The sequence below is a fragment of the Haliotis rufescens genome, unplaced genomic scaffold (assembly GCF_023055435.1).
Source record: "Haliotis rufescens isolate VD_foot unplaced genomic scaffold, xgHalRufe1.0.p SCAF_6, whole genome shotgun sequence".
NCBI classification, from domain to species: Eukaryota; Metazoa; Mollusca; class Gastropoda; order Lepetellida; family Haliotidae; genus Haliotis; species Haliotis rufescens.
Window position 1 is genome coordinate 46,882,919 of NW_025964334.1, and position 51,512 is coordinate 46,934,430.

The 51,512-nt window shown below is 41.7% G+C and overlaps 2 protein-coding genes and 1 long non-coding RNA gene across 3 annotated transcripts; 1 reads left to right on the top strand and 2 right to left on the bottom strand.

Annotated features, from left to right (window-relative positions):
* Positions 1-12,929: 12,929 nt before the first annotated feature.
* LOC124142981 lies at positions 12,930-16,541 on the bottom strand. Its single transcript, XR_006862232.2, has 3 exons — positions 16,386-16,541; positions 13,943-14,032; positions 12,930-13,194 (listed from the first exon to the last, which is right to left on the bottom strand). It is a non-coding gene; the product is annotated as an uncharacterized LOC124142981 (long non-coding RNA).
* Positions 16,542-25,352: 8,811 nt separating this feature from the next.
* Positions 25,353-37,837, top strand: LOC124142884. The gene is made up of 6 exons (XM_046511573.2): positions 25,353-25,523; positions 27,820-27,880; positions 33,528-33,725; positions 34,137-35,018; positions 35,523-35,711; positions 36,299-37,837. The coding sequence occupies exons 2-6, from the start codon at positions 27,853-27,855 to the stop codon at positions 36,613-36,615; spliced, it is 1,614 nt and encodes a 537-aa protein (XP_046367529.2). The 5' UTR covers positions 25,353-25,523; positions 27,820-27,852; the 3' UTR covers positions 36,616-37,837.
* A 1,204-nt stretch (positions 37,838-39,041) lies between these two features.
* Positions 39,042-50,644, bottom strand: LOC124142885. Its single transcript, XM_046511574.2, has 8 exons — positions 50,487-50,644; positions 48,599-49,084; positions 47,484-47,592; positions 46,554-46,670; positions 42,291-42,397; positions 41,149-41,222; positions 40,501-40,684; positions 39,042-39,701 (listed from the first exon to the last, which is right to left on the bottom strand). Exons 2-8 carry the CDS (start codon positions 48,990-48,992, stop codon positions 39,568-39,570), a joined length of 1,119 nt encoding a protein of 372 aa, XP_046367530.2. The 5' UTR covers positions 48,993-49,084; positions 50,487-50,644; the 3' UTR covers positions 39,042-39,567.
* Between the last annotated feature and the right edge of the window lie 868 nt (positions 50,645-51,512).

Consider the following 51,512-nt stretch of genomic DNA (forward strand, 5'->3'; position numbering starts at 1 on the left):
GATAGCGTATGGTCTATACCCACGGTAATTTTGCGATTGTTTAGGAAATCTTGGATGAAGTTTATTATTTGGCCTTTTAGTCCTATATTTATATAAGAGAGTTATGCTCTTGAAACATACGTACCCTCATTTGACGAACGGAAAACATAGCAAACAAAACAAATCCCAATTTTGATGATTACCTCTTTATGGATGCAAAATGTCATCTTTGTAGCCATTGTTTGTTTTGTTTGTTTGTTTTTAACGCCGCACTCGGCAATATTTCAGCTATATGACGGCGGTGTGGCCATTGTGATTTCCGAGAAAAGCTGAAGGGGTCATCTCCAAAGCAAATAATTCAGGGTTAGATGTGTTATTACATAGCCTACATGAGCATGTACATTGATGTACGTCACCATTTATTTTTATCATTTTTTGTTTCAATATCCATGTACAAATACACACACAAACTGAGTCTGTCTCACAGTCACTGAACATTATTATTTTCTCTTTCACCCAGCCCTTACTGTAATGCTATAGCCATACATGACTTTCCACAGACGCTGAATCTCCCATAATGATTTCATATCGTGTGTGTGTGTGTGTGTGTGTGTGTGTGTGTGTGTGTGTGTGTGTGTGTGTGTGTGTGTGTGTGTGTGCTTGTACTAGTCTAATGCGGATTTTATAGTGCTACTCGCTTAGAATTACCAAATGGTATTTGTTCATATACTGTAAGGCAGCCATCTTATTTCTGACATTGCTGACACGAAGCCGCAATAATATTGTTATATTGCTTACTGTAGTGCATCTGTACGTGGGTGAAAATAATGTTCAACGTTGCATTCAACAACATGCCAGCTTTATTACGTCGGCATATATAAGGGAATTTTGGCTAGTCAAACCAGTGGTTGATATCATGAGCAACGTTTGGCGGGTTACGATGATCTGCAATCAACAAAGTCACCGAGCATGACCACCCGATACACATGTAAATGAGGGAGTGTTTGGAACCTTGTCCAGGCCGGTCCACGCGGGACTGTATTACCGTTATTGCCGACATCACGCCGCCATGATAGTAGTTTTATTGTAACACTATGCTGTCAAGGTAGCTGTTTTATTTCTAACTGAGACGCTTTATGAGGCAACTACCCGTTCGCACGAAAGCAATATTCACCCTCAACTATTATTGCTATGTTATGCATAGACAACCCAGTATTTGTTTGTTCATAACGTTTCATAGTGAGACCATGCATATATGTACACCTGAAAACCTGTTGAAACTTTAAAACAGGTTTCAGATTTCACATTTTTATCTTAACATCCGGAGAGACAAAGACATTGAATGTACGTTATTCACCACAACACACTGCGGACCTTGTTTGAACATGCTGCTTATTCAGAGCAAATAGCTGATCGCTGTCCGCCGTCTAGAAAGGCTATCTGGCAATTAAAGGTTTTATATACATGGTGTTTAACATTGTGTAGCATTTATTGGTATTTTGTAACACGCTCGGCCAAAACGAGACATGTCTATGGTCTGTTACACGTTTAAGCGGAAGACGTTTCAGTTGTGTAACATGATTTATGGCTTCGACGACATTTATTGTCCAGGGCCCCGTTCCACAAAATCAGTGATTAAGAATGGGAGTTACGATCGACTTAGCGCTAAGATCGCTTTGTGGAACGGGGCCCTGGGCCGTAAGGTGTATCATCTCCCTGTGTTTACAGTGTTTATACCACACGTCTACCCACGGGGTGTTGGTGTTCAATTTCTTCCTCGTTGACCTTTGACATTGCAGTTAACAGCACCGTCTCAGACCTGCAACACTTCGCTGACACGCCGTGATGTGACTGGAATACTGTCCAAAACGGCGTTAAGCAAAGTCACTCATTTTCTCGCTTATGTACAGTAAACCACGGTTATAACGAACTGGAAGGGACCACTAAGTTTAGTTCGTAATAACCGTAGTTTGTTATAAGCATATATACGACATTTATTCAACAAATGGTGGGGATTGAAACATAAGTTCGTTATATCAGTCAGTTCGTTACATGCGTGTTCGTTATAACCGTAGTTTACTGTACTTTTCTGCAGTGTAACAAAGTCAATTTTCTGCAAACTTGCCATGTTTGTTGGAAAGTTCAGTTATCTCTAACAATATATGCAAAATTTAATAAAAACATGAAAAATGAGAAAACTGATATTCTCGTAAGAAGTTGAGGTGTTTTCATGATCAAATGATTCACGAGTGAAATGTATAAGGGAAGAAAATAAAACGCGGTATAATCCTATTGTATATGAGTAGATCAACTATTTTACCCATTAACTTCAATGTATGTATTTGATCTTAATTAAACATAGGATTAAGTCTATGAAGACTGGTCCATTACTACAACAGGTAAATCTCTTATGTTTTGACAAACCATCACTACCCCATTATATGACACCTGGGGTATATGACAACTGGGGTATATGACAACTGGGCTATATGACAACTGGGGTATATGACAACTGGGGTATATGATAAATGGGGTATATGACAAATGGGGTATATGATAAATTGGGTATATGACAACTGGGGTATATGACAACTGGGGTATATGACAACTGGGGTATATGACAAATGGGGTATATGACAACTGGGGTATATGATAAATGGGGTATATGACAACTGGGGTATATGACAACTGGGGTATATGACAAATGGGGTATATGACAACTGGGGTATATGACAACTGGGGTATATGACAACTGGGGTATATGATAAATGGGGTATATGACAAAAGGGGGTATATGACAAATGGGGTATATGACAACTGGGGTATATGACAAATCGGGTATATGACAAATGGGGTATATGACAAATGGGTATATGACAACTGGGGTATATGATAAATGGGGTATATGACAACTGGGGTATATGACAACTGGGGTATACGGCAAATGGGGTATATGACAATGGGGTATATGACAACTGGGGTATATGACAATGGGGTATATGACAACTGGGGTATATGACAACTGGGGTATATGATAAATGGTGATGGTTTAGGATTGATTGTTACATGGGTTCAAGATTATACATATATTCCCCCAAAGTGGTAAATGTCTAATACCTGGATCACGTCAGACTTTAGCTTCCCTCCCACATTGAGCTGGCACGCCGTGACATTACTGTAATACTGACCAATGCAGTGTTAAACCAATCTCACCCACTGTTTCTAATCGTGCATGTATGTACTTGAGGTACTGTCAGTACAGTGTTGTTAGCGTCCGTCACGTACATTCATTCACCTTGCACCATACACTTAGACAGCGTATGCAACATCACTCCACCTCCCTGAAGATCCGGGTTAGAATTGTGATGAAGCAACCCATGACCATGCTTGTAAGAGCAACTAACGGGAATTCTCTTTTTAAATATCATGGAGTGATGGGCTTTTTATTGTGTTTTATTTTGTTGTTTAACGCCGCATTCAGCAATATCCAAGCTTTATGTTGGCGGTCTGTAAATAATCGAGTCTGGACCAGACAATCCATTGCTTGACATCATGAGCATCGATCTACGCAGTGGGGATACGATGACATGCATCAACCAAGTCAGCCAGCCTGGCCACCCGATCCCGTTAGTCGCCTCTTTCGACAAGCCAATCAAGTCAAATTACTTCAAACCACCAACGGCGGTACATGAGTATATACATATATACATAATACAGCATTCATAAGAAGATGACAGATGTATGCAAAATGTTCTATTTGAATTTTTCAAGTTTACTTAACAGTTGTTCACTAAATCTGTCCAAGTTACATAAGTTAAGTAATTTACACATTTTTAACGATTTGGCCAGATGATACATTCATAAAGAATTAAGTCAATTCATTGTTTTGAGAAAGTCGTCTCCAATTGCAGCAGAGTACTATAAATGGCTATGTCGATCTTCTCTTGGTCCACCACGCCATCGGGCAGTCTCAGTGGGTACGTTATGATTGGATGGTCGGAATCTTAGAATGTGGAGAGAAATAGTTTCAGGGAGAAGAAGATAGCGTTCAAGGTTTGGGGTTGCCATGTAATGTTCGTACTATTGTCCCTTAGGACTCGATGTGATACCAGTTCTCCAGTTTTGGAAGAATTGGCCTTTTAGTAGTCGTCCAACATTCGAGACAAGCATAGTCGCCTCTTCCGACAAGCATGAGTTGCTGAAGACCAATTCTAAGACGGATCTCCATGGGTGTAACACAACTGAAGTTAGGTTCCCCGTGGCTTTAAAACAAGGCGTGTCTCGCTCAAACTACCTGCTCGTCTAAAAACGCAAAATCAAAACCACCGTTTTGCATAAATTACGCACGTCAAGGAGATCACATCCGTCAACTTTCATTTTCAACCATGAAGCAACAAGTGATCTTGTGTGGTGCTTTAGGTAAGTTTATGTCTGGTGTGGGGCTTTGTTGCACACCATTGATGATATCCATGTATTTTGTAAGTTCGGGAACTGTTCGGGACGTATTACGTTATGAACCATACACAAACAACAAATTGTAAAATGTGTTTTATTTGTAGATAGGATATGATGACGCTGTTGTCTTAAACTTATAAATGCTTCTGAAATGCACAGTGACAGTCCGGTTTCTATGGTGCATGTAACGTTTTATTACGATGAATTATTTATGTATGTGATAACATTTCATTCAAAGACACATGATTCACTTTAAATCTTCATACGCGATGCTTCGTCAATGAATTACCAAAATTTAGAAGACATGGAATACTAGTGTCCATGTATGTGAGAAAGTGCCGATAGTTTGCTTAACGTCAGCACAATATTCCAGCTACAGTTATTTACAGTATATAACCATTACCTAGAGCTAATAGCAACAAATATGTTTCTGTAAAATAATTATTCTTAGAATAAATAATATGATCTTTACATATTAACATTGAATACCGTGGAGGTTTATATCAGAATCCTTCGGTTATGCATTGACTTTTATCACTAGATGTTCCATCAATATATACGAAAGACTGGCACTCTTTCTATTTTGAATAGCGGTGACAGTGTTGACACTTGGAGCCACCATTACAACAGTGGGGGCCTCAACTACGACTGACAGCGACACAACTACATCGGGGCCCGACTCAGTTACATCGGGGCCCGACACAACTACATCGGGGCCAGACACAACTCGATCGGAGCCCGACACAACTACATCGGGGCCCGACACAACTACACCGGGGCCCGACACAACTCGATCGGAGCCCGACACAACTACATCGGGGCCCGACACAACTACATCGGGGCCCGACACAACTCGATCGGAGCCCGACACAACTACATCGGGGCCCGACACAACTACACCGGGGCCCGACTCAGTTACATCGGGGACCGACACAACTACATCGGAGCCCGACACAACTACATCGGGGACCGACACAACTACATCGGAGCCCGACACAACTTCATCGGGGACCGACACAACGACATCAGGGAACGACAACACTACATCGGGAACCGACACAACGACATCAGGGAACGACAACACTACATCAGGAACCGACACAACGACACCAGGGAACGACAACACTACATCGGGAACCGGCACAACGACATCAGGGAACGACAACACTACATCGGGAACCGACACAACGACATCAGGGAACGACAACACTACATCAGGAACCGACACAACGACATCAGGGAACGACAACACTACATCAGGAACCGACACAACGACATCAGGGAACGACAACACTACATCAGGAACCGACACAACGACATCAGGGAACGACAACACTACATCAGGAACCGACACAACGACATCAGGGAACGACAACACTACATCGGGAACCGCCACAACGACATCAGGGAACGACAACACTACATCAGGAACCGGCTCAACGACATCGGGGATCGACACTACAAGCAGTACAACAAGGGGTGGAAACCTGTACTTAGGTGAATCAGAATACTGTAATCTTAATGTCGAACCATGCACCAACACTGGACGATCCATACATTATCAAACATTGTGGTATGCAAGATGATGTTTCAGATGAAGTTCTGATGAAGTTTCAGATGAAGGGCAGATGGTGTAGATACTGGATATGGGATGCACACCTGCTAACATGCTTTTGTTTAATTTGAAATAATAATGCCTTATATGTCTGACTTGTCACATGAACGTTATACGCAGTCCGTTAGGTGATATATCATCTGCACCTTTGTTTTCATGTTGAGTTAAGTTTAACTCGAGCTTGAGATATATCGATGACCTGGTATCGTTAAGTAACGGTAAAATAGACTTTTCCACTGATTTATCCACCTGACCTAGAAATAGAGGAGACAAGTTAAACCGCCTCCTTTCTTTCACATTTAGATCCATACATAAAGATGTGACAACTAAAACCCCAATAAGACGAAGAGAAGAGTCATGACTTCAACTTTCAAATAGTCAACTTTCCCTTCAGTATTCCAACAGCTCCAGCCTTCGATGTCTACATTCACATTGTTTCATGTAGACTATAATCGAGCATGTTCTTTCTACGAAGATTTCAAACACCGTCATACGACTCTTGCTCTAAAATTGTTTGATCAAGGTTACAAGATTCAAGTAGCAACACTTTCAAAACATCTTATTGTAGAAGACGTTTCCAAATTTGACGCATCTGTGACAACGTTGTTGAACAACTGACTTGCATGTGTTTGTGACTTGTGCCATCGGTGGGGCAGGATTCACATGCTTATGATAAAGTCGAAATCATACAATGGCTTTTGTTGATTCCTCTATCAAACGACCCTTGATGCCCCGAAACGTTTTAAATGATGTGTATCTATATATTGACGCATCTCAATGCTCCCACAGTAAGTTGGCACGCCGTGATATAACTAGGATACTGTTAAACTTACACACTTGTCAGTTTGCCTGATGCTAATCAATGTACCCCTCCCTTTTAGTGTCGTACGTTTAGTTGTATGCATGGCCATGTATATGTATTTGACTTACTCCCTTTACATGTGTATGCATATCTAAACATTTGTTGTTTTTGCGTTTCTTTTCTCAGAAAACGGATCCCCCCACTATGCGGTGTCCGTTCTGGGGTGCGTGACTACGCTTGTAGTTGTGGCCTTAAAGTGACCCTCCCTCCTGGCAAGACGTGAGGGGACCAGCCCGCCGAGGATGTTGCCATGACTTGAATGTGTATAAGCAGTTTATCTCACTGCATTTATTTAATAAACAAACTTAGCAGCTTTTCACGAAAGTCGTATTCATAAAACGTTAAGTTTGGCAGAAGGACGTTTCACGTGTTTGCTTCTGTGTAGTTTGGGCATCTTTCTTCCATTCCCTGCGTGATGTTTTACATGTGTGTACAAATACGTGATGTTTTACATGTGTGTACAAATACGTAGTGTGTGATACGTGCGAGAAGTGAAACAAATTACATTTTCAAACATAACGGAAACTTCATTATGTTCGTATTTTACTGCACTTTGAGATCTTAATACTGGAATAAAGAAATTGATTGACTTCAAGTCTTGACTAATACCTTGTCCATGACAGTATCTCATTGTTGATACCAGCTGTGATTCATCAATACCGACGTGATAAAACGTGATTTAACAAATGTTATTTTACACCGCAGGCGATTATATTCATGCTACGTAAATAATGAAATACGCAAATTTCACGTGAATTGTATGAATCAGAAATAGAAACCGTACAAAACGGTGACAGTTTCATGAACAATGCGCTGTCTTTAATGTATAACCTTTACCGTCTGACTGTAACTAACCAAGTCTTGACCATATAGCCAGTGGCTGATAACAAAATCAATCATCCACGTCGTCACGGGGTTCTATAACATGCCGTCAACCATTACCTACGTAAATTGACTTCAATAGTTGTGGTCAAGTGTTGTAAAGAGTTGCGTGCCCCTGCCGTCCCAGGAATCGCAGCTCATGGGTCCGATTCCGAGATTCCGATTTGAACCTTGGTCGGAGATCATTTTCAGTAAAGACATTACTTTAATTGAAATATAAACTGAAAGTAATATGACAAGATCGATAATTAAAGGGGGATGTAACAGATATATTGACGCTCGGGTCGTTGTCAACCGCTGTTATCTGTCTGCGATTACCAAGTCAAGCATTAACCTCCTGACACGACGTGATATATAATTAAAGGGGCGATAAAACAAGACTATCTCACTTAGCTGAAGCTGCGATATTTATACACAACTGACAACTGGCAAATATATATTTGTGGGGAAATATTTTTGAGAAAAAACACTATTACATACGGCAAAACCACAATAAATGGGTGTGTTGGTTTTGAACCCAGTTGGACGAGTGTGCAAAACGCTATATGATTCTATACAACCGTAACGAACACCCAAATAAGAATCTACAGTAAAGTACGGTTACAACGAACTCAAAGGGACTACTAATTTTAGTTCGTTATAACCGTATGAAGCATATATACATCGTGTTCGTTATAACTGTAGTTTACTGTATTAATTTTGAAATTATTGCAGTTTGATGTGAAGAGGTAAGCCCCCGAGCTGCTGGTCGACAATTTTACATTGTTCACCTGTTATTGGATCGTCAAGCACACAAGTCATGTTTATTGAATTATTTTACAGCTCTTTTCGGTACACAGAGATACGGGTGTGTTGAGGTAAATGCACTTTGTTTATTGTTATTGGTTTCCTTGTGAGGGTTGGGCAGCGTTGTCTGTACAAGGACTACCACACACGCAGTAGTTTAACCTTCACCTTGATATTCAAATGTTCCCTCCACTCAACTATGCAACTACACCAACACTACGTGTAATGTCTACACGTGCTGACATAATAAGATAAAACAATCATCTTATTATTTATATTACTTTTTGACATTTTTAAAAAAATCGTTCTTTTGTTAAATCAAACAACGTCAATGTCAAACGTTTCACCACACATTGTGGAAATAATATTGCATAACTACCCACAGTACAGTGGACGGAGAAAAAAAGAAATCAAATTTTGATATTAGTATTTAATTTGTTTCACGGTCTGTGGCCTAAAATTGAAAGCAAAGGCGACTTTATCTTTACACGGCTGCCGCAGGACAATATTGTATCTTCATCCAAAAGTAGAGCAAAATATAACTTGATTACTGAGCCTGATTATGTGTTTTATCGACAATAGAAACCACCCCCCCCCCCCCCCCCCCCCCCCCCCCTCCCCCCGTGGGGAGACGGGTTATAGTAGATCCCCGGCCACCTGGACTGGTGCACGAGGCAACTTGATGGATCGCATGGTCAGCCTCAGTGACAGCGTTGATTGCGTGTCTTCGTACCCTGACGCCGTGGATCGCTGCACGTTATAGCAATCACTGGATTGTTTGTTCCAGGCCGCCGTCATATAGCTAGAATATTGCTATATTGCTTATGCGGCGTTGCAAAAAAAAAGGTTAATATCAAATAAACATGATCCTACCAAGCCCCAACCTCTTCTTCTAAACATAGAAGATAAACATCAATCGCAACCCGCGATCACATGATAACACATGATAACACATGTTCACACATGATAACAAATGATATGCACGATAACACATGATAACATATGATCATACACGATAACACATGATCACACACGATAACACATAATCACACATGATGACATGATCACACATGATAACACATGTTCATACACGATAACACATAATCACACACGATATCACATTACACATGTTCATACACGATAAAACATGATCACACACGATATCACATTACACATGTTCATACACGATAACACATAATCACACACGATATCACATTACACATGTTCATACACGATAAAACATGATCACACACGATATCACATTACACATGTTCCTACACGATAACACATAATCACACACGATATCACATTACACATGTTCATACACGATAAAACATGATCACACACGATATCACATTACACATGTTCACACATGATAAAACATGATCACACACGATATCACATTACACATGTTCACACATGATAAAACATGATCACACACGATATCACATTACACATGTTCACACATGATAAAACATGATCACACGATAACACATGATAACATGATAACAAATGATAACAGATGACAGCCATGTCCTTTTCCTCTTCTTGATTGTCTCTGACAATACAACATAACTGGACATGTATCGAGGGCGGCGATGTGTGATCTTGCAGCATCTGTCACTTACATAGAGGATCTTATATGAGTGTTAATGTCATACTATACTGAACAACAAAAGTTCCTGTGACATTGAATAAGATTTAATGCAAAGTTATGTTTTTTACCAAATCTGAAACAATTTCGGTTTGCAACAGATAAAAGACTCCTGTATGTGCTCAAATGTTTTAATTTGCCATACTGACTTCAGATAATGCGTGATTTCATAAAAAAAACCCATGAACATGCCAAAATGTCACTTAAATTTTACAAATCACTAGCGTGTGTGTCCACCTCTGGTTGCGATGCAAGCAACACATCTTCATCTCATTGAATTGACAAGGCGTCGCACAAAGTCCTGTGGGATATCTGTCCATATCTGCTGGTGCATGTTTCGATGTTCCTGGAGTGTCTGTGGAACACGTGGTTGACATCGAAGGCGCCGATCCATCTCATCCCACATGTGCTCGATTGGTGAGAGATCAGGGGAGCGAGCCGGCCAGAGGATGACATTCACGTTGTTTTATTGAATCCTGAACAAGTTGAGCAATATGAGGCCGGGCGTTGTCATGTTGAAAGGTAATGCCTGGGCCATGACGACGCAAAAACAGTAGAACAACAGGGCCGATGATCTCGTCGCGGTAGCGCTGTCCATTGAGATTTCCCTCTACCACTATCATACGGGTCCTCTATCGTGCTGTTATCCCACCCCATACCATAACGCTGCCGCCCCCGAACCGATCTTCTTCCATGACACAATGATTGACGTTACGTTCACCTCGACGTCGGTACACTCGAATCCGTCCATCGCTTTGGCCGAGCTGAAAACGAGTCTCGTCAGTGAATAGAACTTGTCCCCACTGCATGGCCGTCCAGCGTAGACGCTGTCTGCATCACTGTAGACGTGCTTGACGGTGGTTTCCTGTCAAAATGGGACGTCTGGCGGGTCTTCTGGCGACAATCCCTGCACATCTGAGGCGACGCCGTACGGTTTGTGAAGATATTCGTTGAAGGCCAGGGATGCTTCTTGCAGTCACTGTTGCTGGCTGGAATCGATTTCGTAGGTGTGTTGTTCGAATCCAGTTGTCTTGTCGATTATTGGTTACGCGTGGCCTGCCATTCCGAAGATGGTCTCTGGCTGCATTCGTCTGTTGCCAATGTTGCCATTAACACCAAATGGTGTTTCTGTGGACGTTAAATTGTCTTGCAACATCACGTTGACTCGATCCTGCTTCATGCATACCAATTGCTTGCAGACGCTCATTTTCGGACAGGCGTGACATTTCGTAATGTTGAATAATTGCGTAAGTTTGTTGTTTTTCTGAGTGGTTGTTGTCAGCACGATGCTAAACAATGCATATGGAATTCCGTTAACGCACATGTTTTTATACCCATTCTTGGGTAGTGAAATGCATGGGGCTTGCATAAAAGTCAACTTTTGCAAGGAATGCATGCTTTTCTGTGGCAGTTACGTGTTTGTGACTTGATTCCATACATGTACTACAATATTGAAAACCAAACTTTACTTGTTTGAAAAACACACTAAAATATTGGTGTCACAGGAACTTTTGTTGTTGAGTATATGTTTACGACACAAGTGTCTAAATACCTGAATTAAGGCACGAGTGTCGTAAACAGAATATGACTTGATCACGAATATAATGTTCTATTTATTACCGAAGAAGATGTCTACATACAGAGACGAATGTTAGTGTTTACCTGAAAGGACAGCAAATCGCAACAGCAGCGAAACCATATTTTGTCGAATGACGTCAAACATCTTTAGCTATGACGCCGTTTCTCGTGCGATGTCACTCCGACCTCATGTCACCATAAGATTCGAATGACGTCAACAATGTCGTCCGGATGACGGAAACAATACACTGTTGTCTCGTGACGTGATATGACCCCAGAGGCACATGTGATTTTTATGAACCCCGATATGTTTGCCCTCGTGGGTAATAAAACCCCTTACATACTCGTCGGTATCGACACCTTTTTTATGATTTAATTTTTAATTTTTTTTTATTTCTTTAGTAGAAATGTCCTAGCCTAGAATCTCTGTAATTAATCGTAATCTTCAAAAGAATTTTCCTGATATTATTTTAACCAAAGACACACACACACACATGTATGTGTATATGTGTGAGTGTGTATGTGTTTGCGTGCATGTGTGTGTGTGTGTGTGTGTGTGCGTGCGTGCGTGTGTGCGTGTGCGTGCATGCTTCCTTGATTATATGTTCAGGCTTTCATGTATGCGAAAGCGAGTCTCTGTGTGACTTTAAAACTTTGCATAAGGGTCGTCCGTGGATATTGCTGAGTGCGGCGTTAAACAATACACAAAAACAAGCCAAAAAAACAAAAATAAACATTTCTCGCACGCACGCACACATGTCAAACTCCGGACTAGTATATTGTATATCCTTGCCTACCGTAAAATCTTCCATGTACTGTGAAAAACGTTGCAATTTCCTACCTTTTTGTGATCGCTTGAAGTAAATCTTACAAACATATGTGTGCATTTGTATTCTTTTCCCCCTTAGTTGACTCCATTTTGTAACACCTTCAATATCTGTATGTCACATCTTAAAGTGTTCTGTTGTTGACAGTGCCATACTACTTATGGCTAAGCTCTGGTCTCTCGCTCTGGTCTCTCGCTCTCGCTCTCTCTCTCGCTTTATCGCTCTCTCTCTCTCTCTCGCTCTCGCTCTCTCAGAATTTCAGCGCCAATGCATAACAAAAAAGACAGTCACTGTTTTTAAGAAAAGAAAACTTTAATCGTTTGGTAAAATAACGACAGGGTGCTATCAGTGGTCACGGCTTTCCCACGTCATGGAAGCACCACTGTTGTCACGGCGGTGACAAAGGCGTCAGCAGAGGGGAGAAGTTAGCGGAAGTCGGAGGTCAGGCGTCAGCAGAAGGTCAGGGGTCGTGGTCGATCATCGAAGTGCTCACGCTACCTCATGGCCAAGAGAACGGAAGTCACCATGAAAATCAGTGACACCGTTGTCTCACTACCTGAAACAGTTCATTGAGTCTGACGTTGATACCATCAAACAACATCACTTGTTTTACATTCTCGATAAAAAAACAATGTTCCTGTATATGTTTTTAAAATATACGGAAAGAATGGAAAAAGAATATCTATAATGTATCCCGAACATATTACAGAACAATTACGTTTATAAATTGCAAATTAATAGTGCACGAGGATAGACAAATGTCAACAGTATGGTATGTATGTGCCTGATAAGACGGAAACACATTGTTTGGTGATTTGTTGTTTAACGCCGCCATCAGCAATATTCCAGCTAAATCACTGCGGTCTGTAAATAATCGAGTCTGGACCAGACAATCCAGTGATTGACATCATGCGACTGTGACACGATGACGTGCATCAACCAAGTCAGCAAGCCTGACCACCCGACCCCGTTAATCAACTCTAACGACCAGCACAGCCGCCTCTTACGCAAGCATGGGTTGCTGGAGAACTATTCTCTACCCGGATCTTCAGGGGTTCGGTGGCATATTGTGCCCATGTGGGGAATCGAACCATATTTTTTAGGCGACCAACGCGTTAACCACTTGTCTACCCCTCCGTTCCAGGGACAGTATCATACCAGGATTTATCACATCAATGAATATCTGTAACGTCCGTTACACCGAGATAAAGAGAGATAGGCGAATAAAACAATCTCAGTTTCATCCTCCAGTAGAGATACATGAGGAGTGAAGACTTTCAAATATTCGCACAAGATAAACTCACCACCATTTCCGGCTGTGGTTGTGTTGGTGCTGGTGGGGCCTGTGGATGATGATGTACTTGTTGCTGACACCATCGAATGGCACACAATTGCTGCAACACGGATGTACTTTGTGTGTCAACGTTGGACTACCAAACGAGCACATTCATCTATCACTGTTCCGTTAGATCTTAGTGTGACCTCGCTAACCCTAAGGGTCACCTGAGATATTGCCACGAGATTAGATATTGTTTCAGCTTCAGCTGCAAAACCAGATTTTTTAAAATATTGTTTTTAAGTTTAAAAATTGTGGATTGTTGGATATTTACAAAGATTTAAAGGAACATACAAACGTCGCAATACTCGATATTTGTTACAAATGAGTAAGTAGTGATATTCATCTTCTATATATTGTAGTTTCAGATGGTACATAATCTCTCATTTCTAACTTCTCCAAAATACCTGCCAATTTCTATTGCTATTTTATGTGAACCAGTTGTAAAGGCTCACAATGAGGGTATATGGTACAAGGAGAACCCTAATGTGTTCATATCATTTAATAATGTAGGATACCCATCTTCTTGATGCGAAACTTTAAATCTACCTAAAAAGTAATGAAAAATAATATTTCATTTTGACCATCTGTTCTTGCCAAACAATAAAATATTTGATTCAAAGATTGCTCCTGTTCTTTTATATGGCTCAGAAATTTGGGGATGTACCTATAGAAAAGGCATTGAAAAGGTTCAGAGTAATTTCTTAAAAAATGTTTTTTCCGTTGGTAAAAGAACATCGACAAATGCAATTCTAGAAGTGCTGTGAAGAACATCATTGTGTTTACACTATTACAGTCGTTGTATCAAGTACTGGTGTCGACTTCTTAGATTACATGAAACTAGATATCCGTATTCCTGTTACCATATGTTAAAAGCATTTGACGAAAATGGTCCAACTAACTGGGTTTCTTATATAAGACAATAATTATTTCAAACTGGGTTTTCATATGTGTGGTTGTCTCAGGATTGCGGCGATATGAAATGCTTCATGGTTATATTCAAACAACGATGTAAAGATGTAGAATTCCAAAACTGGCTTTACAAAATCACAAATTCTTCTTTCCTTGAGGTTTATTCATCTTATAAATCATTACTCGAACCAGAAAAATATCTGTCTACTTTAGCATGTGAAAGAGATCTTTTAGAGCTTTATGTAAATTCCGTTGTTTAAGCCATAATCTAAATGTACAGAAAACTCGATTTAATACAACCACAGCGTCATCGTTTAGTTTATGTATGAAATGTAACCGCTATGAAATAGAAAATGAATACCATTTTTTGTAAATTTGCGCTTTTTTTAAAAGTAGTAGAGAAAATTTAATTCCAAAATGCTACCATGTGCAACCATCTGTCCCAAAATTCTTCTATCTACCAGAAATGATTGTATTATGAAAAACCTGTCCATATATTTAAAAAGACATTTACCTATGTAAATACAAATGTAAAATAAGATGAACGTTTGTTGTAAGAAAATTTGTGCATGTGCATAGTATATATTATTCCTGTAAATGAACTCTGGGCCATGTGGCCTTCATTCCTGAATAAACTTCTTCTTCTGTCTGTTCTTGCCAAACAAATCCGAAACAATAGACCTGTCATGCATGCTTAATCCTAGATGCCCAACTGTTACAGCCATTACTTCTCTTTGTACTTTTTCAATATTTGACGCCAATATTGTACAGAACTTTTGAAGGTATAAATGGATCACAATGGATCATATCTGCCACACCACAATTTTGGTCCACATTAATGATCTACTTAGTAATGCTGAATGGTATGGTTGATGGAGCTAAAACACTACTTGGAGGAGTGTCTGCGATTTGCACAGCTGCCTAACAGTATCCAACAGTATCACCGAGGGTGGCTGCATGTCACCGCCTCCATCACTATATCAAGTCCCCATGGATCATTACTGGATACAAAATCAAATCAAAAGACCAACAAGATAATTTACATTATTAAGAATTGGAGAATTTACAAATAATTAAAAATATAGTTAGGCGGGAGGGTATTGCTAGAAACCTCCGATTTTGGCCTTTTTGTAAAAAAAAATCGAAGATGAGTAATATTTATGTTAGTATGCCCAGTTTATATTAATTTAAGACACTCAAATTTTTGCAACACTAATTGAAAAAAATGAATATTCTCTCATTTAGGCATTTACTACAAACTTCTAACACTGAAACCTTATCATTATGTGCTAAATACATGACATATACCCCATCTTTACGTCCTTAATTAGTGTTATTCTAATTGTACATTAACTGCACTTTTTACCTCGTGTTATTGTTTCTATACTGTAGTTTGTACTGAAACACACTGAAAAAAACCTAGTTTTAAAATGTTGCATATATGATATTCAACCACGGATTGTGCATTGCTGCATCACTATGTAAGTGAATAAACTCACCCAGTAGAAGACAAGCGAGCAACACCACTTTCATGTTGAAGTTCTTCGGCTAAACGGCGAGGGGATGAAACAGCACCCAGGCTAACACACATTTATAGTAGTCTGTTGTCAAGCCATGTGACCACAGCGCCGTATTGTTTGCCGTGAAGAGTCATTATTTTAGTGCGATATATTTACATAGTCCCCAAGAGTCGTTGTCAGTGTTCCGCCTTAGTGGTGTAATATTAGTATTGTACGTGTACAATGATACTGGTAAGTGTTTTTTTCTGGCTGAAATACGTGTCAGTAATGTTACATAAACTGAAGGCACAGATGTCATGGTTTAAAGAAACAATGTGACGGAAGGCATGACATGGGATATCAATTCAACCAACAGAACGGCTAGGGACTGACTTGTGTTTTACTATAGTGTGTGTGTGTGTGTGTGTGTGTGTGTGTGTGTGTGTGTGTGTGTGTGTGTGTGTGTGTGTGTGTGTGTGTGTGTGTGTGTGTGTGTGTGTGTGTGTGTGTGTAATGGGATGTCTTCAGATCTTTGTTTAGCGATAGCGGGAATTACGATATGATTTTAATGAGATTGTTGTGTGTGTGTGTGTATTTGTGTGCTCGGGTGGCCGCGTGCGTACGTGGGTGCGTGTGAGTGTGTGATTAAGATGGGAAATGAGAAAAAAGACAAAGGGAAAGACCTTTTGGGTTATGAACAAATAACACAGTTCCCCTTTTTTCCAATACAAAAAAGATGGGCCATGAAAAAATGTTACATAAAATGGGGGAGGGGTACAACAAAATATGATACAGTCCTTAGACCACCCCCCTACCCCCACACACCCTATAAGAAATGACCAGTCCCTTATCAATTTGTTCAGGCTTGTGTCAGGGTCTGCTCCAGCTACATCCACGGTGCATGAGATCACCAGACATCCACATTGTCGGGGTATGCGGACACAAACAATGAAGCGACCACAACTATCACCACCAACTCGAACTTTATTTTCTTTATCTGTTTTAGGAATAAAATCAACGTTGTAACTTAATAAATTGAAATTACAGTCACAAATGATTCTTGTTCCTAGAAACGTATGGTTAGTCAGGACAAAGTGTATTCTTAGGGAATGGCGTTTCAAGGCATACATGTTCGTCAAAGGCAGAACGACCGAGAAAGTATTTTAATATTTTCACGAAAACATGCTTGGATGTTTTTCTGGGTTACAAATAATTATACATTGTAACTCAACAGTTAAGGGACGCATGCACAAGAACGCAACCTCATGGTGTGTTCATAGCACCACGTTTCATGATGGGGTGTTTGTTGTTCACAAAGTACATTGCCTGGAAAAAATAGACACTTAGAACAGGAATTATTACATTTGAGCTACAAGCTTGAACGTGTTGTCAGCGTCGCACATAAACACTCGTAACGTTTTTTCGTCAACAAACCCTGCCTCAACTCAGGCGACATAATGTGAAACTTACCACTGTGTTGCACTGTAATCCCCTAATAAACTACCCAGTCATAGTGTTCCCTCGTACATCTTGAGTGCTTGTTCAAGTGGTCGCAGATAGGGCCACGCCATAATGAAGTGTACCATAAGAAACTGTGCAATTAATAGAGCTAGGCGGCAAGAATTATTATCGGAGAAGCCTTGTATTGAAACAGCGTTCTTTTCGTGCTTCGTGAGCATTTCACGCGAGTAGTACCCAGGTTGTCGGAGAGAACTGAATTGTTAAATCAGTAAATGACCAAACAAGACCAATGAATAATCAATAAATATTATATTTAAACACAGTTTCAGATTTATAATAAAAAAGCAATACAACGGGTCGATGGGTCAAATAAGTGGGAATAACAGGAACAGGAATAACCTTCAGGCCCTTCAACTGATGTTAATGAAAGAATGCGACAAAAAGCCTTTCCATATTCATAAGAACTTATTCCGACTATATCATAAGCACGTGTTTCTAAATCAAATAGTGATGACACCAGGTGTTCGCGAAAAGGTAATGTATGTCGACCACCAGTGGCATCCGTCACAAACATTTGTGAAAAAGTGAGATTTAGGCAGGGTCAAGGTAAACAGTTTAAGGCACACGTTGAGTTAAGGCGATAAGTGTGAGACAGGTTGAGTTGAGATGATAAGTGTGCGACATAGGTTGGGAACCAATATAAGACACATGCCAGTTATTGGGACACATTGGGCTGCGATAAGGAGGTAAGTGTGAGACACATGTTGAGATAAGAAGATCAGTGTGAGACACAGTTAGAGTTTAGGGATTAGTGTGAGACGTGAATTGAGATAAGGGGACCGATATCAGACATGTGTTACATGAGGGGGGTCAGTGTGCGACGCAGGTTGGGTTAATGGGACCTGCGTGAGATATATGTTCAGATAAGGCTTCAATGTGCGATATAGATTGAGATAAAGGATCTAATGTGAGACTTAGGGTGAGTTGACGGTAGCAGTGTGAGACACGGTTGAGATAAGGAGATCGGTGGTGAGACATAGATTGAGATAACGAGACCAACGTGAGACAGGTTGAGTTAAGGGGGCCAATGTGAGGAATATGTTTCGTTAAGGGAACCAATGTGAGATATAAGTTGAGATTAGTTGTGATATGAGGGGACCAATGTGAGGAATATGTTTCGTTAAGGGAACCAATGTGAGATATAGGTTGAGATTAGTGTGATATGAGGGGACCAATGTGAGGAATATGTTTCGTTAAGGGAACCTATTGTTGACAGATATACAGCCGTGTTTATTCAGTATTTCGGCCTTGTGGCCCAGAGTACAATTAAATGGACAAATGCAGTCACGTGACTGACAGAACATCAACATAAATTCACAAGGCTTGCATTATTTTTTGAAAATGTGATTGATAAAGAGGGCCAGTATTTACATCATTTGAGTGAAGAAAACTTTACATTCCTTTGTGATTTACTTAATCATGCATTTACCATATGTGGCAAATATTCTTTCTTTGGCAGGCAAAGGCATCGCAGAATAACAGAACATCACGGTATTCATCTAGGCTGCAGTAGATGTTGGAGTAGATCACGGTATTCATCTAGGCTGCAGCAAATGTTGGAGTAGATCACGGTATTCATCTAGACTGCAGTAGATGTTGGAGTAGATCACGGTATTCATCTAGACTGCAGTAGATGTTGGAGTAGATCACGGGTTCATCTAGGCTGGAGTAGATGTTGGAGTAGATCACGGTATTCATCTTGGCTGCAGTAGATGTTGGTGTAGATCACGGTATTCATCTTGGCTGCAGTAGATGTTGGAGTAGATCACGGTATTCATCTAGACTGCAGTAGATGTTGGAGTAGATCACGGTATTCATCTTGGCTGCAGTAGATGTTGGAGTAGATTACGGTATTCATCTAGGCTGCAGTAGATGTTGGGGTAGATTACGGTATTCATCTAGAGTGCAGTAGATGTTGGAGTAGATCACGGGTTCATCTAGGCTGCAGTAGATGTTGGAGTAGATCACGGTATTCATCTTGGCTGCAGTAGATGTTGGAGTAGATCACGGGTTCATCTAGACTGCAGTAGATGTTGGAGTAGATCACGGGTTCATCTAGACTGCAGCAGATGTTGGAGTAGATCACGGTATTCATCTAGGCTGCAGTAGATGTTTGAGTAGATCACGGTATTCATCTAGACTGCAGCAGATGTTGGAGTAGATCACGGTATTCATCTAGGCTGCAGTAGATGTTTGAGTAGATCACGGTATTCATCTAGACTGCAGCAGATGTTGGAGTAGATCACGGTATTCATCTTGGCTGCAGTAGATGTTGGAGTAGATCACGGTATGCATCTTTGCTGCAGTAGATGTTGGAGTAGATCACGGTATTCATCTGGGCTGCAGAAGATGTTTGAGTAGATTACGGTATTCATCTAGGCTGCAGTAGATGTTGGGGTAGATTACGGTATTCATCTAGACTGCAGCAGATGTTGGGGTAGATCACTGATTCACCTAAGCTGCAGTAGATGTTGGAGTAGATCACGGGTTCATCTAGGCTGCAGTAGATGTTTGAGTAGATCACGGTATTCATCTATACCATAGTAGATGTAGGAGTAGATCACGGTATTCATCTGGGCTGCAGTAGTTGTTGGAGTAGATCACGGTATTCTGTAACATATTCAGCTAACGGTAGCATCAGACGTGTGATAAGGTCACGGTATTCTGTAAACTATTCAGCTAACGGTAGCATCAGACGTGTGATTAGGTCACGGTATTCTGTAAACTATTCAGCTAACGGTAGCACCAGACGTGTGATAAGGTCACGTTATTCTGTAAACTATTCAACTAACGGTAGCACCAGACGTGTGATTAGGTCACTGTATTCTCTAAACTATTCAGATAGAGGTATAATACGACGTGTTTTCAATAAAAGATTCAGCTTGGGTTAGTAGGCTGATGCAAAATGGACCTCCACATGCTATAGTAACATCTTCCATCCAAACATCAATTCTGCCACCGACCTACATCCACCTGCCGCGACTCGTCAGGCCTGGTCCCCTGCAGCTAGGGTATTACTGCCCAAGTCTTTGACCCGGAGTTTGCTCATCACCTAACATGTACACTCACTTCTCTTAAAGAAACCGTCATTGTTACAAGTGTCATAGGATATCAGCTAGTTGTGTTGTTACTTGTACTTATATAGCAAGAGATGAAAGCCGCCAGTGTGTAGCCAAGGATATATAAAAAAGTAACAAACACAGTATATGTATATCTCGTGTGAACAAATCAAAGCTCGAGTACAAAAGCAGTATAAGAAGTTATACAATTTCCGACGTCTATAGAAGATATAATTTCCTTTGAACTGAGGTGTTATGTTTTCGGGTTATGTCTTTGTAAGTAGACTCGAGTCAGGCTATCAATACACCAAAATAATGTAGACTCCGTAGTGTTTGCAGTGTCTATTATTCAGACATATAGGTTCTTGCTAGACCAATAAAAGTTCATGCGGATCACCGTTTACTGTCATAAGGCCTTATTGGAAATTTGTCTTTCCATGCTATCATTGTACGCTATGGCGATACAAGTGGTGTTTATATTTAGGAGACCAGAATTACGTGTTTCCATGGTTTGCGGGTGTTAGGAAGCCTGTAAATATGATTTGGAACCGCCCCCGACAGTCGTACATTTTGAAAGTACTGAAATCATTTGATTAATGGACATTGTAAATGCGAAATGATTACGGTTACTCCATTGCTCTAGACGTGCTCAGCAACCAGCATACACAGAATGAACGCAAAGTGCATGCGTCACCGAAAAACACTAACTGAGAATACAATTATACTTAAATAAAACCCGATAAAAAGGGGCGACAAGTTTAAAATAGTACCGGGCTTTGAATTCCAATTTGCAGCGTGTTTCAACCAATCAGATTACATTGTGTAAACTCTCATTTGTATTTCAATACCCTTTTAGTGTATGTAGTAACTTTATGACGTGTATTTAAACTACCATATCAGCTGTATAACAAGTTTACGATATCAACTGGAGGTATTGTAATTTGTCATTGTTTTACCATCGGGACATGGGCTTGTACAACGAATGGATACACTCATTACTGTTCTAGTTTATAATAACATGGTTATATCAGGGTTAGTTTTATAACTAGACAAGTGACCTAGGTTGGTACCTAAACACAAGTACCCGAGTACAACTCATTTGAATCGAGACACGCTTTCAATCTGTATTAGTTTGTTAGATAGTATTTTATGCACGCTTCTCTGGACGACAGCTCTGCGTAGATGTGGCTATGATACAAAACAGCAGATGGACGAGCTGTACATTATGTCGTTTCTGTTGATCAGGAAACTATGGAATACTGTAAGGGACATTCTCGCGATCTCGCATTCTCGCGATCTCGACCTTTGGAAACGAGGTAAATATGCCCAAAACACGAGAATGCGAGATCGCGAGAACGCGAGATTTTGGCCAAATCTCGCGTTCTCGCGATCTCGCATTCTCGTGTTTTGGGCATATTTACCTCGTTTCCAAAGGTCGAGATCGCGAGAATGCGAGATCGCGAGAATGTCCCTTACAGTATTCCATAGGAAACAGACCAATGAGGTTCACAGTAAGACATGTCGCATGTGCCTATGCAGAAAATGGTTTAATTCATGAAATATATAATTCTACTACCAATACTACGATTAACGACAATAACGGAACAATCAGCGCTTCTCGACACACCACTCCTGATCTTATGTCATGTCTTTGTGTTTGTTTGTTGCTCAACTACATGAAGACAACCTATACATAATCGAGTCTGGGTCAGATAAACCAGTGATTGATATTATGTGTAACTATCCACAATCAACCAAGTCACCGAACCTGACCACCCGATCCATAAGGTCAGGTGGTACGCTCACGTTGGGACTTTCTGTTTTTTCAAGATCAGTTTCAGAACTTTTTGAGTTTTAAATTTCTCACCTTCCCCGGCTGGGCATAATGAATCTCGAATATTGCGAGTGTGTGATCCCTTTTGTTTCTGGTTGTTTAGCTAAAATTAGCAACATTTGACGAGGCCTGGATTTTAACTGCTTCGTATCATGCAAATTATTTTTCTTGTTAGGTTCCAAACCTATACACTTACCCCACTGCAAATTGCAGGTTATATGAGGGTCTAGTATCATTAATAGACTGAAGAGTCCAGTGAAGATCTCCATCCGTGAAGATCCAGAGTAGAATAGGTCTTCAGCAACCCACGCTTGCCGTAAAAGGCGACTACAGGATCGGGTGGTCAGGCTCGCTGACTTGGTTTGATGCATGTCATCGTATCCCATCGTATCCCAATTGCGTGATGCTCATGATGTCAATCACTTGGTTGTCTGGTCCAGACTCAATCATTTACAGACCGCTGTCATATAGCTGTAATATTTTGCCGAGTGCGGCGTTAAACAACAATCAGACAAACAAACAGTATGGTCCACAGTAAATGGACTGTGTCGATTTGTTTACTCTGCTCCGAACATCCCTTACATCATAAGTATACTCATACCTATAATCATGCTGCTTTTGAAGCTCTGCATCACTGTTGTTTTAAGATCACATACATGAGTGAGTGAGTGAGTAGGGTGTTATGCCGCTTTCAGCAATATTCCAGCAATATCACGGCAGTTGGCACCAGAAATGGACTTTATAGTATAGTAAGATTATAACACTTACATAGCGACGTGTGTGTGTGTGTGTGTGTGTGTGTGTGTGTGTGTGTGTGTGTGTACTAGTCCGGATTAATGCCGATTTTATAGTGCTAGCCCACTGAGATATCATGCCGCCCTTTAACATGAATACCTCACTCAATCCGAGTATACTGACTCCGAGCCGACCAGTTCTTGTTTATGTCCTTAATGCCGAGCACCAGGCAGGGTAACAACAAATTCCATCTATTAACGTCTTTTGGTATGACGCTGCCTGGGATCGAACCCCGAACCTTCCACTCTACGGGCAGACCCTTTACCACTAGACCAGCGGTCGCACACCACTAGGAGTTTCACTGGGCACATTATCTGACTCAAACGTGCTGGCCGCATTACTGCATTGGAAATACAAACGTATATCTGGAACGTGGTTGACGCAATTCGCTGATGCAACTGGCTATTGCCCGAGCAATGGTTCAAGGCTCAGTTGCTGGGTAAACATATTCGAAACGACTACGTCTCTCCAGGCAGTCCTAACTTATGTTTCAGTTCTTAATAATAAACAATCTGCGTTTTAAGTGGCACATGACTGACCCAGTAGTCTGAGGCGACAAAATACAATGCAGAGTTGTGCCCCTTCGTCACGTCAGCATCTGCTGATTGCGAGTTTGCCTGGATTATGGTCCTCAGTCTGTGAGGACCGTACTTGTGCTCGGTGGATTCACCAAATTGGTAAGTGGTTGTGTCAGTGGTTGAATGATTGGATGAATGACTGAATGATTGATTAAATGAGTGGTTATTTGAGTGATTGATTTAGTGGTTTGATAAGTGTTTGAGTTATTGAGAATTGTTGAATGAGTGGTTGATTGCGTGATTGTTTGGTGGTTGAATTGTTGGATGAGTGGTTGTTTGAGTGATTGATTAGTGGTTGAATTGTTGGATGAGTGGTTGTTTGAGTGATTGATTAGTGGTTGAATTGTAGGATGAGTAGTTGATTGAGTGATTGATTTAGTGGTTGCGTAAGTGGTCGAGTGAACGGTTGATTAGTTTAACTTGTCAGTTTCGTGATTTAGTTTCTGATTGGCTGAGTGATAGGTTTTAAAAGTAACTGACTTGAATGTTCGTGTGAGCGAGGCGGAAAAAGTGGTTGGATGCGTTTTTAAGTCACTTGTCAGGTGAGTGGTTGGTTGAGTAATTGTTTGAGTGGCAGAATGCTGTTGACTCGACAACTACAGTGTGAAGTTTGCTGTTTAGGATGAATCCTTGGCTAGGACATTTAACAGACTGTACAGGGTTTGTTTGTTGTTGGTTGGTTAACGCCGCAATATTCCAACTATATGAAGACGGTGCGTAAATAAATAATCGATTCTGGACCAGAAAATCCAGTGGTTGACATCATGAGCATCGATCTACGCAATTGGGATACGATGACACACATCAACCAAGTCATCGATCCTGAGTATCAGATCCCGTTAGTCGCCTCTCACGGCTAGCATGGGTTGCTGAAGACCAGTTCAAACCCGGATCTTTGCGGTTCTTCCGCTCATGAAAATCAGTTTCGAAAGGCATGTGACCGACGTCAGGACCACTGAAAAAGTCGTATAGCGTGAAAACTTCAGATTGAAAAAAACATAACTCTTTGTCATTTTCATTTATGAACGAAACATATGGGTTAGAGTAGTGTGATGATATACACTGCACTACAGACTATTTAGACACTCCTTCAAAGCTATGAAATTGAATCTGCGCCTATTAGTAAGTCTAACAGGTTTAAGTCGCTATCACCACACAGCCGAGCACGAAACTATATCTCCCTTCGTCACGAACTGTGATGATCTCGCCAGGGTAAATATGATACAGACATCGTTATCACGTGACCTTCACCCAGCTCGTGAAACGCCCCCTAATCAGGAAAATGTGCCTTTCTTAGGATATGCCTGCAATGGGACGAATGGTGGACTGTCGATTTAACTAATTTTATCAGGTTGGTAATATATCAGAATTTATGTGTTTAATTATCTGTACTTTTCACGTGTTGCTGGACGCCCGTGTTTATTTCAGCTATGATCGATGTGCTTATTTATGTTTTGATTATGTTTGAAATATTACAAATAATTCTGCGTTTTATTCACTACAATTCCCCTTAAAAGTCAGTGATTACACATCTACACATAACTGTTTTCTTATTATTGATTATAGTTGTAAAAAAGATCATACTTGAAAAATATTTTAAATTTAAATTACTACTTTAATATGCAAACAATTTGAACATTTTGGAACGAAATGCTGATATAGAGGTAAAAAAAAATGTTGATAAGATCTTGAAAAGGTACATAATATCTTGTGTGAAACATTGACATAGACAGAAACTCATTGTGTTGTGCATTGTCGGACCCCACCCGATGACTGTGACGACGCATGTGTTTTAGCGTGTATGCGGCTTGTTCACTGCATGTCTGTTAACTTCACAAGCTAAGGTCAAAGTACAAGGCATTGTCTACTTCGCGTCGCATGTGTTGTTACATAGCGTTAAGATTAGTACGATGTTCCGTTAAATAAACAACCCAATATATTATTATATTTACTAAATTGTTAAAAGACAAAACAATCGTACGTCTCTTGTCGACCGACAGACATATATCCATCACCAACAGACAGACGTATATCTATCATTCAACAGTCAGACGCATATCTATCATTCAACAGACAGACGTATATCTATCATTCAACAGACAGACGCATATCTATCATTCAATAGACCGACGCATATCTATCATTCAACAGACAGACGCATATCTATCATTAAACAGACAGACGCATATATATCATTCAACAGACAGACGCATATCTATCATTCAATAGACAGACGCATATCTATCATTCAACAGACAGACGCATATTTATCATTCAACAGACAGACTATATCTATCATTCAACAGACAGACGCATATTTATCATTCAACAGACAGACGCATATCTATCATTCAACAGACAGACGCATATCTATCATTCAACAGACAGACGCATATCTATCATTCAACAGACAGACGCATATCTATCATTCAACAGACAGACGCATATCTATCATTCAACATACAGACGCATATCTATCATTCAACAGACAGACGTATATCTATCATTCAACAGACAGACGCATATCTATCATTCAACAGACAGACGTATATCTATCATTCAACAGACAGACGCATATCTATCATTCAACAGACAGACGCATATCTATCATTCAACATACAGACGCATATCTATCATTCAACATACAGACGTATAGCGGTCATCTACCAACTCGACATGGTTCTCTAGACATCCAATAGATGCGAAGTGATCAGAAAAAGTACTGAAATAGAAAGTGAAGTGAAAGTAGATTGTTACCTTATCTATATTTAGACAGACAGACGAAGTGAGTCAGTGCCTAATCAAGCTCTGCGTCATAGGGTTGTACTGACAGTTCCTGATGACGCACAGAACATCTGGGTATTAGTTTGACATCGATCCACGCAATTCGGATACGATGACATGCATCAACCTGACCACCCGATCCCTCTAGTCGCCTCTTACGACTGTCATAGTCGCCTTTTACGACAAGCAAGGGTTGCTGAAGACCCCGGATCTTCACGGGTCATGGGTAGTATGACATGGACTTATGATATAACGCAACATATAGAACCAGACAGACAGACAGACACACACACACACAGACAGACAGACACACACACACACAGACACACAGACACACACACACACACACACACACACACACGCACACATATACAAACTGCATAGGCTCGAGTGAGTGAGTTGGAGGGTGGGTGGGTAAATGAATTAGTGTGGTGTGGTGGGTGGGTGGGTGTTTGAGAGTGAGTGGGTAGGTGAGTGAGTCAGTGGGCGAGGGGGTGAGTGAGTGTGTCTTTATTCCACTTTTTGCAACCTTCTACACGGCGGCGGGCCACCATAAATTATTTCACGCATCATAACCATAACGGTAATCGAACCTGGGTCTTCGGCGTAACGAGCCAACGCTTTAACCACAAGGCTACCCGACCTCCCTTTGTGGCTAGATGTTTAAAGAATGTACGAATGTGACTCTAAATACAAGCCATCCATCAGCATAATATATATCCGATATCATCTGTAATAGATCTGTGATATCCCGTCACGTATCTTATCAGGTGATGATATCGACATAACTTGTGCATACTTCACGCTATTGTGGTTTTCGCTTCGGAGTAAGCGTCTAAATAACTCTTTGTTTGTTATTTCAGTGTAAAAAAGTCATAAGCTAGGTGGGATTAAACATGGATCCTAATTTTTCGAGAAGGAATGGTGAGTATGCATGAAAAAATATCTACAGTGGACCCTCGCTAACCCACACAGTTCACCTTCGAAAAATTGTCCCGATTAACGAAACCTTGGCATAAAGTCATTTTCCACATATGTTAGCGTACCCAGGAGCAATATTTTTTAATCACCCAACATTGACGGGGGTGATTAATAGGGTCCGGATTAACGAGGTTTCACTATTGTGTTGTTTTTGTTTACAATATCATAACTGCAACTGTCCACATTCATTCTGTTAAATGTTGTATCAGATTAATATTGTGATAAACAGTGTAGATTCTGCAAGTCCAAGTCTGGTTTTATTAAAAAAAGACGTAGTCTTGGAGATGTTAATATTTCGTAAATGGACATGGTTGGTAGCGCACATATCTAACACCCTATAACAAACCTGTGTATGTCCTGCTCACAACTTTATCTAAATTGTCGACTGAATTTGCTACTTTCAGTAAAGTGAACAATGCAGTTTATATATATTTAGAATATCTGAAAAATCTTGGACCTCGACACATTTTTTAACACTAAACTGAATTAACCTATCCTACTGGATGTGTTTGGACATGTCTCCTACAATATACCCTGTCTGCTATAATATACCCTGTCTCCTACAATATACCCTGTCTGCTACAATACATTCTGTCTGTTACCATATGCCCTGTCTGCTACAAAAATATCTGTCTGCTACAACAGACCCTGTCTGCTACATAAAACCCTGTCTGCTACAATATATTCTGTCAGCTACAATATACCCTGTCTGCTACAATATGCCCTGTCTGCTACAATATGCCCTGTCTGCTACAATATATTCTGTCTGCTACAATATACCCTGGCTGCTACATAAAACCCTGTCTGCTAGAATATATCCTGTCTGCTACAATATGCCCTGTCTGCTACAATATGCCCTGTCTGCTACAATATGCCCTGTCTGCTACAATCCATTCTGTCTGCTGAAAGACACTGCTACCTTAGACGCTGTCTGCTACAATAGACCCTGCTTCCTAGAATAGACCCTGTCTGCTGAAAGATACTGTGCTACAATATACCCTGTCTGCTACAATACACCGTTTGCTACAATAGACCATGCCTGCTACAATATACCCTGTCTGCTACAATAAGCTCCGTCTGCTACAATATACATTGTCTGCTACAATATGCCCTGTCTGCTACAATACACCCTGTGTGCTACAATATGCCCTGTCTGCTAGAATATGCCCTGTCTGCTATAATATACCCTGTCTGCTGAAGGACACCGTGCTACAATATACCCTGTCTGCTACAATGCACTGTCTGCTGCAATAAACAGTGTCTGGTACAATATACCCTGTCTGCTGAAAGACACTGTGCTACAATATACCCTGTCTGCTACAATACACTGTCTGCTACAAATATCCTGTCTGCTGAAAGAGATTGTGCTAAACTATACCCTGTCTGCTACAATCGATTCTGTCTGCTGAAAGACACCGTGCTACAATATACCCTGTCTGCTACAATATGCCCTGGCTGCTACAATATGCACTGTCTGCTACAATAGACCCTGTCTGCTACAATATACCCTGTCTGCTACAATATGCCCTGTCTGCTACAATATGCTCTGTCTGCTACAATATACCCTGTCTGCTACAATATACCCTGTCTGCTACAATTCATTCTGTCTGCTGAAAGACACTGCTACCTTAGACGCTGTCTGCTACAATAGACCCTGCCTCCTACAATATACCCTGTCTGCTGAAAGACACTGTGCTACAATATACCCTTTCCGCTACAATACACTGTCTGCTACAAATATCCTGTCTGCTGAAAGAGATTGTGCTACAATGTACCCTGTCTTCTACAATAGACCCTGACTCCTACAATATAACCTGTCTGCTGAAAGACATTGTGCTACAATATACCCTGTCTGCTACAATATACCCTGTCTGCTAGAATACACCCTGTCTGCTACAATGTACCCTGTCTGCTACAATACACCAAATATGCTACAATATACCCTTGCCTGATAAATATGCCCTGCCTGTTACAATGCACCCTATCTGCTACAATATATCCTGTGTGCTACCATATACACTGTCTGCTGAAAGATACACTGTCACGATATACCCTGTCTGCTACAATAGACCCTGTCTGCTACAATATACACTGTCTGTTGAAGACACTGTGCTACAATATACTCTGTCTGCTACAATACACTGTCTGCTACAATAGACCCTGTCTGCTACAATATATCCTGTCTGCTGAAATATACTATGCTACAATATACCCTGTCTGCTACAATACACTTTCTGCTACAATAGACCATGTCTGCTACAATATATCCTGTCTCCTGAAAGATACTGTGCTACAATATACCCTGTCTGCTAAAATACACTGTCTGCTACAATAGACCATGTCTGCTACAATATATCCTGTCTGCTCATAGATACTGTGCTACAGTATACCTTGTCTGCGACAATATGCCCTGTCTGCTACAATAGACACTGTCTGCTGAAAGATACTGTGCTACAATAGACCCTGTCTGCTACAATATACACTGACTGCTACAATATACCCTGTCTGCTACAATACACCCAATATGGTACAATATACACTGACTGCTACAATATACCCTGTCTGCTACAATACACCCAATATGGTACAATATACCCTGTCTGCTACAATATATTCTGTCTGCTGAAAGATACTGTGCTTCAGTTTACCCTGTCTGCTACAATATACCCTGTCTGATGCAATATATTCTGTCTGCTGAAAGATACTGTGCTGCAGTATACCCTGTCTGCTACAATATAGCCTGTCACGATATACTTTGTCTGCTACAGTATACCCTGTCTGATACAATATACTCTGTCTGCTGAAAGATACTGTGCTACAGTATACCGTCTGCTACAATATACCCAGTCTGCTACAATATACACTGTCTGCTGAAAGATACTGTGCTACAATAGACCCTGTCTGCTACAATATGCCCTGTCTGCAACAATATACCCTGTCTGCTACAATATACCCTGTCTGCTACAATGTACCCTGTCTGCCGAAAGATACTGTTCTACAATATTCCCTGTCTGCTGAAAGGCACCGTGCTACAATATACCCTGTCTGCTGCAATATACCCTGTCTGCTGCAATATACCCTGTCTGCTGCAATATACCCAATATGGTACAATATTCCCTGTCTGCTACAATATATCCTGTATGATACAATACACCCTATCTGCTACAATATACCCTGTCTGCTACAATATACACTGTCTGCTGAAAGATACCCTGTCACGATATACCTTGTCTGCTACAATATACCCTGTCTGCTACAATATACCCTGTCTGCTACAATATACCCTGTCTGCTGAAAGGCACCGTGCTACAATATACCCTGTCTGCTACAATAGGCCCTGTCTGCAACAATATGCCCTGTCTGCTACAATATACCCTGTCTGCTGAAAGGCACCGTGCTACAATATACCCCGTCTGCTACAATAGACCATGTCTGCTACAATAGACCCTGTCTGCTACAATATACCCTGCCTGCTACAATATACCCTTTCCTCCTACAATATACCCTGTCTGCTGAAAGACACTGTGCTACAATATACCCTGTCTGCTACAATACACTGTCTGCTACAATAGACCGAGTCTGCCATAATATACCCTGTCTGCTACAATATACCCTGTCTGTTACAATCACCCTACTACAATATACCCTGTCTGCTACAATATATTCTGTCTGCTACAATATATTCTGTCTGCTGAAAGATACTGTGCTTCAGTTTACCCTGTCTGCTACAATATACCCTGTCTGATGCAATATATTCTGTCTGCTGAAAGATACTGTACTGCAGTATACCCTGTCTGCTACAATATAGCCTGTCACGATATACTTTGTCTGCTACAGTATACCCTGTCTGATACAATATACACTGTCTGCTGAAAGATACTGTGCTACAGTATACCGTCTGCTACAATGTACCCAGTCTGCTACAATATACACTGTCTGCTGAAAGATACTGTGCTACAATAGACCCTGTCTGCTACAATATGCCCTGTCTGCAACAATATACCCTGTCTCCTACAATATACCCTGTCTGCTACAATGTACCCTGTCTGCTGAAAGATACTGTTCTACAATATTCCCTGTCTGCTGGAAGGCACCGTGCTACAATATACCCTGTCTGCTGCAATATACCCTGTCTGCTGCAATATACCCTGTCTGCTGCAATATACCCAATATGGTACAATATTCCCTGTCTGCTACAATATATCCTGTATGATACAATACACCCTATCTGCTACAATATACCCTGTCTGCTACAATATACACTGTCTGCTGAAAGATACCCTGTCACGATATACCTTGTCTGCTACAATATACCCTGTCTGATACAATATACCCTGTCTGCTACAATATACCCTGTCTGCTGAAAGGCACCGTGCTACAATATACCCTGTCTGCTACAATAGGCCCTGTCTGCAACAATATGCCCTGTCTGCTACAATATACCCTGTCTGCTGAAAGGCACCGTGCTACAATATACCCCGTCTGCTACAATAGACCATGTCTGCTACAATAGACCCTGTCTGCTACAATATACCCTGTCTGCTACAATATACCCTTTCCTCCTACAATATACCCTGTCTGCTGAAAGACACTGTGCTACAATATACCCTGTCTGCTACAATACACTGTCTGCTACAATAGACCGAGTCTGCCATAATATACCCTGTCTGCTACAATATACCCTGTCTGTTACAATCACCCTACTACAATATACCCTGTCTGCTACAATATATTCTGTCTGCTGCAGTATACCCTGTCTGCTACAATATAGCCTGTCACGATATACTTTGTCTGCTACAGTATACCCTGTCTGATACAATATACACTGTCTGCTGAAAGATACTGTGCTACAGTATACCGTCTGCTACAATATACCCAGTCTGCTACAATATACACTGTCTGCTGAAAGATACTGTGCTACAATAGACCCTGTCTGCTACAATATACCCTGTCTGCTACAATATACCCTGTCTGCTGAAAGATACTGTGCTACAGTATACCCTGTCTGCTACAATATACCCTGTCTGCTACAATATACCCTGTCTGCTACAATATGCCCTGTCTGCTACAATATACCTTGTCTCCTACAGTATACCCTGTCTGCTACAATGTACCCTGTCTGCTGAAAGATACTGTGCTACAATATTCCCTGTCTGCTGAAAGGCACCGTGCTACAATATACCCTGTCTGCTACAATATACCCTGTCTGCTGCAATATACCCTGTCCGCTGCAATATACCATGTCTGCTGCAATATACCCTGTCTGCTACAATATACCCTGTCTGCTGAAAGATACTGTGCTACAGTTTACCCTGTCTGCTACAATATACCCTGTCTGCTACAATATGCTCTGTCTGCTACATTATACCCTGTCTGCTACAATATACCCTGTCTGCTACAATGTACCCTGTCTGCTGAAAGATACTGTGCTACAATATACCATGTCTGCTACAATATACCATGTCTACTTCAGGATACCCTGTTTGCTATCTATAGAGTCGGTGTAAATATTTACCAATTAGTTGCTTTCCTTAATTACGAATTCACAATGCTTCCTTTCTGAAGTCCAGGCATGTGTTTATTTGCAAAGTGTTCCTGTACCATGATAACCCGGGAGAAGGACCGCTCCTGGTGGCAGCCGTCAAGTTCATCGAGAAGAGCTGCAACATCAACTTGAGTCACATTAAAGTCCGTGAGGTCCAGTACGCCAAGCCACTGTTGGTGATTCTCTGCCCCGTGGTCAATAAGACTGACCTTGATGTCAACGCTCTTCTCGACAGCTCTAGAGGTACTATTACTATTCTGCAATCGATGTCGACATTCACTGTCTGACTAGAGTTCATGTAGGTTCGAACAACACTTCGGTGATACTGTCCACATCGTTCATACAGACATATTGTAGTCTTGAAATTGATTCGTGTGGGTACTCAATTTTAACATAAAATGGAAATGTGCAAATTGAAAAACGTTGGATTACTTTTCAAGTAAATGTAGATTTAGTACCTGTTTCAAATACCATCGCAGTGCATTCCATCGAATGCTCAGCGATCTTGTCATATGACATATGTGTCTTCTCAAACAACACTCTCATGGTTTAAGATAACGCACCTTAGTGCAAACCTGAGGGTGCCAATAATCACCATCGTCTTTATGTGACAATAACTGCTTCACGTTACAATGACTACTTTCTTGTTGCCAGACGGCAGAGATGTGCTTCTAGTGATGATAAAACGAGCCGTTGAGCATTCTAAAAACAAAGACAGTTTGAATCATCTGAAAGACCCCATCTCAACCTCCACAAGAAACAGAGTCGGGGCCGCATGCACAATATTTTTTTCTGGCAAAGAGAAATTCAAAGGTTATAAGAATGAAAACGGACTGGCTGTGAACGAAATAAAGCGGGTAGTAAACCACTCTCTAGATCGTAAACCCTGGGCAACCCATTTCCCAGTTGGGCAGAGTGGAGATCAAGTTGATGGAACGTCCTCTACTGCAGCGCCACAAAACGATCCTCGTCCCATTCAGTTTGTTCAATCAACTCAGCAGGAACATGCTCAGCCAATCCAAGTCTTTCAGCCATCCCAACAACCTCAGCATGTACGGCCTGTACCTCATGTTCAATCAATCCAACAGACTCAACCAATTCCAGAGATTGTCCTCACTCCACCAAGTCAGCCTGCCCCAGCAGTCGACCCTTTTCAAGCAGCCCCCGCCCAGCAAACTGTAGTTCAACCAGGTCAACCAACCCAGGCGGTTGATCCGTTTCAGACTGCAGGAATTCCACCCACCCAGGCGGTTGATCCGTTCATGACCGCAGGAACACAACCCAACCAGGTGGTTGATCCGTTTCATACAGGAACGCAACCCACACAGGCGGTCGACCCGTTTCAGACAGCAGGAACGCAACCAGTGCTTGGAGCAGTGGACAAGTTTGATGACTTTTTCGACCTTAGAGGGAATTCATCAAACAAAGGTTCAGGAGACCCATTTGCAGATGCTTTCAGTACACCACCTCCAGAGACGCCTGCCAACTTAAACTTTCCTCCACCGACACCTGCCCTAAAGGACGTCCGTAGCCCAGGTAATCCCTTGATATGTGAAGTAGTGGTTATAAAGTTCACATGGAAACCGATTCGCCCAAATTATTCTTTGTCCGTCGTGAAAGTGGGTTTCACTACAATGGTAAGCGTTTAGGAGCGCCGTGCCATTTGGCTCTCCTCTTATTTGCACGCGCTGAGGGGCCGACCGTTTGTTTATCGGGGTGGGGAGGATTTATGCTCGAGTTTTGGGCCACATGCATGATTGTCTTATTTTTCCAAATACACTCAGGAACATGTAATTGTCCTTCGCGAATAGAAACATTGAGCACTGAATGAACCATAAGGGTTAATTTACCCATAAATTAAGAAGATTCGATACAGACGGCTCCTGATTAACCAGGTTCTTTTGTTATGATATTAACAAATGTCAGAGCCTGAATAAAATGTACCTTTGGCAGATATACAAATATATATCTGAGATCTGTCATTAAAATATGAGTATATGTCCTACTTCCATTTGACCATGTACCTTGATATGATTTCAGTGTTCTATTTCTTTGACGACACCAGCCCCTTAGAACAGGACACCGTACATTTCATAGAAGAACATGGCAAATTCCAGCTGAAGGCTTGTCGCCGCCAAACAGCCGCCGTGGTGTCCCCTTTGGTCGTGTTTAGCCCATGTTACACAATGCCCGATGCCGATGCCAAGTCTGTCCTCGGACATAGCAGAGGTAAGGCACAAACGCCTTGTAGGGGTAATTCGTGCATAGTAAATTCTGATTTTGTCTCTTTGAACTTGAGACACGATCCAGGGGGAATTTTGGGGCAAAACAGGTCCACATGACCCATGCCTGTCATAGCCAACTGGTCAAAAGGTTTGACAGGTAACAGCGTGCCATTGTGCCTCGATGGCGAGTGGGCCTGGACGCTTCTGTCCATGACTGGATTGCCCGGCCAAGGCTCGGGTATTTAGAGGCCGACTAGATGTAGATGGATCATTGCTTAACACAAAACGGATGCATTACATAACGACATGTCATATGTTTGAGAGAGTACAAATAGATCATGCACAACAGAGATACATAGCATTTTGGTGGTTACAACAGTTACCAACGTTCCATCGAGCACAGTTATACATATGATGCCTATGTTTATGAATTCAGATGATAGAGGAACTTATCACTGTTAACGCACATACAAAATATTACTTTTTCGATTCTCAACGCACAATGGGATATGTGCTAGTGTACAAACGGCAATATTATCTCAATGAAGCTGGTTCTACATGATACCAAATATCCACTTTTCTTTACCACAGATGGCGAAGACGTATTCTTGGTCATCGTGGAACCTGTGTATAGTCACAAACCCAAAAAGCAGGCATCTATATCAGAGTCAGTACAGACAAAGATTGGTGCGTATGGGGTGCTCTCATATTCTCTGGATACTAAAACCTATGACAATACTAAGCCAAACATTGAGATGGTTACCAAACTACGTGACTTCATTCAACAAATACAATCTCTAGCTGAAGACGATGACGATGATGATGATGAAGAAGAAGAAGAACCTCCTTCCAATATCCTTATACTAGAGGGATTTCATGACCTCGGATTTGATGAATCAGACGCCTGACCAAAACAGACACTCTTCCTACTAGACGTATTCCTAATGTTGCACATTGTCGTAAAACAATCTCCGCTGGTAGCGCGCGTAACATTTCCAGCATTAGTCCAGACAGTTATGTGGAACTTAATCGGCAGTCTTACGCGTTGCAAATAATGGGATGCCAAAACGTTGATTAAACAATGCATCCTTTATCGAATCGAACAAAACCTATAGTACTACGTTAATGGCGAGTCAGTTATCCTTGTTCTACCGATATGTATTCGAGGTCTGTTATATATAGAACAAGAACCTCCTTCCAATATCCTGATGTAAGGATGATGGTGGGCCGCGTGTCCTAAACAACATCGCGATTAGAATGGACCCATGTTATCATGACCCTATACGTGTGGCAATGGCATTACAAAGTGTGAGCATCTCATGTAACAAATCTCCACTCAACAAGATGCATTTCCACAATAATGCAGATTGCGGGATGTAATTTGATCATCACTTGTTACATGTCAAATTTATACAAATGTACACGATATGGTCGCCATGCATGCTTACTGACACTTCAAACCTAGCGCCCTTCGATCCCGATCCTGACGCGACCGGTTCGCAAGAACCGCACGCGGCGTGGACGCGATTCTATCAATCGAAATCTGGGAGGAATCATTTTCGCCATCCTTGACTTTCAAGTTATTGTGTCGCCATTCTATTATGACAAATACCCTTGGCCCATATACCCATAGCTTCGTTTTAGAAGTGACTTCACCATCTTCATGTTCCCTGTCAGTAGTCCGTCTCTCGTCCATGGGGGTAATCTGATTGGAGCGCTGTGGAGCGAGGGTCCTTTAGACTCAAAACGAAATGTAATACACTGGGTAATCTAGAATTTTTCACGCGGTGCATTAGGATCTTGTCGTTTCGATCGTGATTGAAGGAACGTTAGTTTTGAATATCAGAGAACATGTGTAAACATTTTTCAATGAATGCCATTTACATGTGTATGTTTCTTGTTTTACGACGCACTCAGCAATATTGTATGTACAGTTTCACCTACTCACCAAATTGTAATATACACATTGTCAATGAATTGAATGAATGGGTGTATACAAGTTCAATGTCGCGTCGGCACTATTCGTTCCCATTGGGACAAATTGTGTTAACAATGCCTACGTGTGCACGTATTTATTTTTAACAAAAACATCTTCAGAATCACAATAAAATTTTATTGATTTCGGAAAAACTGCATTTGATTTTCATGTTGTATGAATGGGCCTCATAATGCCATGCGGGGTATCAGACCTGTAATTATACCTCAGTAAGTGTAGTTATATCACATTGTTCCACGAATCTAACCTAGCACATGTAACTTTTGTGGCCGACAATTTAATTTTCTTCAACAGCTCATGCATTAAGAGTGAGTGAGTGAGTAAGTGAGTTTTTGATTTTACGCTGCTTTTGGCAATATCACGGCGGGGACACCAGAAATGGGCTTTACATATTGTACCCACGTCGAGAAACGAGCCCTGGTCTTTGGCATGACGAGCGGATGCTTTAACCACAAGGCTACCTGACCACCCGTTGCATTATGATGTTTTTCAAGAACTTCGGAGACAATTTATTTTTATGTTTAAATCCCAGCTTCCCCAAAGCCTAAAATGAAAACATTCAGAGCACGAGTACGGTCGCAATCACAGTGAATCTAACTTCAGGGATGTCCATTTAATCATATATCAACCATTTTTGCTGGGATCTCTGTTATAGACAATATGTTTCTCTGACAGGAAAATGTAAATATTTTTCAGGACAACAAAGCATGCCCAGCAAACATGTTTTCTCTTTATGCAAACCATGAGGCAAAATTATCTTCCCGATATTTCATGGAAATATTCTTAAAAGAAGTTTTGTTAACAAGGTGTCCACCACCCTGTATCAAAGTCTAGAAACTAGCCTGGCACTATTGCCTCAGGAAGATGAGTTCCGGGGTCCCCATTATACTAGACTGGAGATATAATAGTCTTGGTAGTCTAGTATGACTCTCCATGTAAATACTGGTTGCAGTTGTTTGTGTTGTTGAAGTCCTAGTTGTAGCAACATTTGGTCATCTTTCGTAGATGAGGACTGTCGAAAGACTGATTCACACATCGTAACCAGTTCAATAAATTCAAAAATATCCCAAAAACGGCACAAATATGTTGTACCCAACAACACAGTATGTTCCAAATTTGTTTGATACAGTTTCTTACGATGAGTGACCCAACAATTATTAGAATTTCATGTAATGAAGCATTTCTGGTGCTGAACTTTGAGCTGAATTATTTACATCCGGGAATTATAATCAAACCAATACGAAATAGGCTTTGAGGCATTTTGATTTAAATATTTTTCACTGTAAAGCAGAAAATATTTCTTTTCAAAGAAATAAAACAATAATTTCAACACGAGTATCAGACAAGCTCTTCTTTATTCAGTAACATAAAACCTGTGTGTGTGGTTGGGATAATTTGGAAACCATAATACCCACACACCCCACCTTGAAATTGAGTACAATGTGTTTCCATTGATATTTTTCAAGTTTTCTGAACATTTAGTGAAAACGTTTTGATACTTTTGTATACTTGAACAGAGACGTTGATAGATCAATCATTCAAAACATTCTTTCAGTTAATATACATGTGAAAGTCAGCTGGTATGACTTTACAGAGGAAGAGGTCTGCATGAATGCTGTAACTGACACATTGTGGTGGCCATTTTGATTTAGAAAAAATATAAACTCATCATAATGACTGTAATGATAGGACAGACAAATTCTGCTGTTTTGGAGAAAAGGGAGCTTGGATGGTCAGAAACCTGCTTTCTGTCTCAGTTCCATTCAGCTAATAAATATCAATAGATTACTCACTATTGCAATATGAGATATATACATTGCTATAACAAAGGATCATACATCCACAGCACATGATTAACAGGCCATCATGATGAGGCTGGGTTCAGGTGCTGCAGTATACTCAGCACTTGGTCCACTATTATATCACAGTGAGGTTTATGTACAATGTGGCCTCCCCTTTCAAACAGCAGGACCCGCACCATCCAGTCGTCTACACAAGCTGAAAAGAGGAGGTTGAGACCAGGACACACGCACAAAGCATACAATCAGAGACATATAGGTACTGAAGCTAGATGATTGTTATACAGCCTTGATCTAAACTTCTGTATAATCTATCATGCAAATCTTTGAAAAAAGGATATACTGAGTAAAATCTTGTAATAATGGATATTGTGTAGAGTTTCACACTTCATTTACTATAGGAGGGGTTGGGTCAGAGGGAATCAGGGGAGGGTCACTCATAAATATGACAGTCTCTTGGGGAGGGTAATAAAAATGATAATATTTTAGGGTCATGAAAATGTGGAAATTATATAATAAAATATAAAGTTCTTTTGCATTTTGTCTTGTCAGGGAGGGTCATGAAAAAAAATGTACTAGGCCATGACGAAATATTTCAAATATATGAGAACCAATAGGGGAATCAAGATCAGAGCAAATCTGGGATTTTGAATCCATGATCATAGTATCCTTCGTGCCTAAGGGAAGCAACTATGCACAGCAAATTGTGGCATCATGGAAAATTGGGCCACCAGTGCCCATGATGATCAGTGTAAAAGCTGATTAACTCGTTTCTCAAAAATGGTAAATACAAATCTTGCATGAAGAAACTGAGTGTTAACACAACTGTCTACCTGAGAGAAGAGGGGCAGTGGGGTAGCCTAGTGGTAAAAGTGGTTGCTCATCACAACGAAGACACAGGTTCAATTCCCCACATGGGTACAATGTGTGAAGCTCATTTCTGGTGTCCCCAATGTGATTTTGCTGGAACATTGCTAAAACCAAACTCACTCACTCACCTGGGAGAGGATCCTTGGATGGTACACTGTTGTCAGCATACTGTACAATGTTCTGCTGGGGGATGTGGAGATGCTTGCTGATGACCTCAAATGGAATCTCCCACTCTAGAAGCTTGTCACTGAGTGAGTGGGCTATAAACAATGGCACCTTCTTCCTCCTAATCTGCTGGGCATGGCTGGCAACCTACAATGAATCAACATTTCTTTGTCAAGAAATGCTCTTACAATTTGTTAATTTGAAGAAACAATTTAATTATAAGTTCATATTGTCCCAACATTTCCTCTAAAACAAGAGCCACAAGGCCCTGTAGCTCACACAATGTTTAATCCCCATCCCCTTCACAGCCATTTAAAATAAACATACTGCAACAATGCATTTTTTTGTGGATGATAATTTTTCTTTTTTCCAACAGTGTTAGACATAATGATTTATTTCAAGCATTTTCTTTGGGGGACAAAATCCTAGCCCCCCTCAAGTCTATAGGGGTTACGGTAGCTAATGGAAGTCCACAAGCTAAGGCTAAAATTTAACAGAAATGGAAACATGATGACAGAAGACAAATTCAGATGAGTAGAGTCAGGCTTTTACAACGTATGAATCTGCACAAGTAAGACACAAATGTATGTCTATTAAATCTGAAGACTTACATTGTGAAACTGAGGCCCTGCTACCATATGCTGGGCTGCAACTAAATGTGTTCCTGTCTTAATTCCAGAAAACCCTGAAATACAAGACACGGCCCGTCAGCATGGTCACAGGTCCACCATTTCGGTACACAAAAGAATAACACGAAACTAAACCTGCTACCTCACCCCCAGAATGATATTTGTTGTAGCTAGGTACCTTCAGAGCATTTACATGAAAATCATTGATGTGGTCGACAGTTTTGGATTAGTGAACACAGGTATTTCATTGTGGGAGTGCACCCTAGCATCTCACTACCAATCCACCCTCTCTCCACCTCCAGCACTGCAGTTGTACCATTACATTTGATTAATCAGGATATGAAAGATGTGTATCTTAAGAAAAAGTAATATAAGCTACAGAACATATCATGACCTGACTATCATATTCACATGCCATATTGCACATGTACATCAGCGTTAAAACAGCAAACCATAAACTTACTGTGTAGTGGGATACTACACTGATGCATAGGTGGATCACAATTGTTTACTTCTTGATACAAGTATCGATCACAGTCGCACACAAAGTAAACAATATCCATGTAAATGTCTGCTTTAATAACTATTACACCAGATACCAGTAAGTCGTGAAAATTAATAGTAAAAACATAATATTTTCATCCATTGCATCATACTTGACACTGATAACTGTAAATCGTCAGAGTGCCAGGTATTTGGCTATCCTGTCTATGAAAACAGCACCTCAGAAAAGAGCTCATGCAAGTATCATGATACGTATCGAATCAGGAGGAAGGTCTCGTGATACGTATTGGCTTGTAAAAAAGGTATCCTGATATGTATCGAAAAATGAGTAAGGTATTGTGATATGTATCATCGTGAGTAAGGTATCATGATACGTATCGGATTGTGTGTAAGGTATCGTGATACGTATCAGATTGTGAGTAAGGTATCATGATATGTATCAGATCGTGAGTAAGGTCTCGTGATACGTTTTGGATCATGAGTAAGGTATCGTGGTACATATCAGATCGTGAGTAAGGTATCGTGATACGTATGGGATCGTGAGTAAGGTATCATGATATGTATCAGATCACACAGTTGGTGTATCTTCCCAGCCCTACAATAAACCAGAATGAACTTACCCACACTGTTGTAGATTCTACTTAACAAAGGCAGAGCAACAGGATGCCCAGCTTCAACACGAAGCAGTGCAGACAAGACCTTAATGATGAAGTGTGGACGGATAACTCTGCAGCAAAGACAACACAGAATGTTTCCTACATTGGAATACAGTTGATTCCTGTCTGATAAGCAAGCACAAACACAGCTATAGAAAAAAGAGGGGGGCACTTAAAATATATGATACATGACACTGTAGCTCACCTGGATATGTAGATAACAGTTTCTAATGTCAACAAAAACAGCATTTCAATAAAAGTTACTGTCAGCATTGCAACTAAACTGTTTTCTGCATACATCTATACATACTTGGGACAAACATAATAACAAATATGAAGCAAGTAACTAAATTCAATTTGCACAATGTTTCTAAATTTGAAAGAGTGTATGTATCATTGCAATGCAAAGGCAGATCCAGAGGTGGGAGCGAGCAGGAGTCTGGACCGGAGGAGGATATGGACTGAAGGTGTTGGACCAGAGGAGTTGGAGTTTGACCGGGGGAGGAGTTTGACCGGAGGAGGAGTTTGACCTGAGGAGTTGGACCGGAGGACGAGTTGGACTGAAGGGGATTGACAGGAGGAGGAGTTGGACTGGGCAAGGAGTTGGACCGGAGGACGAGTTGGACTGAAGGGGTTTGACAGGAGGAGGAGTTGGACTGGGCAAGGAGTTGGACTGGAGGAGGAGTTGGAATGGAGGAAGAGTTGGACTGAAGGAGTTGGACCGGAGGAGGGGTTTGACTGCAGGAGGAGTTGGACTGCAGGAGTTGGACCTGAGGAGTTGGACTGGAGGAGGAGTTGGACAAGGAGTTGGACAGAAGTTGGACTGGGTGAGGAATTGGACAGGAGTTGGACAGAAGGATATGGACTGAAGGTGTTGGACCAGAGGAGTTGGAGTTTGACCGGGGGAGGAGTTTGACCGGAGGAGGAGTTGGACCTGAGGAGTTGGACCGGAGGACGAGTTGGACTGAAGGGGTTTGACAGGAGGAGGAGTTGGACTGGGCAAGGAGTTGGACCGGAGGACGAGTTGGACTGAAGGGGTTTGACAGGAGGAGGAGTTGGACTGGGCGAGGAGTTGGACTGGAGGAGGAGTTGGAATGGAGGAAGAGTTGGACTGAAGGAGTTGGACCGGAGGAGGGGTTTGACTGCAGGAGGAGTTGGACTGCAGGAGTTGGACCTGAGGAGTTGGACCGGAGGAGGAGTTGGACAAGGAGTTGGACAGAAGTTGGACTGGGTGAGGAATTGGACAGGAGTTGGACAGGAGGAGTTGGACTGAAGGAGTTGGACTGGGTGAGGAATTGGACTTGAGGAGGAGTTGGACTGGAGCAGGAGTTGGACTGAAGGAGTTGGACCGGAGTTGGACTGGAGTTGGACTGGAGGAGGAGTTGGACTGAAGGAGTTGGACCGGAGTTGGACTGGAGGAGGAGTTTGACTGGAGCAGGAGTTTGACTGAAGGAGTTGCACCGGAGTTGGACAGGAGTTGGACTGGAGCAGGAGATGGACTGAAGGAGTTGCACCGGAGTTGGACAGGAGTTGGACTGGAGCAGGAGTTGGACAAGGAGTTTTACAGAAGTTGGACTGGGTGAGGAATTGGACAGGAGTTGGACAGGAGTTGGACAGGCGGAAGAGTTGGACTGAAGGAGTTGGACAGGAGTTGGATTGAAGGAGTTGGACCGGAGATGGACTGGAGTTGGACTGAAGGAGTTGGACCGGAGTTGGACTGGAGGAGGAGTTGGACTGAAGGAGTTGGACTGAAGGAGTTGGACCGGAGTTGGACTGAAGGAGTTGGACAGGAGTTGGTCTGGAGGAGGAGTTGGACTGAAGGAGTTGGACCGGAGTTGGACTGGAGTTGGACTGGAGGAGGAGTTGGACTGAAGGAGTTGGACAGGAGATGGACTGGAGTTGGACTGAAGGAGTTGGACCGGAGTTGGTCTGGAGGAGGAGTTGGACTGAAGGAGTTGGACTAAAGGAGTTGGACCGGAGTTGGACTGAAGGAGTTGGACAGGAGTTGGTCTGGAGGAGGAGTTGGACTGAAGGAGTTGGACCGGAGTTGGACTGGAGTTGGACTGGAGGAGGAGTTGGACTGAAGGAGTTGGACAGGAGATGGACTGGAGTTGGACTGAAGGAGTTGGACCGGAGTTGGTCTGGAGGAGGAGTTGGACTGAAGGAGTTGGACTGAAGGAGTTGGACCGGAGTTGGACTGAAGGAGTTGGACAGGAGTTGGTCTGGAGGAGGAGTTGGACTGAAGGAGTTGGACCGGAGTTGGACTGGAGTTGGACTGGAGGAGGAGTTGGACTGAAGGAGTTGGACAGGAGATGGACTGGAGTTGGACTGAAGGAGTTGGACCGGAGTTGGTCTGGAGGAGGAGTTGGACTGAAGGAGTTGGACTGAAGGAGGAGTTGGACTGAAGGAGTTGGACCGGAGTTGGACTGGAGTTGGACTGGAGGAGGAGTTGGACTGAAGGAGTTGGACAGGAGTTGGATTGAAGGAGTTGGACCGGAGATGGACTGGAGTTGGACTGAAGGAGTTGGACCGGAGTTGGACTGGAGGAGGAGTTGGACTGAAGGAGTTGGACTGAAGGAGTTGGACCGGAGTTGGACTGGAGCAGGAGATGGACTGAAGGAGTTGCACCGGAGTTGGACAGGAGTTGGACTGGAGCAGGAGTTGGACAAGGAGTTTTACAGAAGTTGGACTGGGTGAGGAATTGGACAGGAGTTGGACAGGAGTTGGACAGGCGGAAGAGTTGGACTGAAGGAGTTGGACAGGAGTTGGATTGAAGGAGTTGGACCGGAGATGGACTGGAGTTGGACTGAAGGAGTTGGACCGGAGTTGGACTGGAGGAGGAGTTGGACTGAAGGAGTTGGACTGAAGGAGTTGGACCGGAGTTGGACTGAAGGAGTTGGACAGGAGTTGGTCTGGAGGAGGAGTTGGACTGAAGGAGTTGGACCGGAGTTGGACTGGAGTTGGACTGGAGGAGGAGTTGGACTGAAGGAGTTGGACAGGAGATGGACTGGAGTTGGACTGAAGGAGTTGGACCGGAGTTGGTCTGGAGGAGGAGTTGGACTGAAGGAGTTGGACTAAAGGAGTTGGACCGGAGTTGGACTGAAGGAGTTGGACAGGAGTTGGTCTGGAGGAGGAGTTGGACTGAAGGAGTTGGACCGGAGTTGGACTGGAGTTGGACTGGAGGAGGAGTTGGACTGAAGGAGTTGGACAGGAGATGGACTGGAGTTGGACTGAAGGAGTTGGACCGGAGTTGGTCTGGAGGAGGAGTTGGACTGAAGGAGTTGGACTGAAGGAGTTGGACCGGAGTTGGACTGAAGGAGTTGGACAGGAGTTGGTCTGGAGGAGGAGTTGGACTGAAGGAGTTGGACCGGAGTTGGACTGGAGTTGGACTGGAGGAGGAGTTGGACTGAAGGAGTTGGACAGGAGATGGACTGGAGTTGGACTGAAGGAGTTGGACCGGAGTTGGTCTGGAGGAGGAGTTGGACTGAAGGAGTTGGACTGAAGGAGGAGTTGGACTGAAGGAGTTGGACCGGAGTTGGACTGGAGTTGGACTGGAGGAGGAGTTGGACTGAAGGAGTTCGACAGGAGTTGGACTGAAGGAGGAGTTGGACTGAAGGAGTTGGACCGGAGTTGGACTGGAGTTGGACTGGAGTTGGACTGGAGGAGGAGTTGGACTGAAGGAGTTGGACAGGAGATGGACTGGAGTTGGACTGAAGGAGTTGGACAGGAGTTGGACTGGAGGAGGAGTTGGACTGAAGGAGTTGGACTTGAGGAGGAGTTGGACTGAAGGAGTTGGACCGGAGTTGGACCGGTGGAGGAGTTGGACTGAAGGAGTTGGACAGGAGTTGGACCTGGTGAGGAGTTGGACAGGAGTTGGACTGAAGGAGTTGGACAGGAGTTGGACTGGAGGACGAGTTGGACTGAAGGAGTTGGACCGGAGTTGGACCGGTGGAGGAGTTGGACTGAAGGAGTTGGACTGGAGGAGGAGTTGGACTGAAGGTGTTGGACCGGAGGAGGAGTTGGACTGAAGGAGTTCGACAGGAGTTGGACTGGAGGAGGATTTGGACTGAAGGAGTTGGACCTGAGTTGGACCGGAGTTGGACCGATGGAGGAGTTGGACTGAAGGAGTTGGACCCGAGGAGGAGTTGGACTGAAGGAGTTGGACTGGAGCAGGAATTGGACAGGACTTGGACTGGGTGAGGAGTTCAACTGGGTGAAGTGTCAGACCTGTGTGGTCTTGCTCCAACCGGACTCAGGAGGCCAGCAGATTTGAACATGTCCCACTCAGCCAGGACCTTGTAGCTCACCCAGGCTCCAGCACTGTGGCTCAACAGCATGTCAACTCTGAAACAACCAAACTAGCTCATCATGGCATATTGTTAACTTGGTCAAGTACGTCTCGCAATATTTCTAAGTCTCTAAGAATTGTTTTTTCATTGCATCTCTAAACACTAGATTTGCATGTTATCCCAACCAATTCATCATTACTGGTTGGCCTCTGGTCCTATTGACTCACTGCTATAGTATTTGAATCTAGGGACCCCTGTGACATCAAGGTTATGACAAGGACCCTTTTGACTTTCATTCTTAATTTTGAACACAGTGAAGCATCATAAAATCTCTACTTGCCTTGACACGGCTATGAGAAAACTGCTGATACTTTTAACATGATACAACCACTAAACATTAGCATTAAGAAGTGACTACATTGCCACCGTGAACGTACATGAAACATTAAGCCAAATATCATCTACTAAAGCTCACCATTTGTAGACTTCTGCCTGAGTGTTTTTGTAAGAACATCAGAATCAAAGGTCAGATGCATGGAACATAATTTGTTCACAGGACTTTAGGTCAGTCATACGGAATAAAAGTTGGTTACATCTACTTTGCTTGTTTTCCTTTTCACTTTTCTTTTACCTTGTAATGTAAAAGGGAGGGACACACAATAACTATATAGTTCCTGTAATTAAGGTAATAATCAAATCTTACAGTACAGTAAACAACACTATTTCATTACTTTACAGGACCCTCATATTTTCTGTAAGGATCCTTCAAACTGGTAATTGGGGGTCAGGTAAACCCTGAATTATTATGGCCTTGCTAACAAACTTTCCAGGTTTACAATATTCAAGATTACTGTGGAGAGAGAGTTACCTGTGGATATCCATAGTGTCTAATAGAGTTTTGACGACGCGTGCTCTTCCTTGAGTTGTAAAGTCAAAGTGATTCAGCTGCCATGTTTCAAGTAGGCTTCCTTCAAAACCTGAAAAAGGTTACCATGGTATCAAGTTTAGGGGAATACATGACCAGGATAGACAGCATCCTTTCACATGGAATTTATTGCAGAGGGAAAAACTTTGCACCATGAAATCTAAATTTCTGGGCTTGATTGTAGCGCCATCAGTGGTTATTATGAGTTGTTTCTTTTTGCCCCTCCTATTGACCAATCAGATACCACCTCTCATATCAATTGCATTTGCTTCAAACAAAATGGTGCTTAGTCAAGACGATCTGATCGATAATTAAAGTATGTATTGTGACAAAACGGGTCTCACTTCCCAAATCACATCATCATGTGTGTACCTTGATAAAAACATGAAAAGATTTTGAAAATATCTGTCAATGCAGAGTTGGTAGTACAAATCCTTTGCAAATCCTGCAATCGACCAAAATCTGCACGGCTATTGACAAACTGGATGTTGATTTCATTACGAGATTTTGACTGGACTATGCATAAGACTCGCTTGTCCAGCCAGAATATAACTACAGAATAACAGCCTAGTTCGGCAAGGGTGGAACTGGACTTTTATAGTCAGTCAACTCCCTTGCCTCAAGGGACCCGGGAAGATCCGGGGTAGAATAGGTCTTCAGCAACCCATACTTGCCTTAAAAGGCGACCATGATTGTCGTAGGCAAATAACGGGATTGGGTGGTCAGGCTCCCTGATTTGGTTGATGCATGTCATCTATCCCAACTGCGTGGATTGATGCTCATGATATCAATCACTGGATTGTCTGGTCAAGACTCGATTATTTAAAGACCGCCGTCATATAGCCGGAATATTGCTGAGTGAGGCATTAAACAACAAACCAACCCAACCCTTGCCTCAAGAAAATGCTTAATCAGGTGAATACTGAGTTAACGTATTGAGTTCATATCTTTTCACGCTGATATTAAATATTCCCCTGAATCCATGAAAGTGACATGTCTTCATGTTCTTCCAGCTTCTCAACACCTGCATCAGACTGAAATACTTGCAGTACATGTACCTGGAAATGTTGGTGCGACAACACGGACTCCTCTCTCATGTAGCCGAGAGATGAGTGGCTCAAAGTCATCCCCCTGGCCCGGCAGTCCATGGACCCCAAACACAATCGGCTTGTCTGTGGCTCCACGGTGGGTGTCAATAACACTCACAGTACATTCAATGTCAGTGTCACCATCTAGCACACTCTTCTGTACTATCTGATACTTGTGGAACCAGCTTGAAGGCAGTGACGATGTACACATTGGTCTCCTCCTCACATGTAATACTGAATTATCCTGCAGTTTTGAGGAATTTGGATAAAGGAGGTCGATGGTTGTTTCATGGCTATTTCTCAAGTTTATTTGATAAAGACATTTTCTGTGCCAGGCTGTCGACCTTATCAAATGTTTTGCCATTGATATCAACAATTCTTGAAAATTATTCTTGCTTGATGTAGACTGTGGCTTAAGAACAACAAGTGTTCATATTTTCCTTATGTTCTTAATCCCTGAAAAAGAGAAACAGAAACATCATAGTTGCATTCATCGGTTTGCTTCACCATGTACCAGTATGTCAGTATATTTGATATGAGGTATTGATGTATTGGGGTAGGTGCAGGGGTGTGGGCATTGTATGTTTGATGCTGACTGTGTCGTAGTGGCTATCATATCTTATACATTTATACACTGTTTTACCATATATATCACTTCTGTAGTTTTCTACATAGTGAGTGAGTTATAATTTTACATCGCATTGGCAATATTGCAGGCATATCGCGATTTCTACATACATTATTGCAGATGTGTCAGCGGCAACATACATTTCATCGTATGCTGGAGAGCGAGCCAACTAATCAGCTGACCAAACTTATATGACATTGTTTCTAGGTCATGTGTGTTGACTTCACCATAGCGGGCAAAGTATCGATCAATCTGATGGTGGATTTCAATGGAACTTTGACAAAATTGACGCTAATAATCAGTAATTATCAGTAAAATATCAGATTCAATATATGTTTTCTGTATCCCATATACCATGTTACTGTAGTACTTATTCACCTATTCCTAGCTTTACATACAGTGTGTTCTCTATAGCTATTGCATTTGTATGCTGGTATACATTTAACCATACATGCAACAGGGTATTATGTGTATCGTGATGTATTGACCAGATACAAATTACTAGATGGATGTAATGTAAGTGCTAATTGTTTATCATTAACATAAGTGATATTTGTATGTTCATCTAAAACATGCAAACAGTAATTGTAACAGTATGTACTTTTTTTAGATTCTATTTTACATTTTTTTATGTTAATTCTTTCAGGTCGAAATCTAAACAGAATACCAATATTCTGAAAAAACTTCAGCACCAATTTAACCTAGATCTAGATTCTATTATTTTATTATTTCATTATTATGTGGCTTGATTCTTTCATTCTTTGTCATAAATGTCTTGACAATTTTCATCAAAGATATACACTGGTTAAAATGCATTTATTATAGATCTAACACATTTTTACACAAAAAAATAATCTTACGTTCAAATGAAAAAAAAAAACCAAAACATTGAGCAAATGAATGTGTTGGGGTATTTCAATTTAAACTAAAAGAGATCATTTAGAGTGTGTCACTCTGTCTATAGCAGCAATTGCAGTGACTAGTTCATAAATACGCTACTGTCGCTGTACCCACGGGTCACACATTCACCACTCTTCCGTCTTGTATCTACTGAGCAATGTATCGCTGACAACCAGTGCCGATACTAGCGTTTCACGTTTAGCTCCAGGTACAAAGTCCACATGAGTGACTTATAGTTATACCGATTGTATTCAAACCCATTCAAGAACACGACAAGGTCAAGCAAATATAGAATGAGATAAAACATGGGACACTATTCACAATACGTACCAGATCCGCCCGATCTATATACACTTTCCTCTCATCTTGTCATCACGAAAACAACAAACACATGTCGAGGAGTGCAGACGATGATATGTGTGTGGAGCTTCGATTCCTTGCAACGACTTAGACGCCGCTAAATGTTACATGCAGTGTACAGAACTTCTGAAAGATTACCTCCCCTCAATTGAAGCTCCTTCCCAGCGCGTGACACCGTAACATCGCGGTGGTATCTCCGCTTACAGTCAAGGGTTATCGCTGTGAGGGGCTTGAACGGGAGCGGACTTCAAAAGCTCTCACAGCGATAATCCCGTTCGCGGAGTTTCTATACGCTTTACCTTTCCTGTTGTTGGTGGTGGTTTGGTTTGTTGTTTAACGCCACACTCAGCAATATTCCATCTAAATGTGTTGTTTTTGTTTAACGCCGCACTCACAAATATTCCTGCTATATGATGGCTGTCTGTAAATAATCGAGTCTGGACCAGACAATGCAGTGACTGACACCATGAGGATCACTCCGATCAATTGGGATACGATGACATGCATGAACCAAGTCAGCTTGACCACCCGATCCCGTTAGTCGCCACTTACGACAAGCATGGTTTGCTGAAGACCTATATTCTACCCCGGAATTTCATGGGTCTTACTCTTTACCGGGAGGGCAAGGAAAGGCATTGGAAGGAGACTGAACATTGGACAAACTCCATTCTAGCGCGTGACACATTCGCTAGCCGCTATATGTCAGTTTAGGGGTAAAACTATATATGACAATTTTGTTTCGTTAGTAAAATATGTACCACTTTTACATTAATATGTAAACGTGTTCTTATACTTGGTGTCAGATAAGACTTTCGTTCTTTTATTTATTTACTTGTATCTTTTTACTTTCCTAATCGATCAAAGTTACGCTGCCGAACAAGTTAAAATATATTTGAGCAATGTTTTTTTTCTGACTTACGTTTTTTACTCTAGATGTTCGAATCCGTAAATTGAATTGTTTTTGAACAGTGTCGCCTTGTCTCACCGATATCTCAC

Coding starts and splice junctions, on each gene's coding strand:
- LOC124142884 (XM_046511573.2), top strand. CDS start 27,853: ATGGATCCTAATTTTTCGAGAAGGAATG. Junction 27,881..33,527: donor TAATTTTTCGAGAAGGAATG/GTGAGTATGCAT, acceptor TTATTTGCAAAG/TGTTCCTGTACCATGATAAC. Junction 33,726..34,136: donor TCTTCTCGACAGCTCTAGAG/GTACTATTACTA, acceptor TCTTGTTGCCAG/ACGGCAGAGATGTGCTTCTA.
- LOC124142885 (XM_046511574.2), bottom strand. CDS start 48,992: ATGGCAAAACATTTGATAAGGTCGACAGCCTGGCACAGAAAATGTCTT. Junction 46,671..47,483: donor GACACTATGGATATCCACAG/GTAACTCTCTCT, acceptor TGGTTGTTTCAG/AGTTGACATGCTGTTGAGCC. Junction 39,702..40,500: donor ATCCAAGGATCCTCTCCCAG/GTGAGTGAGTGA, acceptor TCCTCTTTTCAG/CTTGTGTAGACGACTGGATG.